This window comes from Scyliorhinus torazame, chromosome X (assembly GCF_047496885.1).
Source record: "Scyliorhinus torazame isolate Kashiwa2021f chromosome X, sScyTor2.1, whole genome shotgun sequence".
NCBI classification, from domain to species: domain Eukaryota; kingdom Metazoa; phylum Chordata; class Chondrichthyes; order Carcharhiniformes; family Scyliorhinidae; genus Scyliorhinus; species Scyliorhinus torazame.
Window position 1 is genome coordinate 23,473,607 of NC_092738.1, and position 70,614 is coordinate 23,544,220.

The 70,614-nt window shown below is 52.4% G+C and overlaps 1 protein-coding gene and 1 non-coding gene across 2 annotated transcripts; both read right to left on the bottom strand.

Annotated features, from left to right (window-relative positions):
* Positions 1 to 1,193: 1,193 nt before the first annotated feature.
* trnal-uag (transfer RNA leucine (anticodon UAG)) lies at positions 1,194 to 1,275 on the bottom strand. Its single transcript has one exon. It is a non-coding gene; the product is annotated as a tRNA-Leu (tRNA).
* A 10,802-nt stretch (positions 1,276 to 12,077) lies between these two features.
* Positions 12,078 to 39,849, bottom strand: LOC140405400 (peripherin-like). The gene is made up of 9 exons (XM_072493758.1): positions 39,216 to 39,849; positions 20,545 to 20,605; positions 18,140 to 18,235; positions 17,620 to 17,781; positions 16,360 to 16,485; positions 15,323 to 15,543; positions 13,451 to 13,494; positions 13,265 to 13,338; positions 12,078 to 12,948 (listed from the first exon to the last, which is right to left on the bottom strand). The coding sequence occupies exons 1-9, from the start codon at positions 39,725 to 39,727 to the stop codon at positions 12,907 to 12,909; spliced, it is 1,338 nt and encodes a 445-aa protein (XP_072349859.1). The 5' UTR covers positions 39,728 to 39,849; the 3' UTR covers positions 12,078 to 12,906.
* Positions 39,850 to 70,614: the final 30,765 nt, after the last annotated feature.

The following is a 70,614-nucleotide window of genomic DNA, read 5'->3' on the forward strand; positions in this document are numbered from 1 at the left end:
GGGGAGAATGTGCAAACTCCACACGGACAGTGACCCAGAGCCGGGATTGAACCTGGGACCTCGGCGCCGTGAGGCAGCAGTGCTAACCACTGCGTCACCATGCTGCCGACAGTCTCTTTTTGAGAGCTACATTGGATAAAGAGGATCTGGAGTCTTCGATCAAACGGTCTAACATAGTTAAATGGGGTCTTATAGTCGAGACTGTTTCATTTACTGACGATTCAACTGAGGAGCTGTTTAATGCAATGATAATTGCCAGCTCCCGGACCACAGTTAACATCTCTATACATATAATTACAAATCTTCCGTATTGTGCAAATGTTTAATGTACAAAATAGTATGTTAAATCTTTCTGTAACAGGAAAAATCGAGTGACAGATCAATATCTTGCATTTATATGGCACCTTAAATGTACTGCCTCATCCCAGGGTGCTTCGGCAACGTAAGGAGATATGAGAGCATGTGACCAAAAGCTCGGTCTGAGATGGAGGTCTAAAGGGACATCGCAAAGAAAGAGAGCGAGGTGGAGAGGTTTAGGAAGGGAATACCTGAGCCTGATGATGGAGTGATTCAAACCGAGGATGCAAAAGAGGTCAAAATTAAAGAAATGTAGGGATCTTGGAGGGGTGATTTGCTAAAATATGGATCAGAAAAAGATCTCACAGAAAAGCAGCCAATTGAACAACAGCAATTTGAGCCAATCACATTTCTTCTTTTCAAAGTGGACCCGTTTACAATCTTGATTTCGAATCCAGCAGAAAAATGGATGCGCAAAGAACAGAAATGAATTGCAGTGTAATTCTTTTGTCTAAAGTCATTAAACGTATGCACAAGATGAAGCAGTTATTGTCGGAAATCCCCGTATATTCTGTCCTGATTGTTTCAGTGCAAGAGTTGAAATTTGAGGCCAGATTTGTACGTTAAAGCTGTCCATCTCTTCAGGGCAAATTCAATGTGAGAGCAAGCGACAGAGATAGCGAACAAGAAAAAGAGAATGAGATGGGAAGAAGTCAAAGGAGCAAGGGAGAAAGAGAATGAAAGACATAAAGAACAAGAGGGAGAGAGAGATAACACGGGGGAATATGAGAGATAAAGAGGAGAGAGTTGAGAATGAGTCAGAGAGGACAAAACAAACAGAGTTAAAAAAGAACAAGGGGGAGAAAATGAGGGATAGAAACCATTATTAGACCGCTTGGCAGCGGTGGGATTTGAACCCACGCCTCCAAGGAGACTGGAGCCTAAATCCAGCGCCTTAGACCGCTCGGCCACGCTACCGATGATCAAAACCATTATTAAAGATGTTATAGCAGGACACTTGGAAAGTTCAAGGCAATCAGGCAGAGTCAACATGGTGTTGTGAAAGGGAAATCATGTTCAACCAATTTATTGGAGTTCTTTGAAGAAACAACATGTGTAGATAAAGGGGAGCCGGTGGATGTGCTGTACTTAGATTTCCAGAAGGCAATTGATAAGGTGCCACATCAAAGGTCATTGAGAAAATAAAAGTTCATGATGTAGGGGATAACATATTGGCATAGTTAGAAGATTGGCTAGCTAACAGGAAATGGAGTTGGCATATATGGGTCTTTTTCTGTTTGGCAGGATGTGATGTGTGGTGTGCCACAGGGATCAATGTTGGGGTTTCAACCTTTTAGTGGTAACGCAGGCCCTTTAAGGGGACCTCTTTGCAGTCCATGTGACTGTGCCGGGACCAATCGCATGGGAGAACTTCTTGCACACCTTGCCGGTGTCGTCCGGATCTTCGAGGACGGAGTGATACTTTGGGGCTCTCTCATCGTTGTTCCATCACCAGCAATAACGACACAGTTCCCATCCGGACCAAAGAAAGAAGACAATGCCAGCTTGCAGTTGTATATTGCGGCCAGGAATCGGTAAAGTTCTTGAGGAAGAGGTGCGGCAATGCATTCCAGGACAGACTCAACAATCGCTACCTCCTTCAGCCAGTCTTCACCCCTGTGAGTGGCCGGGCTGCTCATGGACCAGAATGCATGGCGACAATCCAGGCCCTTTCTTGGGCAGGATGTTTCTTGTCCTGGGAGACGCTCATTCCATCCTTTTTAAAATAAATTTAGAGTACCCAATTCATTTTTTCCCATAAAGGGGCAATTTAGCGCGGCCAATCCACCTACCCTGCACATCTTTGGGTTGTGGGGGTGAAACCCACGCAGACACGGGGAGAATATGAGACGCTCATTCCAAATGGCTATCCATACAAGAGATGGGAGGTACAACTTAGGCGGCTACTGTGGACGCCTGACGCTGGTTATTCGCCATACACGGCCGACTAGAATGCATTGATTGTGTCTCATAATGGTACCCCTTTTATTGGGGACGATTTGCAATGCTTTGTTCAGGTGAATGGAGTCCACCAGGATGGCCCTGTATCATACTGCATCCAACAGGTTGGCGGGATGGGCCGTGCAGGCTTTAAGAATGTTATGAGGAAGCAATCAGATCGCCCATTGTGCCATCAGCTGGCCAACTTCCTAGTGTCCTACAACAGGACCCCCCCCCCCCCCTCTACCACGGGGTCACACCAGCTGAATTGTTTGTGGGCCATTGCCTCAGAACTGCTTTGGACTTATTTCCCAATTTGGTCGGGAGGGTGGAGTTCCGTCAGGCCTCCCAGGAAAATCAACACACTTCACAAAAGGGCGACAGGCCCTTCCAGGTGGGTGACCTGGTTCTAGTTTGGAATTTCGCCTCAGGCCCACTCTGGTTAGCCGGTCAGATCGTATCCCAACCAGGACCCGTATCGTATGTGGTAAATGTCAATGGCAGGGTCACGCAAACACAGGGAGAGCGTGCAAACGCCACACAGTCAGTCACCCGAGGCCGGAATCGAACCTGTGTCCCTGCTGCTATGAGGCAGCAGTGCTAACCACTGTGCCACCGGTCCCCCAGCCACGTTTCTCTCAGCGATGCGCCGTTCGCTGGAGGCGGGATTCTATCTTCCCGCTGCTTGTCAATGGGATTTCCCATTGAAGCCATCCCATCCCGGGGGGGCGGGGGGGGGGGGGGTTACTGGGGGGTCGGCAGGAATGCGGGGTTAAGGTTACAATCAGATCATCCATGTTCTTATTGAATGGTGGAGCAGGCTCGAGGGGCCGAGTGGCCGACTCCTGCTCCTAATTTGTATGTTCAAGAGAGGGAGTGAAACCATGAGGGATTTGAACATTTGAAATCTCAACAACGGTGGGCCGAATGATGTCAAACGTTCATGACCTGAATTGTTAACTCTTTCTCTCTGGTGCCTGGCCTACTGAATTATGTCCAGCATTTTCTGTTTTTACATTGAAGCTGGCTGATATTTGGTTGGTCTCTGAAGCCACCTGGTGGACCATCTATGTAGCTGCGTCATGTCGGACCAAGGTTTTACACAAGAATTTATAGGAGCCAGGAGTAGGCCATTCGGCCCCTCGAGCTTGCTCTACCATTCAATACAATCATGGCTAATCTCCTTACATTTCGAAAACGCAAGAGTTCGAAGGGGTAAGATGCCAACTGTGACACAAGTGGGCAGCTCTCACACCTTTGTGGATTTAATGATAATAATCTTTATTAGTGTCAGGCTTACATTAACACTGCAATGTGGTTTTGCCCCCACAACCCAAAGATGTGCAGGCTAGGTGGATTGGCCACGCTAAATTGCCCCTTAATTGGAAAAACTAAATTGGATACTCTACATTTATTTTAAAAATCACTGCAATGAAGTTACTGTGAAAAGCCCCTAGTCGCCACACTCCGGTGTCTGTTCGGGTGCACTGAGGGAGAATTCAGAATGTCCAATCCACCTAACAGGATGTCTTTCGGGACTTGTGGGAGGAAACCGGAGCATCCGGAGGAATCCCACGCAGACACGGGGAGAACGTGCAGACTCCACACAGACAGTGACCCAGCGGGGAATCGAACCTGGGCGCTGTGAAGCAACGATGCTCACCACTGAGCTACCGTGCCTCCCATGGCTGACCTTCAACCTCAGCTCCACTTTCCAGGACTATCCCTTAATGCACTTTGTACCTAACATTCTAGCGACCTCCGTATGAAATATACTCAATGACTGAGCATTCAGTCTAGAACATTATGGGGCTGGTTTAGCACACTGGGCTAAATTGCTGGCTTTGAAAGCAGGCCAGCAGCACAGTTCAATTCCCGTACCAGCCTCCCTGAACAGGTGCCGGAATGTGGCGACTAGGGGCGTTTCACAGTAACTTAATTTGAAGCCTACTTGTGACAATAAACGATTTTCATTTCATTTCATTCACAACCTTCTGGGGTAGACAATTCCAAGATTCGCAACCCCCCCCCCCCATCTCAGTTCAAAATGATCAGCCCCTTATCTTGTGACTGTGAGGTCGCTTTCTCCAGCCGGCAGAACCTCTCAGAATCTATCTGTGAAGACCCTTCAGGAATGTATGTGTTTCAATGAGATCTCCTCATTCTTTTAAACACGAGGCGATATCGGCCGAGTTAACACAATTCCAGAGGACAATCCCCTCATTCCGGAGGACAATCCCCTCATCCCAAGAACCGGTCCAGTCAACCTTCCTTGCTGCACTCCCTCTCACGTATATATGTCCTTTCTTGGGTTCCTTAAGCTGAGATAGAAGCGGACAAAACTCAATGCATTCTTTGGATATTACCCTGATCAATTAAGATAGATGGGTTAGCAGCAAAGTTAAAATACCGCATAAACGCCTAAAGGATTCATCCAGTAGTTGGTTCCGCAAACCTTTGTCGTTTCCATTTGTTGACACTTGACACGAAGGTGTAATCAAAACAGACTTTTTCCAAAAGATATCACCGCCTCACATGTTTGTATGTTGGTCTCCCACCACGTGACACATGATGTTCTTGGAATAGTGGTAGCTCCCCAACTAATGTTTGATCTGATAATATTATGTTTATTGTCAATTCCAGCCTAGTGCCAACCTTTCGCAAATTTCTCCATATGGATACACGAACCTTTGCCACTCTAAGGATCTTAGAAGGACTATGCTGATGGGGAGAATCGAAGGAGGCTCAGGTGGAGCATACACGCCAGCAGAGACGAGTTGGGCTGAATGGCCTGTTTCTGTGCTGTAAAATGTTATGTAATTCGTTATAGGTGTCGCCTGAAAGTTCCTTTTGTGGCTGTTACGGACAGGAGGGGGTTTCATTTAAACAGCCCTCTCACCACCCATCTGCAAACAGAAAGGTGTTTTTAATTTTTGATCTCTCCCCCCCCCCTTCTTTTACAAGCAGTGATGTATTCCCCAACCCCTCAGTTTTGGTGAGATTGAATTCTCCATTAAGAATCCCACAGCAAACTCAAGAGAGGATGAACTCAAAGGGTTAGTTTATTTTCACACACGGGAGAGGAGGGTCGTAATGTGGCCTCCGTTTCATTCTTACAATAAAGGTGGGACACAGAAAAGAAAGATAGAAAGGGCAAAGACCACACACAAAATCAGAATTATTGTTTCATCTGTGTCCAGAATCTGAGGGGTCCAATGGTGCATAGAGGTCAGCAGGCTGAGGCTGGTGCTGGATAATCCACTTTGCCAGTAGAGGTGACTTCCACGATGAGATGGGCAGGCACTAGCACATGGGTGGCACGGTAGCACTGTTTCTTCACAGCGCCAGGGTCCCGGGTTCGATTCCCGGCTTGGGTCATTGTCTGTGCGGAGTCTGCACGTCCTCCCCATTTCTGCGTGGGTTTCCTCCGGGTGCTCCGGTTTCCTCCCACAAGCCCCGAAAGACGTGCTGTTAGGTGAATTGGACATTCTGAATTCTCCCTCTGTGACCCGAACAGGCGCCGGAATGTGGTGACTAGGGGATTTTCACAGTAACTTCATTGCAGTGTTAATGTAAGCCTACTTGTGACAATAATACAGATTATCATTATTAATTTTTATGGTCACGTGATGACTCCCACTTTGGTTTGAAAATCAGAGATGTTACATTTCTTTGTCTGAATTCTTGAGATGTTTACTCTTCCAGCCTTTAATAATTTCAAAAGAAGTTTTGGGGTCCTTTCCAATTGGCTGTAGAAATGTAAACAAGGTGGCATCTGTTCTGAATGCCAGATAGTTCCTTTTGTGTGAGTCAAAGCCAGTCGTGGCTTCAATCATTTAAAAACCTTTGTCTCATTTTTAAGATTTTATAAATTAGCCATGATGATATAAATATTTTTTACGGTACGGTAGCATAGTGGTCAGCACAATTGCTTCACAGCTCCAGGGTCCCAGGTTCGATTCCCGGCTTGGGTCTCTGTCTGTGCGGAGTCTGCACATCCTCCCCGTGTCTCCGTGGGTTTCCTCCGGGTGCTCCGGTTTCCTCCCACAGTCCAAAGATGTGCAGGTTAGGTGGATTGGCCATGATAAATTGCCCGTAGTGTCCAAAATTGCCTGTAGTGTTGGGTGGGGTTACTGGGTTATGGGGATAGGGTGGAAGTGTTGACCTTGGGTGGGGTGCTCTTTCCAAGAGCCGGTGCAGACTCAAAGGGCCGAATGGCCTCCTTCTGCACTGTAAATTCAATGATAATCTATGATTAATCTAGGACAAAGGTTCGGCACAACATCGTGGGCCGAAGGGCCTGTTCTGTGCTGTATTTTTCTATGTTCTATATATATGTGAAATCCCAGGTTTCTTTACCCGTCAGTCTGGCCTCAATAAAAGTCGAGATGGATTTGCAGGTACAGCATTAGTTATTTTATTTAGCTTGCAAGCTTTCCTCAATTCTCAGGAGCACGAAGCACATCCTGCTTCGTAGACCTCTGGAATCAAGTGAGGATGTGGAACAAAGGAGTCTGTACTGATACATTCAAATGGTATCAAGTTTCACATACACGATGCCCATAGGTCATCCTATATCCCTCCTGACCTGTTGATATATTCTGATTGGCTCACTTCCAATCCCTTCCTCTGGCCCCTATTACCCAGCATCCTTTTCCCCTCCGTCGCTGGACACACCTCTTCCTTTGCTTTGCCATGCGGTCTGAAATCCTTTGTCTGTGAACTCACCAGAATGAGACTGGCCTATCTCTACATTACAGTAACTAATATCTCTAAAGTAACTATTTTATATCACATTCGTCATATATATATATAAGGTCTTGGCCCCCTGACAGTGACTCAACTTGACAACAAAGGGTTTAGATGCCCTCTTTTCTCGCTAACCTTCCCACCTCCCTGCAGGCAGTATAGGCATCAGCAAATGACCTCACTCAGGGCGACTACTCACCCAGGATTCCGTTGAATGATCGCTATCCAATGGCAAGGGACAGAAATTATTTGTTTCCATTCACAGGGCATGGACATCACTGGCAAGGCCCTTGAGATGTTAGTGAGCCATTTTGGAGGGCAGTTAAGGGTCAACCCCGTTGCTGTGGGTCTGGAGTCACATGGAGGCCAGACCGGGTAAGGACGGCAGATTTCCTTCCCAAAAGCACACTTGTGAATCAGATAGGTTTTTAGGATAATCCACTAAATTCATGGTTACCATTACTGATGTTGGGCAGGATTCTCCCACTCGGCGGCAGAGTGTCCAGAAACTCTGTCGCGTTGCACGACGGCGTGAACGGGCCGCTGGGAGTACCGATTCTGGCCCCTACGGGGGGCCAGCACGGCGCTGGAATGGTTCACGCCGTTCCCGCCTCCCATCCCGGCGAGAACCACACCAAGCCAGAATGGCGTGTGACTCGGAGGAGAACTTCCAGGTGGTGGTGTTCCCATACAGCTGTTGGCCTAGTTTTCCCAGGTGGTAGGGGTTTGGAAGGTGTTGTCGAAGGAGCCTTAGTGAGTTGCTGCACTGCGTTTTGTGGATTGTTATGGCTAGTGCACGGTCAATTTCAGCCCCACTTGACCCAGAGTCGCAACGATTGACTTAACCAACAATTCTTAGAAAAACACCCAAAGTCTTGGGCCGTTGGCTGCCCAATAATTACAGTCACCAGGTTTGTAAGTTTAAACATAATTACTGTTTATTTATAACAAGAACTAGAATGAAATATGCAACAAATACAACTGGTTAACTGCTATCTACTTCCTAATCCCCCATCACACATACACAAGACAAACAAACACAGAGGGGAGGAGAGGGGTAAAATAATAAGGAAAAGGAAAAGGAGTCTTTGTTTCAGATGGCTGTGTTTAGGCAGACCTTCCTTCAAAGTGACCTTTCAGATCCAGGTCACGGTTTCAGCCTGTAATGGTTTCCCTGTAGATTCACTCATTCAGGTTCTCTGTAAGTTCAGAAATGCATAGAGAGAGAGAGACAGAGACAGACCCCGTGTGTCCAGGTCTGAACCTCTGCTTTCCTTCAGTCTCTGGAAATCATCCCACTCAGGCAAGATCCAATCACCACCTGTTACCGGGCAGAATACGGCCTTTTGGCCACCGGCCAATCAATCAAACTGAGTCCCACCCCATCTCTCGGGTGCCACAAAGTCTGGGTTCTGTTGTCCAAAGCTCGCAGCACCATATACTATGTTGCAACTTCTTGAATTCCCCATTCTCTCAGGTGCTTGACTTAAAGACACATGTTCATCAAGCATCCATGGATCAAAAATAATAACGGTCAAAATAAAGAGGCAATAAGGGAATCAGCAGGAAGCACCCTGACAAGATGGTGCAAACTGCTGCCACTGTGTCAGTGTTGGAGGGAGTGAATGTTTAAGGTGGTTAAAGTGGTGTCTATCAAGCATGTTATGAATGGTGTTGAGCTTCTGGAGTGTTGTTGGAGCTGCACTCATCCAGGCAAGTGGGGAGTATTCCATCACACTCCTGACTTGTGCCTTGTAGATGGTGGACAGGCTTTGGGGGGTCAGGAGGTGAGTTACGCAGGATTCCCAGACTTTGACCTGCTCTGGTAGCCACAGTATTTATATGGCTGGGTCCAGTTCAGTTTCTGATCAATGGTAACCCCCAGGATGTTGATTGTGGGGGATTCAGCGATGGTAATGTCATTGAATGTTAAGGGGCAATGGTTAGATCCTCTCTTGTAGGAGATGGTCCTTGCCTGACACTTGTGTGGTGCAAATGTAACTTGTCATTTGTCAGCCCCAAGCCTGGATATTGTCCAGGTCTTGCTGCATTTGGACAAGGTTAGCACTGCTGCCTCACGCGCAGAGGTCCCAGGTTCGATCCCGGCTCTGGGTCACTGTCCGTGTGGAGTTTGCACATTCTCCCAGTGTCTGCGTGGGTCTCACCCCCACAACCCAAAGATGAGCAGGGTAGGTGGATTGGCCACGCTAAATTGCCCCTTGATTGGAAAAAATGAATTGGGTACTCTAAAATTTAAAAACAAAATGGTGCCAACTTTGATCGAGTCAGCCCAATTCCAATCATTTTCTATTAATGACGAGGGTTTCTATGACTGCAGTGTTGGATGGCAGGAGGGTTCTAACTTTAACCGAAAATGCCAGGAGATGACACATTGGTGGATTCACACACATTTATCCACACCTCATCCAATCATTGGGGGAGTAATGTGTTCAGGATGTCAAAACAGTGTTGTACTCAATTCTGTGGGATTCCCGCCTGGCGTGTTTGGTTAGAATTGCCCCCTCCCCACTCGCCAGGTGCCTTAGGCCGACATCCCATCGCTCAGTCACCTGCAGGGTTCTGATGAACACACTTCTAAAGCACAGTTGCTCATTTTATTTCCCAAACGTACGCGTTGCAGCGGAATAAGGCGCGTAGCCTCGTTATCTGCCACGCAAAAATCGACCTGAAACAGAGCAAGCTCCAAGATTAATCGAAGACGAGCATTGCCCAATGCTAAAATCTAGACTTGTCCGAGCTTGTGTCCAATGCTCCAAGCTTACAACGCACTATGATAACGTGTCACTAGTTTGACTTTTCACTCACGTTCGTCAATTTCCGATTGCTAATAAAAGAAACAGAAGGGTGACATTAGCAACATTAAGGTAGTGCTTCAGGAGAGAGAGCGAACAATGTTGTAGGGAAGCCCTTGGGATAGGGGCCTACTAAGTATTCACAGTGAGTTCACAGTGTGACATGGCCCACGCTTTCCTGAAACACGTAATTGTTACAAAAAGGTTAGAAAATGACTGGATCTGCCAACTAAATGGAGGACACAGTCCATCACTGTGTACACATGGTAATCCCAAAGACAGATATATAAAAAAATATATAAAACCAAGATGTTCAAGGCAGCAACAGCTACCTCATGTGAGTCGGAACCACAAGCGTTTTGCTGGGCTTGTATTTTGATATTTAAAAACATGTGATTGATCACATGCTGCGTGCTCTTGGACCCCCCCCCCCCCCCCCCCCCCCCCCCCCCCCGCCCGCAAACCATCTTTTATGTTCTTCTGTGTCTAAACAAAAGCAAAGGCATTCTGGGCAAATGTGGGTGTTCAGATTGGAAAACAGATGATCACTTTCCTGCTTCTTCCCCTCCCCTCGCGCCCGGGGGCTCTCTGCGGCTCAGAGGTTTAGGTCTCCATATCCAAGCCTTGGCTAACAAATGCAACACCAAAAACAGGCCATTCAGCCCCTCTTGTGTTTTCTGCTCCACCTAAGCAATACTCCAAATCCCATGTCCCGCCTGGTCCTCTTCATTTTCAAATGTTCTCCTTCAATCACAAACTCAGTGCATTTCCCACGGCCTCTTAGCCCTCTGCGAGGTTTGTCTTGCTCTCGGTACTAAATCCCTTTCATTGAATCTTAAATCTATATCCCTTCATTCTAGCACCCTCAATTGTTGGCGACCATCTCCTTCTGTTTATTCCACCCTGTCCCTTTATCATTTTATCTCTCACAATCTTCCCAATTCTCAGGAAAAGCAGCTCCAGTTCTTTTCTAGTCTTCATGTTTGAGTTTCGTTAAGAGCCTGCACATCCTTACAAGTGTCAACGTTGTGGTATTTCAGCAGCTGACCACATTTGCCCAGTGTGTGCCACGCGCTGTAAATGTATACGGGGCGGAATTTAGCAAACCCCCCCAACCCCAGGGCCAGGAACAGAAGTGGGGCACACACACAACACAATTTATAAAGTCACGGGCCTAGTCAGGCCAATTGAAAAGGGCTCACTGGGATTTTCCACTTGGCATCCTAGTTCGCACAGGTGTGGGAGGCAATCTGCAGTAGACCAACCCCGCTGATTGGCTCTCCGACTTCGAGAGCCCCCCCCGCTGTCCATAATTGGGAATGGAGCCTGCCTCTTGCCATTAAGCGGCTGCTCCAGGAATAAAATCATCAAGAATGATCATTTTCCCACAGAGTGGACAACCCATTTGAACATGGGGTTCCGAAGCCCATTTCAAGATTCCTTCCAATAGGAGTGTGCGGCCATGTCACATGATTTGCTGATGTGTTTCATCCACAGGACAGCAGAGAGCCCTTTATTATCCCACAGCTTGACCGAGGTACTGGAAGGCCACATCTACCTCGGAGGTGGAGGGTTAGCTGAGTGACCCGAACCAGAATCGATTGCAGTTCCTTCGAATGGGCCTCCTTAAACTCCAAGCAGCACGGCAGGTGCTCCCTCATGCTACCTTCCCTCAAAACCACCGTCACTTTCTCTATGCCCCCACCCACTGTCCTCCATGTCCCCAGTCACAAAGTGTCCTTTTGTGCAATCGGTCTGCGCAATCTACGCCATCATTTTGCGTTCTGCTCCAAAATGCCATTAACCTGCTTCCTCCCATTGTGGGGAATGCACATTCTTGTCCGAACTGCTGGCCCTTCCTTTGGCAACAATGTTGCTTTTCTAAAAATTTCAACTGGACATCCTTTTGGTATCGACTCCTGTCCCCTGAGACCCCCCCACCCCCCCAACCATACGAAGCCTCTTCTTCAATTTATGTATCCAATGACTGTAAAATATACCACATGCTCTAGCAAGCATATGCTAACTGCAATTCCTCTCGTTGCTGTTAAAGTGGTGGTGCAAACCCCCCTTTAAAAAGTGTCGCACCATCTCTGCTAAAAGAGCAGGGAGTTATTTTGACATTATAAGCAGTTGTCCCAACAGATTGTATTTAAATCGCATCTTTCATGCACAAAAGCAACTTGAAGCGTATCACTAGCGATTCTCAAAACACAGAGTGTGGACACCCGTACCCCAATGCTGGCTGTCACCTGTAGCAAATTTTTCATTCCTGCTCCACTCAACATTTATTAAAGCCTCGTCTCACGCGAACCCACAAAAAGTGTTGTGAAAAAGCGGTCGCCTTGACGACTGTGACCGCCTGTTCAGGTATTTTGCTTTTGCAACTAAAATTCCACTTAAACCGCCACACCACAAAAACAGAAAAGGACAAAGCTAATCTGGTCCCATGCATGTTGTCAGATCTTTGACACTGATTGCCACTTTGACTGTGGCCAACTAATTGGAGCTCAGGCTGCAAAAACCAACCTGGGGCCTTCTGGTCTAAACGGGTCATCAGGGGGCAATATACTTAGGTTAAACTTCTGGGGTGAAAAAATCAGGTTTCAATTTGGATGATTAAAGGATTCAATTGGAATAAATAGACTCGACTTTCGGTTTGCGTATAGATCAATTTGGAAACTGAGATTGATAGATTTTTGTGAGTAGACTAGTTCAGCGGAGGGGAGGGGAGCAACATACATTTGAGAATGCCCATTTTGTAAAAAAGAAAGTGTAGACTTCGGAGTGTAAAGGTTTGAATAATGAGCTGAATAAGTGTTTGAATGTAAAGGATGTGTTAGGCCCTGGATTTTCTTGCCGTGTGGGGAGAGTCTCCAGGGTTACGGTACAATGGATTGATTGGAAAAAGTTTACACTTTGAAAACAGAAATGAGGGCAAATGAAAAACTAAAAGGCAAATGAAAAATCAGTCTTCTCTTCTGCTTCTCTGCTTAACTCAGCTCCCAAATTCAAACTATCGCTCAAGGTTGGGACCGTTCAATGATCACGCTCGTTCGGTTTGCTCCTTTCTCGATTCATTTACCACCTGTAAGAATCAAAACAAAAAATTACATTTAAAAATCAAGCAATTGCAAATTGGCATGCTGGGCATGTCCATATCCAAAGTGTGAAACTCTCATCCCTAATTTTTAAGGTTTGGTTTTTTCCCTGAAAAAAGACGGCCCCTGTCCCAGGGAAAAAGGATCCAATTATTCACATCCCACAAAAACGAATCTCACTTTTAAAGCAATCCCCATTTTCCCAAAAAGAACACAAGAAACTAGGAGCAGAGAGGGCAGTGGCACTTCTAAACTCGAGAGTACAGGAAGGACACACAGATCTCTCAATCGATAATTTCTCACCTCGCCGTCCCGGGTCTCAATAGTTTTGATTAACACGGTCTTCCTGCTCGGAATATCTGAATTGTGATCATAATCTAAAATGGAAGAACCAAACACAAACCGGAATTATCGAACAGTCCTCCGGGCATACTGATATGAAAGGTTTCCATCTTAAATGGTTTCCGAGGCCCTCACAAACAGACTCACCTCTGAAGCTGAGGGACGAAAAGGACTGGACTGGGACTGCAATCCTATTGAGGACAAAGAGGACAGTTAATGACTGCTAATTCCAGAATATTTTACCTCAGATTTAGCTTGAAAGGAATACTGCAAGGAATTGGTAAGGGATTGGAAAACCTCGGTGTTGTGTTATGCTTCTTCATGTAGCATAAGCTGCTTCCTTGATGTATGCTCTGACAAAGGAAGGTTCAGACTTGGAGATAGGTTTAACACATTTATTGAACAGTTAACAATTTTTTTTTTAGAACATACAGTACAGAAGGAGGCCATTCAGCCCATCGAGTCTGCACCGACCCACTTAAGCCCCTCACTTCCACCCTATCCCTGTAACCCAATAACACCTCCTAACTGTTTTTGGACACCAAGGGCAATTTATCATGGCCAATCCACCTAACCTGCACATCTTTGGACTGTGGGAGGAAACCGGAGCACCCGGAGGAAACCCACGCAGACACGGGGAGAACGTGCAGACTCCGCACAGACAGTGACCCAGCAGGGAATCGAACCTGGGACCTTGGCGCTGTGAAGCCACAGTGCTATCCACTAATACCGTGCTGCCCTATTCTCCTACTTGAGTTTGACTCTCCTGCTAATCTTGCTATAGTAACTCAATCTAACTAACCAGTCTGCTCGAAGCCATGCGGTGGGTGTGATGCTTCCGATCTGCCCCTGTCCTTCTCTCTGAGTGTCTTCCAATTGTGCAACTATTGGGCTGCAAGTGATTCCCTTATTTCTTGACGGGATGTGTGGTGCTCAGGGATACCCTATTATGGTTCTCAACAATGTCCATCATTGGCTGTTTATCCCCACTACCTCCCACGACTTAGGTGCAAGGCCCATTCGAGTAAGATGGTCTGCACATACAATCAGGGCCCACACTCATGGCTTAATTCACAATCTCTATATTTCCAACCTTGCAGACTGACAGGAGGCTCTCGGGTTACTCCTATTATCAACTCAAGTGCACATAATCTAGGCTGACACTTCGCTGCAGTACAGAGGGAGTGCAGCATTTCCAGAGGTGCCACTGTTCAGGTGGGCCGTTAAACCGAGGACCCCGTCAGGTGGGCGTTACAGACCCCATACCACAATTTGAAGAAGAGCAGGGCAGTGTCCTGGTCAACATTCTTCCCACTGCTGCGCACAGGTGAATTGAACATTCATCTCCCTTGCCATTGGTGGGATCTTAGCAAATTGGCACGTGCATTTGACTAAATTACTGGTGGTGAGGTACTTTGGGAGCTCCTGGGAATGGGAGAAGGTGGCTATCTGAATGCAACTTCCTCAGTTTTGTCTCCCTGGGCTAACTAGTTGTACTTGTCTCTGGCTCACCCTCAGGGAGCGCTCTTCCTCCTAGGACTAGTGTGTGAATGTTTGTGGATGTGGAGCCTAGTCCCCTAGAAGTCATATTCGGGGTGTCGGACCGGCCAGAGCTGCAGGCGGGAGAGGGGGCAGACATTTTGTTTTATTTAAAAAAAAATTTAGAGTACCCAATTCATTTTTTCCAATTAAGGGGCAATTTAGCGTGGCCAATCCACCTACCCTGCACATCTTTGGGTTGTGGGGGCGAAACCCAAGCAAACACGGGGAGAATGTGCAAACTCCACACGGACAGTGACCCAGAGCCGGGATCGAACCTGGGACCTCGGCGCCGTGAGACAGCAGTGCTAACCCACTGCGCCACCGTGCCGCCCACGAAACGCATCACCTTGGCACACTCATGGAGAACTGCTGCTGGGGTGACCATCCCCATAGCAACAGGGGCCTGAAGCACTAACTACTATCTATGATGCCTTTTGCTTGCTGAGGAAAGATTTTCCCCCAACGTGCTCAGCTCACCTGCTCTCTTCCCCTTCCAGCAGTTTTCTGTAGGTGGCAATTTCAATATCCAGGGCCATCTTGACGTTGAGCAGATCCTGATACTCCCTCAGGTGTCTCGCCATCTCATCCTTCATGTGATGGACCTCTTGCTCAAGGCGGCCAATAGAGTCCTGGTAGCCAGATGCTTCGACGGAAAACTGTTCTTCCACCTCCCGTAGCTGTCTCAGCAGAGACTCATTCTGCAGGCAAAACATACAATACTCACCTGTCTACACACATCACTCCCTGAATGCATACACCACACCAGAGATACAAAATTGACTATGAACCAATAGAACCCCCCAATGAACCAATCGTATCAATCTACAATTTGACAACTGGAGCTTGTTTGTGGCCTAGTTTGATGTTGCTTGACGAACAGAAAAAGTCATCATTCCAACCTGTTTACTCCTTGCTGACAGATAGTTATTTTATGCTGTTTATTCAACAGCTCAATTATATACCAGGATCTAACACACGTGATTATACAAGTTAACTGGATAATTAATTGCAAATTACATTTGTAAATATACATTCCCCCCACCTTAGGTTTTTCCCTCAGGTTTTGGAAAATTGTCAAAAACTGTTGTCGTAACCACAATGGAGGTCCCGGAATCAGGACAATCCGATTTCCCGTGACCTCCGCGGAATATGAACTTCCCCTTAAGGGGCAGGGCTTCCACGCCACATGGAGAGCCCCCAGCTGTATAAAAACCCCAGCCCAGCTGCAGGTTGGGGAAGGACACCTTTAGGGGAGTGGAGGAGTGTTAGAATTTTATTGAAATAAACCTGGGTCCATAACGTCTACTATCGCCTATGCGTTCTACTTATCGCCGTGAGGCAGCAGTGCTAACCACTGTGCCACCCTGAACCCACAACTTTATAACTAGGAGGCAAAACTGCTACATGGCAAGCCAATGCTGACACTTTTAACCCAAGGTATACTGCCAGCATGAAGCTGGTGACCCCTGACCCCCCCCCCTTTGATTGGCTGTCAAGGCTTTGTTCTCACTTACCGTTCCTTTCAGGGAATCCAGGTCACAGGTCAGACTCTGGATCTGACGCCGTGATTCGTTTAGATCCTGCTTTGTCTGTCTCAGGGTTTCCGTATTCCGGTTGGCAGTGTCCGTCAGATCGGTGAACTGTTGGACGGAGCGGAGACAGAGGCAGTTACAAGTGAGGCAGCCACTCAAACAGGACACAGCAGAAAGTGCGCGCTGTGAGGCAGCACAGCGTGATCACACACAGGGAGGCCTAGAAAGCCTGCACCTGTGGATAATGTGTGAAGAGAGGACCAGGCTCAACTGTACTGCCGCGCATCATGATCAAAAAGCACCCCCCCGGGGCCAGATCGCCCCGCGCCCCCCCCCCCCCCCCCCACCCCCCCGGACCCCGCCCGCGCCACCTTCTCCCGCCGGTAAGAGAGGTGGTTTAATCCACGCCGGCGGCACAGGCATTCCAGCAGCGGGACTAGAGTCGCCGGGGGGGGGGGGGGGGGGGGCCGACCAACCGGCGTGGCGCGATTCCCGCCCCCGCCAAATATCCGGTGCCGGAGAATTCGGCAACCGGCGGGGGCGGGATTCACGCCAGCCCCCGGCGATTCTCCGACCCGGCGGGGGGGCTCGGAGAATCCCGCCCAGGGTGAGTCATAACTAATCGGCTTTAATCAGCTAGAACTGTTCCCAGCAGCTTCGATACAGAAAGTGAAGGCTGCTGGGACGGCATTGGTTCTCATACTCCGCCTCTCAGGGCGGAGCTATGTGCGTTAGGCAATGGTAGACTCCTGGGTCTAGCCAATGGGCATCCACCTCTCAGGTACTGCAATACCTGGTATTACCACAGATGTATTACATTTAGGTCTCCATTTTGTGACATGGATCTGAATAAATCTGCTCATTTGTGGACTGGCATCAGAACAAAAAGGTGACCATTACGATTGCCGGATCGTTGTAAAAACTCAACTGGTTTGCTAATGTCCTTTAAAGACAAGGGCCTGCTACCCTTAAGCACTCTGGTCCTACAGCTGACTTCCACTCTTGTGTGGTTGAGTGTTAAAGCTGTCAGGCTAACTGGTCAATATGTCTATGCCTTACCTGTGTTGCCGACATCTCAGGAACCAGAGTGTTCATTTTAAATGTAGTCACTCATGAATAAACTTTGCTGAACTGCTTCACAAGAGAGACACAGGGAGTACTTGAGGCCTGCAGTAATAGGCCCCAGGACAGGATCGGTGCTCTTAGCGCTGCAGGGGTTCCGGAATCTGACTGAGATCCTACCTTGGACTTGTACCACTCCTCGGCCTCCTGCACGTTCTTGGTGGCAATGGTCTCGTACTGTGTGCGGATCTCTTTCAGAGCTGCGGTCAAGTCTGGCTTTGCCACTTCCATCTCAACCTGTACTTGTGAAGCCTGCATGTTCATCTGGAGGTCCCGCAGCTCCTGGCATTGGAAAGAAGAGAGGAACATCGAAATTTCAGATGCCGGTCAATCAAATTGACGCATGAGCATTCTGACAGAATGGCTATTGACAATCTAATTCTGACCCTGGAACCCTCAAAGAGAAAAACAATGAAAAGATCCATTTTTGTTCCCCACAGAAACAAGATGGCTGCCAGGTGTCTGAAATGCTGGAAATTCTGTCAAAAATGGTGGAAGTGAATGGTTACCAGACAGAAAGTTTTAAACTGGATTTGGGCCTAGTCAAGAATTCTAGATTGACAAAGAGGAAAAAGTTCAGTTCACACGAGCAACATCCCCTGAAGCAGACAAGAAATAAAACAAACCAACAACAGCTCACCTCATCGTGGATCTTCTTGAGAAATTCGATTTCGTCCAGTAGTGACTCAACCTTTCGCTCCAGCTCCAATCGAGCCAAAGTCGCATCATCAACATCCTGCGGGGTTCGTGGTCCGGGGAAGGAAGGAAGGAGCAGGAGGGACAAAAGGAGAAAAGGAGAAGGGGAATTAGAAAAAGGAGAAAGGGCAAAAGAAGGCATTTTAATCCCACGGACAGCACGGTGGCGCAGTGGATTAGCACTACTGCCTCACGGCGCCGAGGTCCCAGGTTCGGTCCCGGCCCCGGGTCACTGTCCGTGTGGAGTTTGCACATTCTCCCCGTGTTTGCGTGGGTCTCGCCCCCACAACCCAAAGATGTGCAGAGTAGGTGGATTGGCCACGCTAAATTGCCCTTTAATTGGAAAAAATGAATTGGGCACTCGACATTTTTTTTAAAAAGAAGACATTTTAATGCCTTAAGCTTGTTGTTATAATAGGATTGTTTGCAAGGAATGGTGTTCAGTTTTTCAAGATGGATGAAACAATCTTTGGATTGTGTTTCCTGCACTAAAAAGTTTGGTTTTAATCCTTGGCTTTGGAGTAAAACTTTCCACTTTAGCTATCTAAAGTTACACAGATTTTGTAACTTTTTTAAAAATACATTTAGAGTGCCCAATTCATTTTTTTCCAATTCAAATCATCCATTCACCTTGGGCTCCATATCCTTTTATATGATTTAATAATATTTAAAACAGGAATGAATCTCCGATTTAAAAATCACTAATTGAGCTGACAGCTACAGATTCTTGTGGCAGAGCGCTCCACCACTTCTACCACTTGATGCATGAAGAAATGTTTTAGAGAGGGAGACATTTCTCGAAAGCCCTCAAAAGCCTTTCGTTGTCCAAACGTCCTGGTCACCCCTCCTTGCCTCAGTGTCCTTGTTCCTTTCTAACTTGTGAAGGGCCCTGAGGAGGGCTATTGGCATAATGGATGTTGTTGCCATTCATGACCCGCACACTACCAAGGGACAGTGTGAAGACTGGCCACATCGGGGCAAAGAGCTGGCACTGTATGGCATGCCAACAGTCACCGTTCTGCATTGGTAGTCAGTGCTTATGGCATTCTCTCACACGCCAGAGTTCCCTTGCAAGGGGCAGCACGGTAGCGCAGTGGTTAGCACTGATCTACGGCACTGAGGACCCGGGTTCGAATCCCAGCCCTGGGTCACTGTCTGTGCGGAGTCTGCACGTTCTCCCAGTGTGTGCGTGGGTTTCCTCCGGGTGCTCCGGTTTCCTCCTACAGTCCAAAGATGTGCAGGTTAGGTGGATTGGCCATGATAAATTGCCCTTAGTGTCAAAATTGCCCTGAGTGTTGGGTGGGGTTACTGGGTTATGGGGATAGGGTGGAGGGTTGACCTTGGGTAGGGTGCTCTTTCCAAGAGCCGGTGCAGACTCGATGGGCCGAATGGCCCTCCTTTTTGCACTGTAAATTCTGTGATTATAGGTAGTCATCAGCTCAAAGGTGGGCATTTGCTGGGAGGGGCATGAAGCGAGAAGAGCACCTTTTAAAAAAATAAATTTAGAGTACCCAATTCTCTTTTTTATAATTAAGGGGCAATTTAGTGTGACCAATCCACCCAGCCTGCACATCTTTGGGTTGTGGGGGCGAAACCCACGCAAACACGGAGAGAATGTGCAAACTCCACACGGACAGTGACCCAGAGCCGGGATCGAACCTGGGACCTCGGCGCCGTGAGGCAGCAGGGCTAACCCACTGCGCCACCATGCTGCCCTTACTATCTATTTTTACATGTCACATGCAAAGCTTATAAAAACAAAATGGAGTCACTAAAAGCACTGGTAAAATCCCAGAAATACCATGGAAGGAAAAAAAAAAAGAGAATTCACAGGCTTGTATCCAGGGCTGTTTTGGAGTGCCCAGGATTTCCCGGACTATGTCAGCTTTTGCGCGATTTTTGTGTTGGCATGTATGGGACGACTGTACATTCTTGGGTCCTTATTTTCCAACTCATCATTGTATGCACTATTGCAATTTTCAGCATACTAGGGAGCCGGATCTGCTGGGTTTATCCAGTATTTTCTTTAATTGCTTTAATTTTATTGGGGAGTTCTTTATCCAGCGTCCACAGCAGCAGAGAAACTGCTTTAAATCTGGGTACGGCAAAGTCGCCATAGTCTCAAAGGACCATAGGCCGCTTTCCCTTTTGAGGGGGGAGAGCTGACTGGTGGCGATTTAACCTGAGGGTCACCACACCTCAGGCGAGGGGTAAGGTGGAGAAGGCGGGGCCTTCATGAATAACCTCAGCCAGGAGGGGAATTGAACCCCCGCTGTTGACTTCACTCTGCATCACGAACCAGCTGTCCAGCCAACTGAGCTAAACTGGCAGCTTGTCTCAGACACTCACCTTCCTGAACAGTACCAGATTATTCTCGGCATCCTCTCTCTTCTGGGCTTCATCGTCCAACCTGTAACACAATTACACACAAACATTACGGAGTTCTCAGCCAGACAGTAAAAGCACAAATATCCCATCCCCTGTTTCGTCCCCGATCTCAGCCACACTGCTGCAGGGAGCTCCGGAACATGGAGGCATTTCAGTAGCACCATATCCCATCTCCAAATGCTTTGTGATAATTATTCCAGTGCGCAATGAGTGCCACTGTGTAGAAAACCACAGCAGTTACTTTTTTTCTTTGTTGCACAGGGCGAGATCCCAAACCACAGATTGCAATGTGACAAGATATGTGTTTTAATGGTGCTGGCTGCGGGAGGAATGTTGGCCAGTATACCAGGTGAACTCCCTGCTCTAGTTTGAACAGCGGCGTGGGATCAATGCCTTCCTGAGTCTCGGAGGAGGCAGGCGTGGAGGCCTCACTTCAACATCTTGGCAAAAGAATCTGCTACAGGGTACACCCCCGTCAGTAATGCACTAAAGCATAGTTCCAAGTTGCTGGACTGAACCACCTATAGCTTTATCACTCCAACAACATTACGAACTGAGAAAAGCTTTGATAATAGCATAGAGATCCTGGCATGTTGAGCCAGAATATAGATTGTTGTAGCCAACCACTAGGGGCCTCTATTGACCAACTGTTTTAGAAGGTTGTTGTTGTGAGACTTGAGTAATCAGGATTTAAAAGATGCCCCCCTCCCCCTCCTGTGGACACTATCTCACTGTACTACACCTCCGGAATCCTGGCTGCTTTACCCCCTCCCAGGTAAAGGGCCTTTGATATCATTTGCAAGGCCTCTCCACGAGCTCCTACACGAAGTTCCCTCAGGCCTGTAATTGAACCTGGAGCCTTCCTGATCTACGTGACTTGACTTAAGCACTGTAATTAAGCCACTGCGGAGACTATTTAGGACACGAACCAGCGAATATGCCCATAAAAAACAGAGACAGGCCGGTGGATGCTGTTCGCGAACGTACACAGAGATGGCTGCTAAGCGCACCTGTTAAAACTGCAGTGACAATCGGAGCTTTTGAATCCGACAGAGAAACCATTGTCACACCACGTGGAACAGATTGGAGGGGTAGAATGTAAAACTTGGTGAATTTAGCAGCGAATCCAGTTCCCGGGCGATAACAAATAGGATGCACCCCCAAATGACCTTTATTGGAGGGAAATAATTTGGACCTCAAAACTCCCAGACACATTTGATCAGTAGCACTTGACAAATCAAAGGAAACGAGAAACCTTGTTAATTTACAAATTGCACCCACCACTTAAATGTTCCACCGTGTCCTGGGTTTCAAAAATAAAACTTAAGCTCCAAACGGTGACTGCAGAAAAACATCACAACAAATAAAGGAAAGAGGCAGCGTTTGAGGTAATTTTTGAAAGCAGCATCATGGGGTAAAACTCCTCTGGTTGCTATGTGTAAGGGCATGTTTCTTTTTAATGCATTTACAATGGAGCCACACAAAAGCAGCTTGAATAGTTCTGCTCCTTCTTGCTACCAGTTCAGTGGTTTCTCATTTAAATTCAGTGTTCAAAACTTTATCCTCCTGTGTCTTTGACGAGCAACATTCGGGTCCCCAGAAGTGGTAATGTCGCCTCATTTAGACTGGAGTGCTGCCTCCTGAGCAGCAACTGGGTTATTGGATAAGTAGCGGGGTCTTTTCCAAGCCTTTTTGTCCCTCGCTCTATTTCCAGGCTACCAGAAGGCCTCCACCGCCTCAGCGGCGTGGACATTTTTCACACGGGGTGACAATCAGCTTCATCGGCCTATTCAATTGCAGAGGGCTGATCCTAAACCCTGGGCTGGATTCTCTGCCGCCCTGTGCCAAAACCGCGTCCGGCGCTGGAGCGGAGAATGGCCGCTTACCCGGAAATTGGGACCGGCGCCGCTGAAGCGATTCTCCGGCTTCCCGGAGAATTGCTCGGGAAGCGCTCGCGCGCAATCTACGCAGCACAGGTAGGGGGCCGTTGACAGAGGCCCCCTCCCCCCCGCGTGATTCTCCGCGCAAAACTGGCAGAGTTCCTGATGGCGTGGTTCTAACCACGCATCGGCCGTCAGGAGCTGCGAGGAGCTCTCCGGGGCCCTGACAGCCCCCTGCAGGTAGGAGAATCTCTCAGGACTTTCTTAAGGAAAGTCGAGTGAAACACCAGCGTTTTTATACCAGCGTGGGGACAGAGCCCCATTTTTGAAGAACATAGAATATAGAACATTCCAGCGCAGTACAGGCCCTTCGGCCCTCGATGTTGCGCCGACCTGTGAAACCACTCTAAAGCCCATCTACACTATTCCCTTATCGTCCATATGTCTATCCAATGACCATTTGAATGCCCTTAGTGTTGGCGAGTCCACTACTGTTGCAGGCAGGGCATTCCACACCCTTACTACTCTCTGAGTAAAGAACCTACCTCTGACATCTGTCCTATATCTATCTCCCCTCAATTTAAAGCTATGTCCGCCGGGTCGGAGAATGGCCAGTGGCCGCCGTGAATCCCGCCCCCGCCGAAGTCTCCGCTCCCGGAGATTGGGCGGGGGCGGGAATCCGGCCGCGCCGGTTGGCGGGACCCCCCGCTCAATTCTCCGGCCCGGACGGGCCGAAGTCCCGCCCAGGAATTGCCTGCCCCGCCGGCGTAAATCAAACCTGGTATTTACCGGCGGGACCAGGCGGCGTGGGCGGGCTCCGGGGTCCTGGGGGGGGGGGGCGCGGGGCGATCTGACCCACGGTGGCCTGGCCCGCGATCGGGGCCCACCGATCCGCGGGCGGGCCTGTGCCGTGGGGGCACTCTTTCCCTTCCGCCTCCGCCACGGTCTCCACCATGGCGGAGGCGGAAGAGACTCTCCCCACTGCGCATGCGCGGGAAACTGACAGCGGCCGCTGACGCTCCCGCGCATGCACCGCATTTCTGCGCCAGCTGGCGGGGCAACAAACGCCATTTCCGCCAGCTGGCGGGGCGGAAATCCCTCCGGCGTCGGCCTAGCCCCTCAATGTTGGGGCTAGGCCGCCAAAGATGCGGAGACTTCCGCACCTTTTTGCCGGCGCGATGCCCGTCTGATTGGCGCCGGCTTTGGCGCCAGTCGGCGGGCATCCCGCCATTGGGGGGGAATTTCGCCCAAGATCTTTCCTCCACACCAGGCAACATTCTGGTAAATCTCCTCTGCACCCTTTCCAATGCTTCCACATCCTTCCTATAAAATTGCACGCAATACTCCAAATGCGGCCGCACCAGAGTTTTGTACAGCTGCAACATGGCCTTATGGCTCCGAAACTCAATCCCTCGACCAATAAAAGCTAACAACCAACAACAACTTGCATTTATATAGCGCCTCTAATTTAAAAAGGTACTGAGGCACTTCAGTCACGATTATCAAAAGAAAATACACTCTGACACTGAACCACATGAGGAGATATTAGGTCACATGACCAAAAACCTTGGTCAATGAGTTGGCTTTTAAGGAGGGTTAAAGGTCAAAAGCGAGGCAGAGTGGTTGAGAGGGAGAATTCCAGAACTTGATGCGGAGGTGGTGTGCCAGGCTGAGGTGGTGCGACAACGATGGAGCGATTATAATCAGAAATGGCCAGAGTTAGAGGAGCACAGAGATGTTAGAGGGTTGTGGAGCTGGAGCGGGTTACAGAGATAGGGAAGGACGAGGCCATAGAGGAATCTGAAAACAAGTGTGAATTTTAAAATGAAGCATTCCTTAACCAAGAACCATTACAGGTCGCTGAGCACTGCTGCCTCACAGCACCAGTGACCCGGGTTCGATTCCCGGCTTGGGTCACTGTCTGTGCGGAGTCTGCACGTTCTCTCCCGTGTCTGCGTGGGTTTCCTCCGGGTGCTCCGGTTTCCTCCTACAGTCCAAAGATGTGCAGGTTAGGTGGATTGGCCGTGATAAATTGCCCTTAGTGTCCAAGGATGTGCAGGTTAATCGGGGATCTATACACAAGTGGCTGGGGGAGCAGGGGATGAAGATCAAAAAGAAATGGGAAGTGGAGTTGGGAATGGAGATCAATTGGGGAGTATGGAGTGAGACACTGCGAAGGGTAAACGGGACCCCCTCTTGTGCAAGGATGAGCCTGATACAGTTTAAGGTGGTGCACAGGGTGCATACGACTCGGGCGAGAATGAGTGGGTTCTTTCAGGGGGTAGCAGATGAGTGTGAGAGGTGTGGGCGGGGGCCAGCGAATCACGCGCACGTTTTGGAATTTCGTCAAATTACTAAGATCCTGGGCGGGCGTGTTCGCGGTCTTAGCCAGGATAGGGGCTAGGAGTGGGATCACTGTTTTTCTCTCCTCTCTAGCCTGGAATGATTGAGGACTCTGTGCCTGCACCCTGATTAAGGCCAGTTATTAACTGGATATTGCAGTTGCTCAGATTACAGTTCCAAGAACCAGGGGCTGGTTTAGCACAGTGGGCTAAGCAGCTGGCTTGTAATGCAGAACAAGGCCAGCAGGGCGGGTTCAATTCCCATACCGGCCTCCCCGAATGTGGCGACGAGGGGTTTTTCACAGTAACTTCACTGAAGCCTACTTGTGACAATACGCGATTATTATTATTAAGAAAGACATCAAGCCTTGAGCATAAGGCTCCTCATTTGTCTGTATCGCAATACAAATCATTGGGCGACACGGCGGCGCAGTGGTTAGCACTTCTGCCTCACAGCGCTGAGGACCCGGGTTCGAACCCGGCCCCGGGGGCTCCGGTTTCCTCCCACAAGTCCCGAAAGACGTGCTGTTAGGTGAATTGGACATTCTGAATTCTCCCTCTGTGACCCGAACAGGCGCCGGAATGTGGCGACGAGGGGATTTTCACAGTAACTTCATTGCAGTGTTAATGTAAGCCTACTTGGGACAATAAAGATTATTATTATTAGAACAGCACCTCCAGTAACGCAGCAGCCCTGTTGCAGTGCTGTCAGCATAGATTATGTATATAAGTCAGGACCTGGGTTCGATCCCGGCCCCGGGTCACTGTCCGTGGGGAGTTTGCACATTCTCCCCATGTCTGCGTGGGTCTCACCCCCACAACCCAAAGGTGTGCAGGGTAGGTGGATTGGCCACGCTAAATAGCCCATTCCCCTGCCCTATAAAACCCCTTAACCTAACTTGCACATCCTTGGACACTAAGGGGCAATTTTATCATGGCCAATCCACCTAACCTTCACATCTTTGGACACTAAGGGACAATTGATCATGGCCAATCCACCTAACCTGCACATCTTTGGACACTAAGGTACAATTTATCATGGCCAATGCACCTAACCTGCACATCTTTGGACACTAAGGGACAATTTAGCGCGGCCAATCCACCTAACCTTCACATCTTTGGACACTAAGGTACAATTTATCATGGCCAATCCACCTAACCTGCACATCTTTGGACACTAAGGGACAATTGATCATGGCCAATGCACCTAACCTGCACATCTTTGGGCTTGTGGGAGGAAACCGCAGCACCCGGAGGAAACCCACGGAGGATTCCCTCCAGGTTCCTGCCTGTCCCGACCTCGCAGTGATTTTACGCTGGGGCGTGTCGACCCCGAGCCAGAAAGCAGATTGAGGCCTTTAAATGTTTTTGTATTCATCCATGAGATGTGGGCTTCGCTGGCTAGGCCCAGCATTTATTGCCCATCCCTAATTGCCCCTTGAGAAGGTGGTGGTGAGCTGCCTTCTTGAATCGCTGCAGTCCCTGTGGTGTAGGTACACCCACTGTGCTGTTAGGGAGGGAGTTCCAGGATTTTTCCAGTGGTGAATTACTGGGCCAACCAATCGTTAAAATTCAGCCTCCAGTATTATTCTTAATTGACAGACGTGGCAGTCCGGTGTGCTTCATGCATTTAACATTTACGTTCCTTTTTTGACGTTTGCACTGATGATAGTCTCTCCTGGAGCCTATCTGCAAATTACTGCAGACTGGACCATTAGATAGCGGAGAGGAAATTACTTCAATTAGTCTACACTTCACTAATGGAACACACTGACAGACTAATAAAGAAACTGGTGTCTTTGGGAGATAATGCATTTCGCAGAGGATCACAGTTAATGGCATCCCAAGCAGGGTCTGTAGGTCAATTGTTAATGGAAAGTGTTTGCCGCTATGTATTCCCAACACACAGAACTTTTCAGGATCAAAAACAATTCGCAGAGCAGAAATCCCAGAGAGCTGGGTTTCAATAGAGAGTAACACTGGGCAAGGGGTAAAGCCATCAGTTTACCAATGCTGGGTGAAAATTGTCTCCAATGTTTCAGATTTAGGGGCATCATGGCAGCACAGTGGTTAGCACTGCTGCCTCACAGCACCAGGGACCCCGGGTTCGATTCCCAGCTTGGGTCACTGTCTGTGCGGAGTCTGCACGTTCTCCCCGTGTGTGCGTGGGTTTCCTCCGGTTGCTCCGGTTTCCTCCCACAGTCCAAAGATGTGTAAGTTAGGTGGATTGGCCATGATAAATTGCCCCCTAGTGTCCAAAGGTTGGGTGGTGTTGCAGGGAAAGGGCGGGGGATTTGAGCCTCGGTAGGGCGCTCTTTCAGAGGGCTGGTGCAGACTCAATGGGCCGAATGGCCTCCTTCTGAACTGTAGCTATTCTATGGTTTTATGGGCAAGGACACATAGAAAACGATTGTTTTTTTTTCAAGAATAATAATCTTTATTAGTGTCACAAGTAGGGTGGCACGGTGGGGCAGTGGTTAGCACTGTGGCCTCACGGCGCTGAGGTCCCAGGTTCGATCCCGGCCCTGGGTCACTGTCCGTGTGGAGTTTGCACATTCTCCCCGTGTCTGCGTGGGTTTCGCCCCCACAACCCAAAGATGTGCAGGGGAGGTGGATTGGCCGCGCTAAATTGCCCCTTAATTGGAGAAAAAATGAATTGGGTAGTCTAAATTTAAAAGAAAAACTTAGTGTCACAAGTAGGCTTACATTAACACTGCAATGACGCTCTTACCGCCAGCCATTAGTGTGTTTGGAAGGATTTGCAGGTTTATACAATCAACCTGTTTGGCCGCGTTATGGACACACCTTCCTCGGCCATCAAGTCCTGGGGTGGGGACCACACCTGGAGTTTCTGACTCAGAGGTAGGGGCGCTACCCCACTGAGGCACAAGACCACCATCAGCAACGTCGAACAGGGGGCACCTCCAACAATACAGCACCCCCTCAGTACTGCCAGGGAGTGTCACCCACGATCATGTGGCTTCAGTCCCAGGGGGGAGGTTTGAGGCCCAGCTCTGCCCACTGAGCCAAGCTTGACCAATAGCGTTGTAGACACCATCAGAAGCCACGTGTAACCACGCTGAGATCACGTTTCGCATGCTGCTCGGAGCGTGGCTGCCTGGTAAATCCTTAAATAATAGAAGAAGGGAGGCAGAGGGCAGCACGGTAGCACAGTGGTTAGCGCAATTGCTTCACAGCTCCAGGGTCCCAGGTTCGATTCCCGGCTTGGGTCACTGTCTGTGCGGAGTCTGTACTTTCTCCCCGTGTGTGTGTGGGTTTCCTCCGGGTGCTCCGGTTTCCTCCCACAGTCCAAAGATGTGCAGGTTAGGTGGATTGGCCATGATAAATTGCCCATAGTGTCCAAAATTGCCCTTAGTGTTAGGTGGGGTTACTGGGTTGTGGGGATAGGGTGGAGGTGTTGACCTTGGGTAGGGTGCTCTTTCCATTTAACCATCCCCACCCCCCGCTCCCTCACAGTGCTGGCATTGGGGATTTAGAGCCTACCCCAATCGCTGGTACCAGCGCGCGCCCCCCCCCAACCCCGCTAGGTGAGTGACACCCTGCTATTGGGTCACCAAATGACCTCACCACTTCATGCAATGCCTTTCAGGCCCTGCCCCTTGGCAGTGCCAGGTTTGCACTGCCAATGTGCCAGGCGGCAGTGCCATGCCCTGTCCTGAACCACCCATGGGTTACAAAGTCCTCAGAGCCAATTTGCGCACAGCAAGCTCCCACACACAGCAATGTGATAATGACTAAATAATTTTTTTTTTTTGTGACGATTGGTGGACAAATATTAGTCAAGACACTGGGGAGAGCCAGGGAAGTGGGATGGAAATTTCCGGAAATGGGAAGAGAAGGGGATTAAGACGCTTAAAGATCTGTTTCGTAGGGGTCGGTTTGCAGGATTGAAGGAGCTGGAAGCGAAGTATGGGCTGGAGCAGGGAGACGTGGTTAGGTACATGCAGGTTCGGGATTTTGCCAGAAAGGAGATACAGAGCTTCCCGGTGGAGCCGGCCTCCACATTGCTGGAGGAGGTGCTGACGACAAGGGGACTGGAGAAGGGGGTAGTCTCAGCGGTTTACGGAGCTATTTTGGAAGAGGAGAAGGCACCACTGGAAGGGATCAAGGCAAAGTGGGAGGAAGAGCTGGGAGAGGTTATAGAGGAGGGGGTCTGGTGTGAGGTGCTCCGGAGAGTGAATGTCTCCACCTCGTGCGCGAGGTTGGGGCTGATACGAGGGCGAGGATGAGCCGATTCTTTGAAGGGGTAGAAGATGTGTGTGAGTGTTGCGGGGGGGTGGAGGGGGGGGGGGGGCTGCGAATCACGTTCATATGTTTTGGTCCTGTCCAAAGCTGGAGGATTACTGGAAGGCGGTGTTTAGGGTAATTTCTAAAGTGGTGCAAGTGAAACTGGACCCGGGTCCCCGAGAGGCCATATTCGGGGTGTCGGACCAGCCGGGGTTGGAAACGGGCGCGGAGGCAGATGTTGTAGCCTTCGCCTCGTTGATCGCCCGAAGGTGGATCCTGTTGGGGTGGAGAGCAGCCTCACCACCCTGTGCCCTGGCGTGGCGGGGGGGGGGTTACCTGTTGGAATTCTTGACTCTTGAGAAGGTTAAGTTTGAACTGAGGGGAAGCTCGGAGGGGAGAATTCATGGGCGTTATTCATTATGCACTTTCAAGAACTGGATAACATTGAACATTAGTTGGGGGGGGGGGGGGGGGGCGGGGGGGGGGGGGGGGGGCTGTGTATGTTAAGGGTGACTATGAGTAATCCTGGATTCCTTTTTGTTATCTGTCTATGTAAACATATAGTGCCAGGGACGTTTTTACATCTGGAATATAAAGCCAGTCTCAGTAATAATGACCATGAAACTATTGTCCATTGTTGTAAAAACCCATCTGGTTCACTAATGCCCTTTAGGGAAGGAAATCTGCCGTCCTTACCCCGGTCTGGCCTACATGTGACTCCAGACCCACAGCAATGTGGTTGGCTCTTAACTGCCCTCCGAAATAGGTGGCACAGTGGTTAGCACTGCTGCATCACGGCGCCGAGGACCCGGGTTCACTCCCGGCTCTGGGTCACTGTCCGTGTGGAGTTTGCACATTCTCCCCGTGTCTGCGTGGGTCTCGCCCCCACAACCCAAAGATGTCCAGGGGAGGTGGATTGGCCACGCTAAATTGGGGGGACAAAAAACTGTCCGATGAAATGACCTAGCAAATCACTCATTTCAAAGTCACCTTCCAAACTCCGCAAACTTCCAGCCCGAAGGACAAGAGCAGCGAATGAACGGGAACTCCACCAGCTGGAGTTTCCCTCCAAACCACACACCATCCGGATTCGGAAATATATCGCCAATTCCCCAATCTTCATGTGCCAGCTTTGTGAGTCAGTACGGAAGAGCCTGAACTCTACTCCGTGTCTCCCTAGAGCTGCATTGGCTCAGAGAGAGGTCAGCGTGCGGCAAATCAGTCACATCATTCTGCTCTGTGGTATAGTGATGGCTCCAACTATGTGACACCATTTCTATAAATGTTGCTGGAACACAAGGCCAGCACCAAATGTGGAGAGGAACAAGATGCATGTTTTATTGTTGTGGAGAAGTTTTTTTGAGTTCATCAAAGTAAGTATTTTTAGCAAACTCTGTGCCTAATTCGGTGGACAAGAATGCCTGAATCAGGTAAGAACAGACTTCAGAACGTGTAAAATATTCTACTTTAGACTGGGATCAGAATGGCCTTGCATTGGACATCTCCCCTTGTCCAGCACCACTCCCCTTGTCCAGCTCCCCGTCGCTCCCCTTGCCCACCTCCCCGTCGCTCCCCTTGCCCACCTCCCCGTCGCTCCCCTTGCCCACCTCCCCGTCGCTCCCCTTGCCCACCTCCCCGTCGCTTCCCTTGCCCACCTCCCCGTCCCTCCCATTGTCCACCTCCCCGTCGCTCCCCTTGCCAACCCCCCCGTCGCTCCCCTTGCCCACCCCCCGTCGCTCCCCTTGCCCACCTCCCCGTCGCTCCCCTTGCCCACCTCCCCATGCCCACCTCCCCGTCGCTCCCCTTGTCCACCTCCCCGTCGCTCCCCTTGCCCACCACCCCGTCGCTCCCCTTGCCCACCACCCCATCGCTCCCCTTGCCCACCACCCCATCGCTCCCCTTGCCCACCACCCCATCGCTCCCCTTGCCCACCACCCCATCGCTCCCCTTGTCCACCTCCCCATCGCTCCCCTTGTCCAACACCCCATCGTTCCCCTTGCCAACCTCCCCATGCCAACCTCCCCATCGCTCCCCTTGCCCAGAGCCCCATCGCTCCCCTTGTCCACCTCCCCATCGCTCCCCTTGTCCGCGTCCCCATCGCTCCCCTTGCCCACCTCCCCATCGCTCCCCTTGCCCAGAGCCCCATCGCTCCCCTTGTCCACCTCCCCATCGCTCACCTTGCCCACCTCCCCATGTACACCTCCCCATCGCTCCCCTGGTCCACCTCGCCATCGCTCCCCTTGTCCGCGTCCCCAACGCTCCCCTTGCCCACCTCGCCATCGCTCCCCTTGTCCGCGTCCCCATCGCTCCCCTTGCCCACCACCCCATCGCTCCCCTTGCCCACCACCCCATCGCTCCCCTTGCCCACCACCCCATCGCTCCCCTTGCCCACCTCCCCATCGCTCCCCTTGCCCACCCCCTCGTCGCTCCCCTTGCCCACCTCCCCGTCGCTCCCCTTGCCCACCTCCCCATCGCTCCCCTTGCCCACCTCCCCATCGCTCCCCTTGTCCACCTCCCCGTCGCTCCCCTTGTCCATCTCCCCATCGCTCCCCTTGCCCACCCCCTCATCGCTCCCCTTGCCCACCCCCTCATCGTTCCCCTTGTCCATCCCCCAGTCACTCCTCTTGTCCATCTCCCATCACTCCCCTTGTACATCGCCCCTCCCCAACGCTCCACTTGTCCATCTCCCCATCGCTCCCCTTGCCCACCTCCCCGTCGCTCCCCTTGTCCACCTCCCCAATCGCTCCCCTTGTCCACCTCCCCGTCGCTCCCCTTGTCCACCTCCCCGTCGCTCCCCTTGTCCACCTCCCCGTCGCTCCCCTTGTCCACCTCCCCGTCGCTCCCCTTGTCCACCTCCCCATCGCTCCCCTTGTCCACCTCCCCATCGCTCCCCTTGTCCACCTCCCCATCACTCCCCATCGCTCCCCTTGTCCACCTCCCCGTCGCTCCCCTTGTCCACCTCCCCGTCGCTCCCCTTGCCCACCTCCCCGTCGCTCCCCTTGCCCACCTCCCCGTCGCTCCCCTTGCCCACCTCCCCGTCGCTCCCCTTGCCCACCTCCCCGTCGCTCCCCTTGCCCACCTCCCCATGTCCACCTCCCCGTCGCTCCCCTTGTGCACCTCCCCGTCGCTCCCCTTGTCCACCTCCCCGTCGCTCCCCTTGTCCACCTCCCCATCACTCCCCTTGTCCACCACCCCATCACTCCCCTTGTCCACCACCCCATCGCTGCCCTTGTCCGCGTCCCCATCGCTGCCCTTGTCCGCGTCCCCATCGCTCCCCTTGCCAACCTCCCCATCGCTCCCCTTGCCCACCTCCCATCGCTCCTCTTGCCCAGAGCCCCATCACTCCCCTTGTCCACCACCCCATCGCTCCCCTTGTCCACCTCGCCATCGCTCCCCTTGTCCGCGTCCCCATCGCTCCCCTTGTACATCTCCCCTTGTCCACCTCCCCATCACTCCCCTTGTCCACCTCCCCATCACTCCCGTTGACCATCTCCCCTTGACCATCTCCCCATCACTCCCGTTGACCATCTCCCCTTGACCATCTCCCCATCACTCCCCTTGTCCACCTCCCCATCGCTCCCCTTGCCCACCTCCCCATCCCTCCCCTTGTCCACCTCCCCATCCCTCCCCTTGTCCACCTCCCCATCACTCCCCATGTCCACCTCCCCATCACTCCCCATGTCCACCTCCCCATCGCTCCCATTGCCCACCACCCCATCGCTCCCCTTGTCCACGTCCCCATCGCTCCCTTTGTCCACCTCCCCATCCCTCCCCTTGTCCACCTCCCCGTCTCTCCTCTTGTCCATCTCCCCGTCGCTCCCCTTGTCCATCTCCCCTTCGCTTTCCTTGTCCACCTCCCCATCACTCCCCTTGTACATCTCCCCTTGTCCACCTCCCCATCACTTCCCTTGTCCACCTCCCAATCACTCCCCTTGTCCATCTCCCCTTGTCCACCTCCCCATCGCTCCCCTTGTCCACCTCCCCATCACTTCCCTTATCCACCTCCCAATCACTCCCCTTGTCCATCTCCCCTTGTCCACCTCCCCATCGCTCCCCTTGCCCACCTCCCATCGCTCCCCTTGCCCAGAGCCCCATCGCTCCCCTTGCCCACCTCCCCATCGCTCCCCTTGTCCACCTCGCCATCGCTCCCCTTGTCCGCGTCCCCATCGCTCCCCTTGCCCACGTCCCCATCGCTCCCCTTGTCCACCTCGCCATCGTTCCCCTTGTCCGCGTCCCCATCGCTCCCCTTCTCCACCTCCCCATGTCCATCTCCCCTTGTCCATCTCCCCATCGCTCCCCTTGCCCACCCCCTCATTGTTCCCCTTGTCCATCTCCCAGTCACTCCCCTTGTACATCGCCCCTCCCCAACGCTCCTTGTCCATCTCCCCATCGCTCCCCTTGCCCATCTCCCCATCGCTCCCCTTGTCCACCTCCCCATCGCTCCCCTTGTCCACCTCCCCATCGCTCCCCTTCGCTCCCCTTGTCCACCTCCCCATCGCTCCCCTTGTCCACCTCCCCATCACGTCCCTTGTCCACCTCCACTTGTCCGCCTCCCCTTGTCCACCTCCCCATCCGTCCCCTTATCCACCTCCCCATCCCTCCCCTTGTCCACCTCCCGATCCCTCCCCTTGTCCACCTCCCCATCGCTCCCCTTGTCCACCTCCCCATCGCTCCCCTTGTCCACCTCCCCATCGCTCCCCTTGTCCACCTCCCCATCGCTCCCCTTGTCCACCTCCCCATCGCTCCCCTTGCCCACCTCCCCATCCCTCCCCTTGTCCACCTCCCCATCCCTCCCCTTGTCCACCTCCCCATCACTCCCCATGTCCACCTCCCCATCACTCCCCATGTCCACCTCCCCATCGCTCCCATTGCCCACCACCCCATCGCTCCCCTTGTCCACGTCCCCATCGCTCCCTTTGTCCACCTCCCCATCCCTCCCCTTGTCCACCTCCCCGTCTCTCCTCTTGTCCATCTCCCCGTCGCTCCCCTTGTCCATCTCCCCTTCGCTTTCCTTGTCCACCTCCCCATCACTCCCCTTGTACATCTCCCCTTGTCCACCTCCCCATCACTTCCCTTGTCCACCTCCCAATCACTCCCCTTGTCCATCTCCCCTTGTCCACCTCCCCATCGCTCCCCTTGTCCACCTCCCCATCACTTCCCTTATCCACCTCCCAATCACTCCCCTTGTCCATCTCCCCTTGTCCACCTCCCCATCGCTCCCCTTGCCCACCTCCCATCGCTCCCCTTGCCCAGAGCCCCATCGCTCCCCTTGCCCACCTCCCCATCGCTCCCCTTGTCCACCTCGCCATCGCTCCCCTTGTCCGCGTCCCCATCGCTCCCCTTGCCCACGTCCCCATCGCTCCCCTTGTCCACCTCGCCATCGTTCCCCTTGTCCGCGTCCCCATCGCTCCCCTTCTCCACCTCCCCATGTCCATCTCCCCTTGTCCATCTCCCCATCGCTCCCCTTGCCCACCCCCTCATTGTTCCCCTTGTCCATCTCCCAGTCACTCCCCTTGTACATCGCCCCTCCCCAACGCTCCTTGTCCATCTCCCCATCGCTCCCCTTGCCCATCTCCCCATCGCTCCCCTTGTCCACCTCCCCATCGCTCCCCTTGTCCACCTCCCCATCGCTCCCCTTCGCTCCCCTTGTCCACCTCCCCATCGCTCCCCTTGTCCACCTCCCCATCACGTCCCTTGTCCACCTCCACTTGTCCGCCTCCCCTTGTCCACCTCCCCATCCGTCCCCTTATCCACCTCCCCATCCCTCCCCTTGTCCACCTCCCGATCCCTCCCCTTGTCCACCTCCCCATCGCTCCCCTTGTCCACCTCCCCATCGCTCCCCTTGTCCACCTCCCCATCGCTCCCCTTGTCCACCTCCCCATCGCTCCCCTTGTCCACCTCCCCATCGCTCCCCTTGTCCACCTCCCCATCGCTCCCCTTGTCCACCTCCCCATCGCTCCCCTTGTCCACCTCCCCATCACGTCCCTTGTCCACCTCCCCATCACGTCCCTTGTCCACCTCCACTTGTCCGCCTCCCCTTGTCCACCTCCCCATCCGTCCCCTTGTCCACCTCCCGATCCCTCCCCTTGTACATCTCCCCTTGTCCACCTCCCCATCGCTCCCCTTGTCCACCTCCCCATCACTCCCCTTGTCCACCTCCCCATCCCACCCCTTGTCCACCTCCCCATCCCCCCCCTTGTCCACCTCCCCATCCCCCCCCTTGTCCACCTCCCCATCCCCCCCTTGTCCACCTCCCCATTGCTCCCCTTGTCCACCTCCCCATCACGTCCCTTGTCCACCTCCCCATCACGTCCCTTGTCCACCTCCACTTGTCCGCCTCCCCTTGTCCACCTCCCCATCCGTCCCCTTGTCCACCTCCCCATCCGTCCCCTTGTCCACCTCCCGATCCCTCCCCTTGTACATCTCCCCTTGTCCACCTCCCCATCGCTCCCCTTGTCCACCTCCCCATCACTCCCCTTGTCCACCTCCCCATCCCCCCCCTTGTCCACCTCCCCATCCCCCCCCTTGTCCACCTCCCCATCCCCCCCCTTGTCCACCTCCCCATCCCCCCCTTGTCCACCTCCCCATCCCCCCCCTTGTCCACCTCCCCATCCCCCCCCTTGTCCACCTCCCATCCCCCCCCTTGTCCACCTCCCATCCCCCCCCTTGTCCACCTCCCCATCCCCCCCCTTGTCCACCTCCCCATCCCCCCCTTGTCCTCCTCCCCATCACTCCCCTTGTCCACCTCCCCATCACTCCCCTTGTCCACCTCCCCATCCCTCCCCTTGTCCACTTCCCCATCGCGCCCCTTGTCCACCTCCCCATCACCCCCCTTGTCCTCTCCCCTTGTCCACCTCCCCATCACTCCCCTTGTCCTCTCCCCTTGTCCACCTCCCCATCACTCCCCTTGTCCACCTCCCCATCCCTCCCCTTGTCCACCTCCCCATCGCTCCCCTTGTCCACCTCCCCATCCCTCCCCTTGTCCACCTCCCCATCCCTCCCCTTGTCCACCTCCCCATCCCTCCCCTTGTCCACCTCCCCATCCCTCCCCTTGTCCACCTCCCCATCCCTCCCCTTGTCCACCTCCCCATCCCTCCCCTTGTCCACCTCCCCATCCCTCCCCTTGTCCACCTCCCCATCCCTCCCCTTGTCCACCTCCCCATCCCTCCCCTTGTCCACCTCCCCATCCCTCCCCTTGTCCACCTCCCCATCCCTCCCCTTGTCCACCTCCCCATCACTCCCCTTGTCCACCTCCCCATCACTCCCCTTGTCCACCTCCCCATCACTCCCCTTGTCCACCTCCCCATCACTCCCCTTGTCCACCTCCCCATCACTCCCCTTGTCCACCTCCCCATCACTCCCCTTGTCCACCTCCCCATCACTCCCCTTGTCCACCTCCCCATCCCTCCCCTTGTCCACCTCCCCATCCCTCCCCTTGTCCACCTCCCCATCCCTCCCCTTGTCCACCTCCCCATCCCTCCCCTTGTCCACCTCCCCATCCCTCCCCTTGTCCACCTCCCCATCCCTCCCCTTGTCCACCTCCCCATCCCTCCCCTTGTCCACCTCCCCATCCCTCCCCTTGTCCACTTCCCAATCGTGCCCCTTGTCCACCTCCCCATCACCCCCTTTGTCCTCTCCCCTTGTCCACCTCCCCATCCCTCCCCTTGTCCACCTCCCCATCGCTGCCCATGTCCACCTCCCCTTGTACACCTCCTCATTGCTCCCCTTGTCCACCTCCCCTTGTCCGCCTCCCCATCCCTCCCCTTGTCCACCTCCCCTTGTCCACCTCCCCATCCCTCCCCTTGTCCACCTCCCCATCCCTCCCCTTGTCCACCTCCCCATCCCTCCCCTTGTCCACCTCCCCATCCCTCCCCTTGTCCACCTCCCCATCCCTCCCCTTGTCCACCTCCCCATCCCTCCCCTTGTCCACTTCCCAATCGTGCCCCTTGTCCACCTCCCCATCACCCCCTTTGTCCTCTCCCCTTGTCCACCTCCCCATCCCTCCCCTTGTCCACCTCCCCATCGCTGCCCATGTCCACCTCCCCTTGTACACCTCCTCATTGCTCCCCTTGTCCACCTCCCCTTGTCCGCCTCCTCATCCCTCCCCTTGTCCACCTCCCCTTGTCCACCTCCCCATCCCTCCCCTTGTCCACCGCCCCATCCCTCCCCTTGTCCACCTCCCCATCCCTCCCCTTGTCCACCTCCCCATCCCTCCCCTTGCCCGCCTCCCCATCGCTCCCCTTGTCCGCCTCCCCATCCCTCCCCTTGTCCGCCTCCCCATCCCTCCCCTTGTCCACCTCCCCATGTCCACCTCCCCATTGCACCCATTGTCCACCTCCCCATTGGATTGGATTTGTTTATTGTCACGTGTACCGAGGTACAGTGAAAAGTATTTTTCTGCGAGCAGCTCAACAGATCATTAAATACATGAAAAGGAATTGAAAGAAAATACATAATAGGGCAACACAACATCTCCAATGTAACTACATAAGCACTGGCATCGGATGAAGCATACAGGGTGTAGTGTTAATGAGGTCAGTCCATAAGAGGGTCATTTAGGAGTCTGGTGACAGTGGGGAAGAAGCTGTTTTTGAGTCTGTTCGTGCGTGTTCTCAGACTTCTGTATCTCCTGCCCGATGGAAGAAGTTGGAAGAGTGAGTAAGCTGGGTGGGAGGGATCTTTGATTATGCTGCCCGCTTTCCCCAGGCAGCGGGAGGTGTAGATGGAGTCAATGGATGGGAGGCAGGTTTGTGTGATGGACTGGGCGGTGTTCACGACTCTCTGAAGTTTCTTGCGGTCCTGGGCCGAGCAGTTGCCATACCAGGCTGTGATGCAGCCCGATAGGATGCTTTCTATGGTGCATCTGTAAAAGTTGGTAACGGTTAATGTGGACATGCCGAATTTCCTTAGTTTCCTGAGGAAGTATAGGCGCTGTTGTGCTTTCTTGGTGGTAGCGTCGACGTGGGTGGACCAGGACAGATTTTTGGAGATGTGCACCCCTAGGAATTTGAAACTGCTAACCATCTCCACCTCGGCCCCGTTGATGCTGACAGGGGTGTGTACCTTTGCTTCCTGAAGTCAATGACCAGCTCTTTAGTTTTGCTGGCATTGAGGGAGAGATTGTTGTCGCTACACCACTCCACTAGGTTCTCTATCTCCCGCCTGTATTCTAGTCGTCGTTTTTCGAGATCTGGCCCACTCTGGTCATATCGTCAGCAAACTTGTAGATGGAGTTGGAATCAAATTTTGCCACAAAGTCGTGTGTGTACAGGGAGTAGAGTCGGGGGCTAAGTACGCAGCCCATCGCTCCCCTTGTCCACCTCCCCATCGCTCCCCTTGCCCACCTCCCATTGCCCACCTCCTCATCGTTCCCCTTGTCCATCTCCCCGTCGCTCCCCTAGTCCATCTCCCCGTCGCTCCCCTAGTCCACCTCCCCGTCGCTCCCCTTGTCCACCTCCCCGTCGCTCCCCTTGCCCACCTCCTCGTCGTTCCCCTTGTCCATCTCCCCGTCACTCCCCTAGTCCATCTCCCCGTCACTCCCCTTGTCCATCTCCCCTCCTCATCGCTCCCCTTGTCCACCTCCCCGTCGCTCCCCTTGTCCACCTCCCCGTCCCTCACCATGTCCACCTCCCCGTCGCTCCCCTCGTCCACCTCCCCATCGCTCCCCTCGTCCACCTCCCCATCGCTCCCCTCGTCCACCTCCCCATCCCTCCCCTCGTCCACCTCCCCATGTCAACCTCCCCATCGCCCCCCCTTGCCCACCTCCCCATCACCCCCCTTGCCATCACCCCCCTTGCCCACCTCCCCATCACCCCGCTTGCCATCGCCCCCTCTTGCCCACCTCCCCATCACCCCCTTTCCCCCGCCCGGTTTTGTGCTACTTTATCCATTAGCAATAGTTTGGATTGTCGCCCCCGCCCCCATGCTCTCCTTGCGAAGATTCCTTCAAACATTTGAACCCGGAATCCTGTGTAACAAAAGATGAGGCGCATTGACAATCTAGAGTGTACTAATAACATGACAGTGGGAAGCAAAAGGCGTGCCTGGGGAAAGCATGGAGATATTCTTCAAAGATATTTAAAAAGGAGCAAGAGCCATTCAGCCCCTCCCCAAATTGTTGATTTAAGAGTAACTCCCATTTGTAGGGGTGCAGAGCCCTTACCTTTGTCTGGAGTTGTGCAGGTCATCCACTAGGTTGTCTTTCTCTACCTGGATGCGGTCCCTGTCCTTGACCACCAGGTCCAGTTGCCTCTTCAACTCCCTGATCTCCTGCAGGTAGACATCCCCCGCCCTGCTGGGCTCCTTGGACCGCAGCTGGGTGAGTTCAGCCAGCAGCACGGCGTTCTGCTGCTCCAGGAACCTCACCTTGTCGATGAAGTTGACGAATCGGTCGTTCAACTCTTGTAGCTCCACCTTCTCGTTGGTGCGGGTGGTGAGGAACTCCTGGTTCAGGGCGTCGGCCACCGAGAAGTCCACTTTGTCCTGGTAGCTCCTGAGCGAGGCTGGGGTGCTGGCTCTGTGCCGGTAGCCGCTGGGGTTCCTCAGAGAGGCTGGCGGACTGAGCAGCCTGCCCGAGCTGGAAAATCTGGACACAGAGATGGGGGACACGGAGGGACCTCCAAACGTCCTCCTGTAAGAGGCTGTGCTGCTGCTGGACACACGATAGGAAGACATGCTTGTGGGCTGGGTTGCTGCTGAATGCCTCCAGGCTGGGAGAAAAGCTGAATGAAAGCGCCTCACCTCTCCAGGTTCTTTATAAAGCACTCCAAAGGATGGCTGACCACGCCTTCTGCGGTGAATCACAGCCTCTCCCTCAGTTCACATCAACGAGGATTTAAACAGGGGCTGATAGAGGGGTGGGTGTAGATTTTCACACTCACTTCACTGCAGTGTTATGTAGCCTGCTTGTGACACGAATAAATCTATCTTTTGAAAATCTTTCAGCTCTTCTGTATTTAGACATATATATATTTTATTATGCACATAAGCTTTTCAAAAAGTTCCTCCAAGAGAACACCAATTTATTGAACAGAACGACCCTGGCAATTCGCAATGGGTGCACGAGACGGTGAATGACTGCCCACTATTACCCCCAGTGGCAGTTAGCAAAGTTCAACTACCAAGTGGACAAAGGCTTTTGAGCACACAGGACGGGTACTTGGTGCCCCCCTGGGTCCCTCCGCACTCAGGCCTCTGAGAAACGCCATGGTCAAGCCACTGCGATTCCCAGCCCCCTGGCAACCCCAAATGTGTTCTGCAAAAACATCTGGGCAGTGGCTTCAACTCGAGGGTTTTATTCCAACTGATGCTGACAGCTGATCCTGCAGTGTCACCGAGTGCCTGCTGCGACAATGCTAAACATTGGCAGCCTATTCGCCTGTGGAGGCCATCACCGATCTAGCTAGAGTCCTCGGATAATGAACAGGGTGGAAAGTCGGGGCTACTTTCTGTTGCTTCCTTTCCTAGCTTGGACATTGAGCCAAATATTATCTGTCCCCCGCCCCCCCCCCCCCCCCCATCCCTGCTCTCACTGTGATCAGCTATCTGAGGACAGAGTGAAAATTGTACTTTCATTGTTTTTATTTGTTGGGGCAATGTGGGTATCGCTGCCTAGGCTCCGTCCCAGGACATGACTGCCAGGAGTTCCTCAGGGTAGTATCCGAGACCCAACCATCTTCAGCTGCTTCATCAGTGACCTCCCTTCCATCATAAGGTCGGACGTGGGGGTGTTTGCGGATGACTGCACAATGTTCAGCACCATTCGCGACTCCTCAGACATTGAAGCAGTCCCTGTCCAAATGCAGCAAGACCCGGACAATATCCAAGCTTGGGCTGGTAAGTGGCAAATAATATTCATGCCACACAGTGTCAGGCAATGACCATCCCGACTGGAGAGGATCTAACAATCTCTCCTTGATATTTAATTGCATCACCATCACTGAATCCACACTATCAACATTCTGGGGGTTACCATTGACGAGAAACTGAACTGGGCTAGCCTGGCACGGTAGCGCAGTGGTTAGCACTGTTGCTTCACAGCTCCAGGGTCCCGGGTTCGATTCCCGGCTTGGGTCACTGTCTGTGCGGAGTCTGCACATCCTCCCCGTGTCTGCGTGGGTTTCCTCCGGGTGCTCCGGTTTCCTCCCACAAGTCCCGAAAGACGTGCTGTTGGGTGAATTGGACATTCTGAATTCTCCCTCTGTGACCCGAACAGGCGCCGGAATGTGGCGACTAGGGGGTTTTCACAGTAACTTCATTGCAGCGTTAATGTAAGCCTATTTGTGACAATAAAGATTATTCATTTATTATTATATAAATACTATGGCGACAAGAACAGGTCAGAGGCTGGGAATTCTGTGGCAGATAAGACCATAAGACATGGGAGCAGAATTAGGCCACTCGGCCCATCGAGTCTGCTCCGCCATTCAATCATGGCTGATATTTTCTCATCCCCATTCTCCTGCCTTCTCCCCATAGCCCCTGATCCCCTTATTAATCAAGAACCTATCTATCTCTGTCTTAAAGACACTCAGTGATTTGGCCTCCACAGCTCTTCTGCGGCAAAGAGTTCCACAGATTCACCACCCTCTGGCTGAAGAAATTCCTCCTCATCTCTGTTTTAACTCACCTCCTGACTCCCCCAAACCTGCCCACCATCCACAAGGCACAAGTCAGGAGTGTGATGGAGTACTCCCTCCTTGCCTGGATGACCTCTATCATCGAGAAGGACAAGAGCAGCAGATACCTGGGAACCCCACCACCTGGAGGTTCCCCTCCAAGTCACTCACCATCCTGACTTGGAAATATATCGACCGTTCCTTCACTGTCGCTGGGTCAAAATCCTGGAACTCCCTCCCTAACAGCACTGTGGGTGTATCTACACCTCAGGGACTGCGGCGGCTCAAGAAGGCAGCTCACCACCACCTTCTCAAGGGGCAATTAGGGATGGGCAATAAATGCAGGCCTAGCCAGCGACGCCCACATCCTGTGCACAAATCAATAATGTAATTTTTTTTAAAATTTGGAGTACCCGTGGCGCAGTTGTTACAAAGAACAAAGAACAAAGAAATGTACAGCACAGGAACAGGCCCTTCGGCCCTCCAAGCCCGTGCTGACCATGCTGCCCGACTAAACTACAATCTTCTACACTTCCTGGGTCCGTATCCTTCTATTCCCATCCTATTCATGTATTTGTCAAGATGCCCCTTAAATGTCACTATCGTCCCTGCTTCCACTACCTCCTCCGGTAGCGAGTTCCAGGCACCCACTACCCTCTGTGTAAAAAACTTGCCTCGTACATCTCCTCTAAACCTTGCCCCTTGCACCTTAAACCTATGCCCCCTAGTAATTGACCCCTCTACCCCGGGGAAAAGCCTCTGACTATCCACTCTGTCTATGCCCTTCATATTTTGTAGACCTCTATCAGGTCGCCCCTCAACCTCCGTCGTCCCAGTGAGAACAAACCGAGTTTATTCAACCGCTCCTCATAGCTAAAGAACAAACCGAGTTTATTCAACCGCTCCTCATAGCATTGCTGCCTCACGGCACCGAGGTCCCAGGTTCGATCCTGGCTCTGGGTCACTGTCCGTGTGGAGTTTGCACATTCTCCCCGTGTTTGTGTGGGTTTCACCCCCACAACACAAAGATGTGCAGGCTAGGTGGATTGGCCACGTTAAATTGCCCCTTAATTGGAAAAAATGAATTGGGTACTCTAAATTTATTAGAAAAAAGATTTTAAAAATTTGGAGAACCCAATTATTTTTATTTCCAATTAAGGGGCAATTTAGCGTGTTCAATCCACCTACCCTGCACATCTTTGGGTTGTGGGGGTGAAACCCACGCAAACAAGGGGAGAATGTGCAAACTCCACACGGACAGTGACCCAGGGTTCGATCCCGACCCCAGGTCCTCAGCACCGTAGGTAGCAGTGCTAACCACTGCGCCACCATGTTGCCCAACTAATGTACATTTATAGCAGGTATGAGAGTTCAGGATGAGTCAGGGATGTAGGAGTGTTGACGTCCAGATATTAACCTGGACATTTATTGGGAGTGACTGAGATTCCTCAAACGCAAGATCTGAGACCGAGAGGTGAAATTGGGGACAATCCTTCATGTCAGGGAGGGAGGCAGGTTCGCGGGGCAAGGGGATATCACGTCACTGAAAGAAAGTGGAAAACAGACAAGTGGTCGAGGAAGGAGCTGCGACCCACAGGTTAGGTAAGATAAGCAGGGATAAACTGGAGGCAGGAATGTCCAGAGCAAGTGAAAGTGGAGAGGTGGAGTTCAGCATTCAGCTATGAATACAGTCGGAATAGCAAATTCAACAGAGAGATAGCACACTATTGTTTGAAGTCCAGATGGATTAACAGGAGGAGTTTATTGCTAGATTCTAGGATAAGAGGCATTTTAGAATTGCTGGAAAATATAACAGAAGAGAAAGAAGCATCATCCCAGATCAGGTCGGAACCAATGATATCGGACATGCAACAAATATGTGTGTAAAAAAAATCTTTTTCATGTTCCTCCCACATTTCACACCTAAAACCTTAAATCCGTGCCCCCTAGTCATAGGACAAGTTGCTCATGGGAACAGCCTTTCTTTGTCTGCCTTACCTAAAAGTTTTATTTCAGGGTGTGATTGATGTAGATGAAGGCTTGCGGGCTAGAGAGTGGCCAATTTAATTGGACATTTTCAAAAGCGATAGAGAAAAATTTGGCCCTTACACTTTAACATCAGTGGTCGGGGAAATTCTGCCCCCTTTAATAATGCAAGATCAAATTATTGAATGTTCAGATGAAGCAAGAAGAGTTAGAAGCAGCCAATGTGGGCCTTGGAGAGGGAAAAGCTGGCTTCACAACCCTCATAGATTGTTTCAGGAAGTGATTGGGATGGGGAGATGTGGTGGATGTGATATATAGGGGCTAACAGAAAGCCTTTGATAAGGTACCACGCAGGAGGCCACTGGCGAAGATTAAGGGCGTGACATTATTGGGAGCGAGAAAACGGAATTAACAATGGTTTGAAGACAATAGAAGTGAAAGGCAGTTTGTATGAATCGTTGGAAGGGATTCGTAGCGTTCTTCAAGGTGTTCTTTTGGGGCCTGTTTGCTGAATACAAAAATGATTTGGATACAAAGCAGAGGGAGGGATGTACACAAAGCAGGAAGCACAGTAACTAACTGCGGATCGAAGGAGAAATTGATAAAGTGGTGGCACAAATATGGCAGATGGAATTCAACATCAGGAAATGAGGTCTTACATTTTGGCGATAAGACTGATAATTTTTTTTTTCTATAAATTTAGAGTAGCCAATTATATTTTTCCAATTAAGGGGCAATTTAGCGTGGCCAATCCACCTAACCTGCACATCTTTGGGTTGTGGGGGTGAAACCCACGCAGACATGGGGAGAATGTGCAAACTCCACGCGGATAGTGAATTGGGGTCGGGATCGAACCTCGGCGCCGTGAGGCAGCAGTGCTAACCACTGCGCCGCCGTGCCGCCCTTTAATAATTATATTGAAATACAGAAAGCTGAGCAATGTAGAACAGCTGAGGGATGTGGACATTCAGATTCATACAACATTAAAAGCAATACTTCAAGTGGATAAGACCATAAAATGAAGCTAATGGAATATTGGGTAATATGCCAAGAGGTGAGATAAAAGTTGAATCTATATGCAACCTTAATAAAACTTCAGTTGCATTAGTGTGTGCAGAAGGACTATAAGTGGAAGGGTGTTGAGGCAACAGAGAGTATGCAGCATTGACGCAGATTCACTAGAATGTAGTTTTTCTCTGAAGCCAATTTATTAAATTTAGAGTACCCAATTCATTTTTTGCAATTAAGGGGCAATTTAGCGTGGCCAATCCACCTACCCTGCACATCTTTGGGTTGTGGGGGTGAGACCCACACAGACACGGGGAGAATGTGCAAACTCCACACGGACAGTGACCCAGGGCTGGGATCATAGATCATAGAATTTACAGTGCAGAAGGAGGCCATTTGGCCCATCGAGTCTGCACCGGCCCTTGTAAAGAGCACCCCACCCAAGCCCATGCCTCCACCCTATCCCCACCCAGTAACCCCACCTGACCTTTAGGACACTAAGGGGCAATTTAGCATGGCCAATCCACCTAACCTGCACATCTTTGGACACTAAGGGACAATTTAACACAGCCAATCCACCTAACCTGCACATCTTTGGACACTAAGGGACAATTTATCACGGCCAATCCACCTAACCTGCACATCTTTGGACACTAAGGGGCAATTTAGCATGGCCAATCCACCTAACCTGCACATCCCTGGACACTAAGGGACAATTTAACACGGCCAATCCATCTAACCTGCACGTCTTTGGACACTAAGGGACAATTTAACACGGCCAATCCACCTAACCTGCACATCTTTGGACACTAAGGGACAATTTAACAGGGCCAATCCACCTAACCTGCACATCCCTGGACACTAAGGGACAATTTAACACGGCCAATCCACCTAACCTGCACATCTTTGGACACTAAGGGACAATTTAACACGGCCAATCCATCTAACCTGCACATCTTTGGACACTAAGGGACAATTTAACACAGCCAATCCATCTAACCTGCACATCTTTGGACACTAAGGGACAATTTAACACGGCCAATCCATCTAACCTGCACATCTTTGGACACTAAGGGACAATTTAGCATGGTCAATCCACCTAACCTGCACATCTTTGGACACTAAGGGGCAATTTAGCACGGCCAATCCACCTAACCTGCACATCTTTGGACACCAAGGGACAATTTAGCATGGCTAATCCACCTAACCTGTACATCTTTGGACACTAAGGGACAATTTAACATGGCCAATTCACCTAACCTGCACATCTTTGGACACTAAGGGACAATTTTTCATGGCCAATCCACCTAACCTGCACATCTTTGGATACTAAGGGACAATTTAGCACGGCCAATCCACCTAACCTGCACATCTTTGGATACTAAGGGGCAATTTAGCATGGCCAATCCACCTAACCTGCACATCTTTGGTCACTAAGGGACAATTTTTCATGGCCAATCCACCTAACCTGTACATCTTTGGACACTAAGGGACAATTTAGCATGGCCAATCCACCTAACCTGCACATCTTTGGTCACTAAGGGACAATTTAGCACGGCCAATCCACCTAACCTGCACATCTTTGGACACTAAGGGTCAATTTAGCATGGCCAATCCACCTAACCTGCACATCTTTGGACACTAAGGGTCAATTTATCATGGCCAATCCACCTAACCGGCACATCGTTGGACTGTGGGAGGAAACCGGAGCACCCGGAGGAAACCCACACAGACACGGGGAGAACGTGCAGACTCCGCACAGACAGTGTCCCAAGCCGGGAATCGAACCTGGGACCCTGGAGCTGCGAAGGAACTGTGATAACCACAGGGAAAGGTTATGGTGAGACTTTGAAGGGTCAAATTCTGAATGGTTTGGACAGTGCTGATAGAATCAGGTTGTCCCAAGTGATGGAGGGTGCGAGAGAGGCTAACGCCTGCTCCACCTTATCGACCTGAGAGTATATAAATGTCAGGTTAAATGGAAGTGATTGAGGAGGGAGATAAGGCAAAACCTTTTCACACAGAGGGTTCCGAGGCAGGGGAGTGGACTTTGAGGGTTTAATCTCTGCATCACTGCCCCAGTCACAATAGGGAAGTTTATGGAGCTCCGCGTGTGCCTAAAGAGGTCAGGAGAAGGGTTTTCACTTTGTGGAGCATGGGCAGGTTGGCGGAAGACGGGAGCTATTCCACAGGAATGGGCTTCATCTGAACAGGAAGGGACCTGGTGGAGTGACAAAATGGATAAATAGGAGGGCAGTTACGTGAAGCGGATGGAGCAGGAAATGAAAGCAATTAGAGAAAGCAAGTAGAGAAGGTAGGACTCGATGAGGTAACTGTGAGGTAAATCTGTGAGGAAATAACTTTGTCATATTTCTGCCACATTTCCTGCCCTAATACAGTATTGTTTCGATAGGTGATTGAACCAATGGGAGGCAAGGGGTACAAAGAGAGCATGGCTTATTCCCCTAAAGAGTGGTGAGATTATGGAGCTCGCTACTACAGGGAGTGGTTGAATAGTGCGCCTGCATTTAAGAGGGAGCTAAACTTACGAGGGAGAAGAGAATAGAGTGTTATGATGATGGATTCGGATGGAAGGATGTCCGAGTGCAGCTTAAACACTGGCATGAACTGGGTGGGCCGAATGGCCTCTTCCTGTGCTGCATATCCAATGTTAGTGTTTCCCAAACTGGGTTCCACGGGACCCTGGGGTTCTGGAGGAGATACCGAGGGGTTCCACAATAGGTCTGTTGTAAGTTTGAAAAAAGCTACCCTTCCAGCGGCAGAGAGGGGGAGAGGTGAGTGTGTGTGAGAGGGAGGGGAGAGGCGAGTGTGTGTGAGAGGGAGGGGAGAGGCGAGTGTGTGTGAGAGGGAGGGGAGAGGCGAGTGTGTGTGAGAGGGAGGGGAGAGGCGAGTGTGTGTGAGAGGGAGGGGAGAGGCGAGTGTGTGTGAGAGGGAGGGGAGAGGTGAGTGTGTGAGAGAGGGAGGGGAGAGGTGAGTGTGTGTGAGAGGGAGGGGAGAGGCGAGTGTGTGTGAGAGGGAGGGGAGAGGCGAGTGTGTGTGAGAGGGAGGGGAGAGGCGAGTGTGTGTGAGAGGGAGGGGAGAGGCGAGTGTGTGTGAGAGGGAGGGGAGAGGCGAGTGTGTGTGAGAGGGAGGGGAGAGGTGAGTGTGTGTGAGAGGGAGGGGAGAGGAGAGGTGAGTGTGTGTGAGAGGGAGGGGAGAGGCGAGTGTGTGTGAGAGGGAGGGGAGAGGTGAGTGTGTGCGAGAGGGAGGGGAGAGGTGAGTGTGTGTGAGAGGGAGGGGAGAGGCGAGTGTGTGTGAGAGGGAGGGGAGAGGCGAGTGTGTGTGAGAGGGAGGGGAGAGGCGAGTGTGTGTGAGAGGGGGGGAGAGGCGAGTGTGTGTGAGAGGGAGGGGAGAGGTGAGTGTGTGTGAGAGGGAGGGGAGAGGTGAGTGTGTGTGAGAGGGAGGGGAGAGGTGACTGTGTGTGAGAGGGAGGGGAGAGGTGAGTGTGTGTGAGAGGGAGGGGAGAGGTGACTGTGTGTTAGAGGGAGGGGAGAGGCGAGTGTGTGTGAGAGGGAGGGGAGAGGCGAGTGTGTGTGAGAGGGAGGGGAGAGGCGAGTGTGTGTGAGAGGGAGGGGAGAGGCGAGTGTGTGTGAGAGGGGGGGAGAGGCGAGTGTGTGTGAGAGGGAGGGGAGAGGAGAGTGTGTGTGAGAGGGAGGGGAGAGGCGAGTGTGTGTGAGAGGGAGGGGAGAGGCGAGTGTGTGTGAGAGGGAGGGGAGAGGCGAGTGTGTGTGAGAGGGAGGGGAGAGGCGAGTGTGTGTGAGAGGGAGGGGAGAGGCGAGTGTGTGTGAGAGGGAGGGGAGAGGCGAGTGTGTGTGAGAGGGAGGGGAGAGGCGAGTGTGTGTGAGAGGGAGGGGAGAGGCGAGTGTGTGTGAGAGGGAGGGGAGAGGCGAGTGTGTGTGAGAGGGAGGGGAGAGGCGAGTGTGTGTGAGAGGGAGGGGAGAGGCGAGTGTGTGTGAGAGGGAGGGGAGAGGCGAGTGTGTGTGAGAGGGAGGGGAGAGGCGAGTGTGTGTGAGAGGGGGGGAGAGGCGAGTGTGTGTGAGAGGGAGGGGAGAGGTGAGTGTGTGTGAGAGGGAGGGGAGAGGTGAGTGTGTGTGAGAGGGAGGGGAGAGGTGACTGTGTGTGAGAGGGAGGGGAGAGGGGAGTGTGTGTGAGAGGGAGGGGAGAGGTGACTGTGTGTGAGAGGGAGGGGAGAGGCGAGTGTGTGTGAGAGGGAGGGGAGAGGCGAGTGTGTGTGAGAGGGAGGGGAGAGGTGAGTGTGTGTGAGAGGGAGGGGAGAGGCGAGTGTGTGTGAGAGGGAGGGGAGAGGCGAGTGTGTGTGAGAGGGAGGGGAGAGGCGAGTGTGTGTGAGAGGGAGGGGAGAGGTGATTGTGTGTGAGAGGGAGGGGAGAGGCGAGTGTGTGTGAGAGGGAGGGGAGAGGTGTGTGTGTGTGAGAGGGAGGGGAGAGGCGAGTGTGTGTGAGAGGGAGGGGAGAGGTGACTGTGTGTGAGAGGGAGGGGAGAGGCGAGTGTGTGTGAGAGGGAGGGGAGAGGTGACTGTGTGTGAGAGGGAGGGGAGAGGTGACTGTGTGTGAGAGGGAGGGGAGAGGTGACTGTGTGTGAGAGGGAGGGGAGAGGTGAGTGTGTGAGAGAGGGAGGGGAGAGGCGAGTGTGTGTGAGAGGGAGGGGAGAGGCGAGTGTGTGTGAGAGGGGGGGAGAGGCGAGTGTGTGTGAGAGGGAGGGGAGAGGCGAGTGTGTGTGAGAGGGAGGGGAGAGGCGAGTGTGTGTGAGAGGGAGGGGAGAGGTGAGTGTGTCTGAGAGGGAGGGGAGAGGCGAGTGTGTGTGAGAGGGAGGGGAGAGGCGAGTGTGTGTGAGAGGGGGGGAGAGGCGAGTGTGTGTGAGAGGGAGGGGAGAGGTGAGTGTGTGTGAGAGGGAGGGGAGAGGTGAGTGTGTGTGAGAGGGAGGGGAGAGGTGACTGTGTGTGAGAGGGAGGGGAGAGGGGAGTGTGTGTGAGAGGGAGGGGAGAGGTGACTGTGTGTGAGAGGGAGGGGAGAGGCGAGTGTGTGTGAGAGGGAGGGGAGAGGCGAGTGTGTGTGAGAGGGAGGGGAGAGGTGAGTGTGTGTGAGAGGGAGGGGAGAGGCGAGTGTGTGTGAGAGGGAGGGGAGAGGCGAGTGTGTGTGAGAGGGAGGGGAGAGGCGAGTGTGTGTGAGAGGGAGGGGAGAGGTGATTGTGTGTGAGAGGGAGGGGAGAGGCGAGTGTGTGTGAGAGGGAGGGGAGAGGTGTGTGTGTGTGAGAGGGAGGGGAGAGGCGAGTGTGTGTGAGAGGGAGGGGAGAGGTGACTGTGTGTGAGAGGGAGGGGAGAGGCGAGTGTGTGTGAGAGGGAGGGGAGAGGTGACTGTGTGTGAGAGGGAGGGGAGAGGTGACTGTGTGTGAGAGGGAGGGGAGAGGTGACTGTGTGTGAGAGGGAGGGGAGAGGTGAGTGTGTGAGAGAGGGAGGGGAGAGGCGAGTGTGTGTGAGAGGGAGGGGAGAGGCGAGTGTGTGTGAGAGGGGGGGAGAGGCGAGTGTGTGTGAGAGGGAGGGGAGAGGCGAGTGTGTGTGAGAGGGAGGGGAGAGGCGAGTGTGTGTGAGAGGGAGGGGAGAGGTGAGTGTGTCTGAGAGGGAGGGGAGAGGCGAGTGTGTGTGAGTGGGAGGGGAGAGGCGAGTGTGTGTGAGAGGGAGGGGAGAGGCGAGTGTGTGTGAGAGGGAGGGGAGAGGCGAGTGTGTGTGAGAGGGAGGGGAGAGGCGAGTGTGTGTGAGAGGGAGGGGAGAGGTGAGTGTGTCTGAGAGGGAGGGGAGAGGCGAGTGTGTGTGAGAGGGAGGGGAGAGGTGAGTGTGTGTGAGAGGGAGGGGAGAGGTGAGTGTGTGTGAGAGGGAGGGGAGAGGTGAGTGTGTGTGAGAGGGAGGGGAGAGGCGAGTGTGTGTGAGAGGGAGGGGAGAGGCGAGTGTGTGTGAGAGGGAGGGGAGAGGCGAGTGTGTGTGAGAGGGAGGGGAGAGGCGAGTGTGTGTGAGAGGGAGGGAGAGGCGAGTGTGTGTGAGAGGGAGGGGAGAGGTGAGTGTGTGTGAGAGGGAGGGGAGAGGTGTGTGTGTGTGAGAGGGAGGGAGAGGCGAGTGTGTGTGAGAGGGAGGGGAGAGGCGAGTGTGTGTGAGAGGGAGGGGAGAGGTGATTGTGTGTGAGGGGGAGGGGAGAGGTGAGTGTGTGTGAGAGGGAGGGGAGAGGCGAGTGTGTGTGAGAGGGAGGGGAGAGGCGAGTGTGTGTGAGAGGGAGGGGAGAGGCGAGTGTGTGTGAGAGGGAGGGGAGAGGCGAGTGTGTGTGAGAGGGAGGGGAGAGGCGAGTGTGTGTGAGAGGGAGGGGAGAGGCGAGTGTGTGTGAGAGGGAGGGGAGAGGCGAGTGTGTGTGAGAGGGAGGGGAGAGGTGACTGTGTGTGAGAGGGAGGGGAGAGGTGAGTGTGTGTGAGAGGGAGGGGAGAGGTGAGTTTGTGTGAGAGGGAGGGGAGAGGTGACTGTGTGTGAGAGGGAGGGGAGAGGCGAGTGTGTGTGAGAGGGAGGGGAGAGGCGAGTGTGTGTGAGAGGGAGGGGAGAGGCGAGTGTGTGTGAGAGGGAGGGGAGAGGTGAGTGTGTGTGAGAGGGAGGGGAGAGGCGAGTGTGTGTGAGAGGGAGGGGAGAGGCGAGTGTGTGTGAGAGGGAGGGGAGAGGTGAGTGTGTGTGAGAGGGAGGGGAGAGGCGAGTGTGTGTGAGAGGGAGGGGAGAGGAGAGTGTGTGTGAGAGGGAGGGGAGAGGCGAGTGTGTGTGAGAGGGAGGGGAGAGGCGAGTGTGTGTGAGAGGGAGGGGAGAGGCGAGTGTGTGTGAGAGGGAGGGGAGAGGCGAGTGTGTGTGAGAGGGAGGGGAGAGGCGAGTGTGTGTGAGAGGGAGGGAGAGGCGAGTGTATGTGAGAGGGAGGGGAGAGGTGACTGTGTGTGAGAGGGAGGGGAGAGGCGAGTGTGTGTGAGAGGGAGGGGAGAGGCGAGTGTGTGTGAGAGGGAGGGGAGAGGCGAGTGTGTGTGAGAGGGAGGGGAGAGGTGAGTGTGTGTCAGAGGGAGGGGAGAGGCGAGTGTGTGTGAGAGGGAGGGGAGAGGCGAGTGTGTGTGAGAGGGAGGGGAGAGGTGAGTGTGTGTGAGAGGGAGGGGAGAGGTGAGTGTGTGTGAGAGGGAGGGGAGAGGTGTGTGTGTGAGAGAGGGAGGGGAGAGGTGAGTGTGTGTGTCAAAGGTGAGTGTGACAGTGAGTATGTGTGTGTGAGAGAGTGTGTGTGAGAGAGGTGAGCGTTCGTGTGTTAGCGAGGTGAGCGTGCGTGTGTGAGAGGGGTGAGTGTGTGTGTGTGAGAGGTGAGTGCATGTGTGTGAAAGAGAGGTGAGTGTGTGTGTGTGTGAGAGAGAGGTGTGTGTGTGAGAAGGGCAGCACGGTGGCACAGTGGTTAGCACTGCAGCCTCACGGCACTGAGGACCCAGGTTCGATCCCAGCCCTGGGTCACTGCCCGTGTGGAGTTTGCACATTCTCCCCGTGTCTGCGTGGGTTTCGCCCCCACAACCCAAAGATGTGCAGGGTAGGTGGATTGGCCACACTAAATTGCCCCTTAATTAGAAAAAAATGAATTGGGTACACTGAATTTATTAGAAAAAAGATTTTAAAAATTTGGAGAACCCAATTATTTTTATTTCCAATTAAGGGGCAATTTAGCGTGTTCAATCCACCTACCCTGCACATCTTTGGGTTGTGGGGACGAAACCCACGCAGACACGGGGAGAAAGTGCAAACTCCACACGGACAGTGACCCAGGGTTCGATCCCGACCCCAGGTCCTCAGCACCGTTGGTAAAAATAATTGGGTACTCTGAATCTATTTTTAAAAAGGTGTGTATGTGTGTGAGAGAAGTGAGTGTGTGTGTGAGAGGAGTGAGTGTGTGTGTGAGAGGAGTGAGTGTGTGTGTGAGAGGAGTGAGTGTGTGTGTGAGAGGAGTGAGTGTGTGTGTGAGAGGAGTGAGTGTGTGTGTGAGAGGAGTGAGTGTGTGTGTGAGAGGAGTGAGTGTGTGTGTGAGAGGAGTGAGTGTGTGTGTGAGAGGAGTGAGTGTGTGTGTGAGAGGAGTGAGTGTGTGTGTGAGAGGAGTGAGTGTGTGTGTGAGAGGAGTGAGTGTGTGTGTGAGAGAAGTGAGTGTGTGTGTGAGAGAAGTGAGTGTGTGTGTGAGAGAAGTGAGTGTGTGTGAGAGAGGAGTGAGTGTGTGTGTGAGAGGAGTGAGTGTGTGTGTGAGAGGAGTGAGTGTGTGTGTGAGAGGAGTGAGAGTGTGTGTGAGAGGAGTGAGTGTGTGTGTGAGAGGAGTGAGTGTGTGTGTGAGAGGAGTGAGTGTGTGTGTGAGAGGAGTGAGTGTGAGTGTGTGTGTGAGAGGAGTGTGTGTGAGTGTGAGAGGAGTGAGTGTGTGTGTGAGAGGAGTGAGTGTGTGTGTGAGAGGAGTGTGTGTGAGTGTGAGAGGAGTGAGTGTGTGTGTGAGAGGAGTGAGTGTGTGTGTGAGAGGAGTGAGTGTGTGTGTGAGAGGAGTGAGTGTGTGTGAGAGGAGTGAGTGTGTGTGTGAGAGGAGTGAGTGTGTGTGTGAGAGGAGTGAGTGTGTGTGTGAGAGGAGTGAGTGTGTGTGTGTGTGTGTGTGAGAGGAGTGTGTGTGTGTGTGTGTGAGAGGAGTGTGTGTGAGTGTGTGTGTGAGAGGAGTGAGTGTGTGTGTGAGAGAAGTGAGTGTGTGTGTGAGAGAAGTGAGTGTGTGTGTGAGAGAAGTGAGTGTGTGTGTGAGAGAAGTGAGAGTGTGTGTGAGAGGAGTGAGAGTGTGTGTGAGAGGAGTGAGTGTGTGTGTGAGAGGAGTGAGTGTGTGTGTGAGAGGAGTGAGTGTGTGTGTGTGTGTGAGAGGAGTGTGTGTGTGTGTGTGTGAGAGGAGTGTGTGTGAGTGTGAGAGGAGTGTGTGTGAGTGTGAGAGGAGTGTGTGTGAGTGTGAGAGGAGTGTGTGTGAGTGTGAGAGGAGTGAGTGTGTGTGTGAGAGGAGTGAGTGTGAGTGTGTGTGTGTGAGAGGAGTGTGTGTGAGTGTGAGAGGAGTGTGTGTGTGTGTGAGAGGAGTGAGTGTGTGTGTGAGAGGAGTGAGTGTGTGTGTGAGAGGAGTGAGTGTGTGTGTGAGAGGAGTGAGTGTGTGTGTGTGTGTGTGAGAGAGGAGTGTGTGTGTGTGTGTGTGTGAGAGGAGTGTGTGTGAGTGTGTGTGTGAGAGGAGTGAGTGTGTGTGAGAGGAGTGAGTGTGTGTGAGAGGAGTGAGTGTGTGTGTGAGAGGAGTGAGTGTGTGTGTGAGAGGAGTGTGTGTGAGTGTGAGAGAAGTGAGTGTGTGTGTGAGAGGAGTGAGTGTGTGTGTGAGAGGAGTGAGTGTGTGTGTGAGAGGAGTGAGTGTGTGTGTGAGAGGAGTGAGTGTGTGTGTGAGAGGAGTGAGTGTGTGTGTGAGAGGAGTGAGTGTGTGTGTGAGAGGAGTGAGTGTGTGTGTGAGAGGAGTGAGTGTGTGTGTGAGAGGAGTGAGTGTGTGTGTGAGAGAAGTGAGTGTGTGTGTGAGAGGAGTGAGTGTGTGTGTGAGAGGAGTGAGTGTGTGTGTGAGAGGAGTGAGTGTGTGTGTGAGAGGAGTGAGTGTGTGTGTGTGTGTGTGTGAGAGGAGTGTGTGTGTTTGTGTGAGAGGAGTGTGTGTGAGTGTGTGTGTGAGAGGAGTGAGTGTGTGTGAGAGGAGTGAGTGTGTGTGAGAGGAGTGAGTGTGTGTGAGAGGAGTGAGTGTGTGTGAGAGGAGTGAGTGTGTGTGTGAGAGGAGTGAGTGTGTGTGTGAGAGGAGTGAGTGTGTGTGTGAGAGGAGTGAGTGTGTGTGTGAGAGGAGTGAGTGTGTGTGTGAGAGGAGTGAGTGTGTGTGTGAAAGGAGTGAGTGTGTGTGTGAGAGGAGTGTGTGTGAGTGTGTGTGTGAGAGAAGTGAGTGTGTGTGTGAGAGGAGTGAGTGTGTGTGTGAGAGAAGTGAGTGTGTGTGTGAGAGGAGTGAGTGTGTGTGTGAGAGGAGTGAGTGTGTGTGTGAGAGGAGTGAGTGTGTGTGTGAGAGGAGTGGGGGGGGGTGTGAGGAGTGGGTGTGTGTGTGTGTGTGAGGAGTGGGGGTGTGTGTGTGTGTGAGGAGTGGGGGGGGTGAGTGTGTGTGTGAGAGGGGTGAGTGTGTGTGTGAGAGGGGTGAGTGTGTGTGTGTGTGAGGAGTGGGGGGGGGTGAGTGTGTGTGTGAGAGGAGTGAGTGTGTGTGTGTGAGGAGTGGGAGGGGTGTGTGTGTGTGAGGAGTGGGGGGTGTGTGTGTGTGTGAGGAGTGGGGGGGGTGTGTGTGTGTGAGGAGTGGGGGTGTGTGTGTGTGTGAGGAGTGGGGGGGGTGTGTGTGTGTGAGGAGTGGGGGGGGGGAGTGTGTGTGTGAGAGGGGTGAGTGTGTGTGTGTGTGAGGAGTGGGGGGGGTGAGTGTGTGTGTGAGAGGGGTGAGTGTGTGTGTGTGTGAGGAGTGGGGGGGGTGAGTGTGTGTGTGAGAGGAGTGAGTGTGTGTGTGTGAGGAGTGGGAGGGGTGTGTGTGTGTGAGGAGTGTGGGTGTGTGTGTGTGTGTGAGGAGTGGGGGGGGTGTGTGTGTGAGGAGTGGGGGGGGGGGTGTGTGTGTGAGGAGTGGGGGGGGTGTGTGTGTGTGAGGAGTGGGGGGGGAGTGTGTGTGTGTGAGGGGTGAGTGTGTGTGTGTGTGAGGTGAAACAAATTTGTGAGCAAGTGTCGCATTGCTCCTCCCATTGAAAATTACAAAAAGACCCGACTTAAGTACTTTGTTCAATAAGAGAACTTGTTAATTATAATAAATGTACATGTATAAGAAATAGAAAAGGCTTCACTTGTATAAATTTGTTTTTGTACGTTTGTACCTGCAGCACAGAAACAATATATTTTTACTCTTTAGAGTAGTTTTACTCTTTCGACATAACAAGAATGTTTCTCAGGCATTCCGTCAGTACTGTCGGGAAGGCGAAAGCGTTCCGTGGCTGGGAAAGTTTGGGAAATCCTGTGCTGTGTAAACACAGGGATCCAGTCCAGTGCTTGTGTGGAGGGTAAGCCCATGGACTTGTAAGTGGGTGTTGAATGTGAATGTTTAATGTGATTTCCAATTCCCCTACCCCCCCCCCACCCCTCCCACCAACCCTCCCAGTCCTATTCAACCGGGTGTGTGACCTACCTGCCCGTGTAGGAACCTGAGGAGAGGGAGGGATTTTCCGAGGTGTTTACCTCCAGATTCCTATTTCTTAAAAGCTGCTACACTCAATTTCCTCAGAGCAAACAAGTTTCTTTCCCATATTTGTGCTTTATTATTGTCCAGTACAGCACAGGAACAGGCCCTTCGGCCCTCCAAGCCCGTGCCGACCATGCTGCCCGTCTAAACTAAAATCTTCTACACTTCCTGGGTCCGTATCCCTCTATTCCCATCCTATTCATGTATTTGTCAAGATGCCCCTTAAATGTCACTATCGTCCCTGCTTCCACCACCTCCTCCGGTAGTGAGTTCCAGGCACCCACTACCCTCTGTGTAAAAAACTTACCTCGTACATCTACTCTAAACCTTGCCCCTCTCACCTTAAACCTATGCCCCCTAGTAATTAACCCCTCTACCCTGGGACAAAGTCTCTGACTATCCACTCTGTCTATGCCCCTCATAATTTTGTAGACCTCTATCAGGTCGCCCCTCAACCTCCGTCGTTCCAGTGAGAACAAACCGAGTTTATTCAACCGCTCCTCATAGCTAATGCCCTCCATACCAGGCAACATTTTGGTAAATCTCTTCTGCACCCTCTCTAAAGCCTCCACATCCTTCTGGTAGTGTGGCGACCAGAATTGAACACTATATTCCAAGTATAGATTCCTGCTGTGCTTATTTGAGGTCAAGTAATTTATTCCTGGACAATGGAACGTTTCTTACTTTTGAATTCCATGTTGGCATTAAGGGAGCTATTTGATGCACGATCAATGACCACTAAAACCAGGTTGTAGTCCAACTGAAGGCTTTAATAAGCTAGATGTTTCCCCCGGCAGCTCAGGTGCAGAATAAGGGCTGCTGGGGCAGCACGGGCTCTTATATCCTGCCTTGCAGGGCGGAGCTACCATACAGCTTGACCAATAGGAAGCATACAATTTCTACCAATGGTGTTCCAGCATTACCAGGTACCGTAATACCTCTACTACCACACTGTTGACCCTTTTTCTTTGGAAGGGTGTGCTGAGCTCCAGGTCCCCAGTAGTCCCGGTGGACATTTTCATAGGTAAGTTATCAACAGGCATGTGTGACATTGATTCTTCTAATAACCCTCACATGACTCGCAGGGATGACCCAACTGATCTCCCCGTGGGACTCGTGGAATACGAGCTCCCCTGCTAATTGGCTGAGGCCCATCAACTGGGGCTCATAGAATCAACCCTTAAAAGCCGGCCCGGATTGGGACTGGCGTGATGGGAACGTCCCAATTAGGATCTATGTGCTGTATGCCGCATTGCAGCCTTTACTTTTGGATGAAAATAAACGGCCGTTTTGATTCACCGTCTAGGCTCTCCTGAGCTTTTAAACTGGCGACGAGGAAAAACTACGGCTGCCATTCTGGATGTCTGGAAAGTATTGAACTTCTCAGAGCGAGAGCAAGGTCGACGAGATTTTTTAAATGTCACTTTTTGGAAGGCTACAGGCCTTTGACGCAGGTGTGGAAGATTGGGTCCAGTACACCGAAGAGATGTGGTATTTTTTCCAGGTGAATGGTATTGTCGGAGACGTCCGTCAAAAGGGAATATTCCTGACCGCCTGTGGAACCCCAACTTTCAGCGTGATCAAAAGCCTTACTTACTCAGCAGCCCCAGATTGAAGACCTTTAGTGATTTTGTACCGCTTGTCGCGAATCATTACAAACCTAAAGCATCAGTGATCATACAGAGATACCGGTTCAACACAGGCGGGCCATGCCCAGGGGAAACAGTCACGTAATTCCTTTTAAAAAATAAATTTTAGAGTACACAATTCATTTTTTCCAATGAAGGGGCAATTTAGCGTGGCCAATCCATCTACCCTGCACATCTTTGGGTTGTGGGGGCGAAACCCACGCAGACATGGGGAGAATGTGTAAACTCCACACGGACAGTGACCCGGGGCCGGGATCGAACCTGGGATCGCTTCACTTGTAACAGCTTTCCTTCTACGTTCAGAGGTCTCCAAAGATTTGAGATGCAGCCTGAAATGATAGTCGTTTGTCAATTATGCATGTGTAACTTGTTCCCAGATGTACATCATCCAAATGATCGCAGTAGCCCAGGAATGAAATCAATGACAAACTGACAGTCATTAGCCTCTTCCGCGTTGACCATCTGTTCAGCATCCTGTTACACTCACTCATTCTTCCGGATTGACTGCACTCCTTCAAGCTCAGGACAACCCAATCTGAGCTTTATCATCAAAATTGTCCCTCGCAGAGTTTTTTTTACCATACATTTAGAGTACCCAATTCATTTTGTCCAATTAAGGGGCAATTTAGCGTGGCCAATCCACCCACCCTGCACATCTTTGGGTTGTGGGGGTGAGACCCACGCAGACACGGGGAGAATGTGCAAACTCCACACGGGCAGTGACCCAGAGCCGGGATCGAACCTGGGTCCTCGGCGCCATGAGGCAGCAGGGCTAACCACTGCGTCACCGTGCTGCCCCTTCGCACAAGAGAATGGGGGTACCTTTCACTTTTGCTGAATTCAGTGTGACAAAATAGTCCTTTGATATATCCAGTGGCAGAGGGTAATCTGTGAGTCCAGAGGGAGAATTGGCATATTATTCAACCATGAAGGGATCAGTCCAGGCTGACCCTTTCTGCGCTTAGCATCCTGACATGTGCATCTGGAGCAGATGTTACGGGATAGCACTCAGGAACAGATTAGCCTCCTCTCCATCACGTAGGCAACGATGCAGTTGAAACCTTCTTGACTTCAGCCTTGGTTTGGAAGGAGTGCCGTGTCGAGGCACTAGACTGTCACCAAGGATCCGAGGGCAGGTTATGGTGATGTAAACTAGGACAAATATCCCGGATGCTGAAAATCTGAGATTAAAAAGAGAAAATGCTGGAAATCCTCAGCATGTCCGACAGCATCTGTGCAGTGAGAAACAGCGTTAATGAGGTCGCGATTTGCCACATGGCCGTTTGTTTTCATATGCATCAGTTGCTAACCAGTGAAAAGGAAAATCTCTCTTGATTTTTTAGCAATCTCGCCTGACATTAGTTTCTGAGTGGGAAGCACTCTTGCCTCGGGCTCATTAGATGGGAAGTGTTTTGGGAGACATCCAGTTGTCACGAAAAGTGCTGCATCAATGCAAGTCTTTCTTTCTTTTATGAGCTTCCCGATCTGTTTCGTCACCCCCAGTCCAAAACTGGAGCGAAGGTTCTCACTGGGCTTGGTGCAGTTCCTGGCGTTGCAGCACGGTGGTTAGCACCGCTGCCTCACAATAAAGCAAGGCAGAGATGCAAATGACAAAAGTAATGGGATCGGGCAGCACGGTGGCGCAGTGGTTAGCACTGCTGTCTCACGGCGCCGAGGTCCCAGGTTCACTCCCGGCTCTGGGTCACTGTCCGTGTGGAGTTTGCACATTCTCCCCGTGTCTGCGTGGGTTTCACCCCCACAACCCAAAGATGTGTAGGGTAGGTGGATTGAACACACTAAATTGCCCCTTAATTGGAAAAAATCAATTGGGTACTCTAAATTTATTTGTTTTAAAGTAATGGGGTCAAGAGGTTACTTATTTTTTTTAAAATTTAGAGTACCCAATTATTTTTTCCATTGAAGGGGCAATTTAGCGTGGCCAATCCACCTACCCTGCACATCTTTGGGTTGTGGGGGCGAAACCCACGCAGACACGGGGAGAATGTGCAAACTCCACACGGACAGGGACCCAGAGCCGGGATCGAACCCGGGACCTCGGCGCCGTGAGGCAGCAGTGCTAACCACTGCGTCACCGTGCCGCCCACAGAGGTTACTTATGATGGTTATATTTTGAAAGCAAGATTAAGGGATCAAACAAGAGGAAACAATTATCCCCTTAATTGAGGAATTTGATCTCCCCCGAATGTATTTGTCAAGATGGCTTTGCAATTAAGCCCTGTAGGCAAAAGGTGCATCAGGGAAAGAATTCTAAAAAAAATAACCGAAACTTTCCTTTCCAAGCATTCACCGAATGAGCTTTGTTACAACGCTAATGAGTTGCCTAGCAAGCAGCCAGCAGAATAGTAGTTCTGATGAAAGGTCATCGGCCCAAAACGTTAGCTCTGTTTCTTGCTCCACAGATGCTGACTGACCTCCTGAGTATTTCCAGCATTTTGATTTATGTTTCAGATTTCCAGCATCCTTTGATCATTTTCCTTCCGTGTGCCTTTTTCAAGCTTTTTCCAACTCTCTCGCAATTCTCTGCGCTCCTACCAAAGGTGACCCTCCGCAGCGCCAGTCGCTGCTGGAGATGGAGGGAAAAGGCGGCAGGCATTGTGTGCAAGATTCCACAGGTGATCCCATTTGGCACTACTGCAAAGAGGAGCAAGGGAGTTCAGCTCGGTGTCCCAGCTAACATTGATCCCTGAACCAACATCAGTAGCGGCATGGTAGCCCAGTGGTTAGCGCTGTTGCCTCACAGCGCCCGGGACCCGGGTTCGATTCCCAGCTTGGGTCACTGTCTGTGTGGAGTCTGCACGTTTTCCCCGTGTCTGCGTGGGTTTCCTCCGGGTGCTCCGGTTTCCTCCCACAAGTCCCGAAAGACGTGCTGTTAGGTGAATTGGACATTCTGAATTCTCCCTCTGTGACCCGAACAGGCGCCGGAATGTGGCGACTAGGGGATTTTCACAGTAACTTCATTGCAGCGTTAATGGAAGCCTACTTGTGATAATAAGTAAGATTATTAAAAAGATTGTCTGATCATTTATCCGATTGCTGCTTGTGGGGCCTAGCGACGTGGAAACCAGCGAACATCACACACTTTCAGAAGTCCTGAAATTGTGAACAGAACAATAGAAATCAAGCTCCTTTTTTAACAATGGAGAGATTGAGTTCAACAACTTTAGACCATTCTCCTCCATCTTAAACCCCCTTAAAAAAATCCCATATATTTATTATCTCAATGCAAAAACTCTCCAGTATCCCCTCACTCCCTCACCAGGCCATCTGTCTCGTGTTCTTAAGGTCACTACATCTTGTTGTAATCTATTTTAACTGGAGTTTACTACACATTTCTCCCTCTCTTTAGTTCTGATCATGAGTAGATGGACTCGAAACGTTAACTCTGTCTTTTTAATGGAAAACAATTTCCAATTAAGGGGCAATTTAGCGTGGCCAATTCACCTACCCTGCACATCTTTGGGTTGTGAGGGTGAGACACGGGGAGACACGGAGAGAATGTGCAAACCCCATATGGACAGTGACCCGGGATTGAACCCGGGTCCTCAGCGTCGTGAGGCAGCAGTGCTAACGACTCCATCACCGTACCGCCCCGATGTTAGCTCTGTTAATGGAGGAGGTATTGCAGTGGTATTGTCACTGGACTAGTAATCCAGAGACCCAGGGTAATGTTCTGGGTTCCCTGGTTCAAATCCTGCCATGCCAGATGGTGAAATGTGTTCCAATAATAATCTGGAATTAAAAGTCAAATGATGTACGATAAAGTTGCCAGAGTCCCAGATGACCACAGGCTGCTTACCCCTTTGAGGGGGAAGAGCTGACTGTGGTGGTTTAACCTGAGGATCACCACACCTGAGTGAAGGGGCAAGGTTAAGAAGGCGGGGTCTTCATGGACAACCTCAGCCGGGACGGAAATGGTGACCATGAACCCATTGCCGATTGTCGTAAAAACCCAGGGAAGGAAATCTGCCACCCTTACCCGGCCTGGCCTACATGGGACTCCAGACCCACATGCGGTTGACTCCTCACTGCCCCCTTCTGGAATGGCCGAGCAAGCCGCTCAGTCCAAGAGCAATTAGGGATGGGCAACAAATGTTGGCCCAGCGACACCCACATCACAAGAACAAATTTTTAACAAATCTCTCCACAGATGCCGCCTGATCCGCTGTGTTTTTCCAGCATCCTCTGTTCTTGTTCCGTTTTTAACAGTTGTCTGTGGAATTCTACCTGTGTGTCCTCGTTGAACTATTGCCCTTTGTCTCACCTGCGAGCTTTTCTTGGCCTGAACTCCCATTCGGAAACTAACTCAGCTCGGACAAATAATCTCTTCGCCCTTTCCTTAAACACAACAAAAGTCGTTAAAAGAACATCACAATAAAACCGAATGCAAATGACTACAGTAATGGGGTCAAGAGGTTATTTATGATGATTTTTGTTTTTAAATTTAGAGTACCCAATTATTTCTTTTTCTAATTAAGGGGCAATTTAGCGTGGCCAATCCCCCTACCCTGCGCATCTTTGGGTTGTGGGGGTGAGACCCACGCAGTCACGGGGAGAATGTGCAAACTCGGGCGGCACGGGCGCAGTGATTAGCACTGCTGCCTCACGGCGCCGAGGTCCCAGGTTCGATCCCGGCTCTGGGTCACTGTCCGTGTGGAGTTTGCACATTCTCCCCGTGTCTGTGTGGGTTTCGCCCCCACAACCCAAAGATGTGCAGGGTAGGTGGATTGGCCGCGCTAAATTGCCCCTTAATTAGAAAAACAGATAATTGGGTACTCTAAATTTATTGCAAAAAAAAAGAATGTGCAAACTCCAAACGGACAGTGGCCCGGGTTGGAATCGAACCTGGGTCCTCGGCGCCATGAGGCAGCAGTGCTAACCACAGCACCTCTGTGCTGCCCTATTTATTTATTTATTTAAAAATAAATTTAGAGTACCCAATTCTTTTTTTTTCCAATTAAGGGGCAATTTAGCATGGCCAATCCACCTACCCTGCACATCTTTGGGTTGTGGGGGCAAAACCCACGCAGACACGGGGAGAATGTGCAAACTCCACACAGACAGTGACCCAGAGCCGGGATCGAACCTGGGACCTCGGCGCCGTGAGGCAGCAGGGTTAACCCACTGTGCTGCCCTACTTATGATGATTATATCGTGAAAACAAAACTAAGGGGCCCATGTCTGAAGGAAAATGCAAAATTCAACTGGTACCGGAGTAAAAATAATTGTTTTAAAAGTCCTGATGCTTCTCCTGCAGCAGTCTGGGCTGTGGTCTGGATTTGAATGAACAAACAGCGAGGTTGTTAAAAATAATTAGCGAGGGTGTTGCAAGATGGGTCAGTGTGGTGCCTTTAATAAAAACGTGATTGATTATAAATAGTTCTGGGGGGAGGGGAAGAGTACTGGAGAGTTTTGCTGAAAAATTGCAAATCCCCCTCCGCTGGTTCTGGGAGACGGGTGGGAATGTTCCAATCTCGCAGATGTTTTCTCCCCCCCACCCCCCTCCGAGGCAGCTTGTGCTGTTGGTAAATGTTTCTGTTGGCCCCGCTATCTGTGCCTGGTTACAGATGCAGTGTGCAGGCCGGATGAAAAGGGGATTCACATCAGGGAACAAAGGCCTTGTGGGACGAAGCCAGACTCTTTGTCTCCTTCCGATAGATTTTCTTTCAGAGAGGAGGACTTTTCATTCCGATTTTTCTCATCGGCTTCACGGGCTTTGACCTCCTCTGACCTTGCGGCGCCGCGTCACATGATTCCAGCTGCAACTGAGCCTGGCCTTGTTCGCAAGAAAACACGGTCAACAAAATCGGCAGTCGCAAATAGAAAGATTTGCTGCGTTATAGTTGGTCTCCCTGCACAGAACTCAGTCATAGAACATACCGTGCAGAAGGAGGCCATTCGGCCCATCGAGTCTGCACCGGCCCACTTAAGCCCTCACTTCCACCCTATCCCCGTAACCCAATCACCCCTCCTAACCTTTTTGGTCACTAAGGGCAATTTATCATGGCCAATCCACCTAACCTGCACATCTTTGGACTGTGGGAGGAAACCGGAGCACCCGGAGGAAACCCACGCAGACCCGGGGAGAGCGTGCAGACTCTGCACAGACCTCAGTACTGACGGAGTGCTGCGTTGTCTTTCAGATAAGACATTCAACCAACGTTCCCTCCCAGGTGACTGTAATAATAATAATAGTAATCGCTTATTGTCACAAGTAGGCTTCAATGCAGTTACTGTGAAAAGCCCCTAGTCGCCACATTCCGGCGCCTGTTCGGGGAGGCCGGTACGGGAATTGAACCCGTGCTGCTGGCCTAGTTCTGCATTACCAGCCAGCTGTTTAGCCCGCTGTGCTAAAAGACCCTGTGGCACTATTTTGAAGAAGAGTAAGATGTCTTGTCCCGTATTTTGATCTGTGAGCAATGCCACGGGAGCTCAGCTCACGTCAAGGGTATGTCCAGCGCAGCCACTAAAACAGATTGCCTGGTCATTATCACATTGCTGTTTGTGGAATCTTGCTGAGCACAAATTGGCTGCCCTGTTTCCTACATGGCATTTCCAGAAGTACTTCCTTGGGTGTTAAATGCTTTGGGGTGCCCAGGGATTGTGAAAGGCGCTATAGAGATGTAAGTCTTTTCCCACAAAGCACAACAATAAATGTTTAGAAAATGTAATTCATCCTTCTACAATTAGCTGTGTGGTCTCCAACACGCACAAAACATTCTGATAGGTCAGTATGTGCTAGCGGAGCCTGGTGCTTAATTTACACCCCCTTACTTGCAACCCCTCTTGTTCTCGTCACCTTTCGTTGTCGCTTCCCCCTGCCGTCTGGTTGGTCCTAACCGGGTATTTTGATCCGCGAGCAATGCCACGGGAGCTCATCTCATGTCAAGTGCATGTTCAGCGCCGGGATTGCCAATTGCCCGGAACTCATTCGCAATCACCCCCAACACATTCTAACATACCAACCCCGCCCCATTTCAATTACCCCTAATGTGTCGAATTTGTAATCCAGATAAAAAATGGGCTCAAGTTCCTGCTCAACACGATCGATTAGCTCATTTGCATTTTCCTGAGACTGCAGGTAATGGTGGAAAGCTAATAGTTTTCTGTTTTGATTGGATTGCTGAATAAGTGGTTAGATGGGTGTTGTACCGTCAATATGACGCGAGGCAGGTTGAAGTAACATCAATTAAAGGCTTTATTGAGCAGAACTTGTTCCCCAGCAGCTCGGTTACAGAATGCAGCTGCTGGGGGAAATCGGGGTTCTTATACCGGCATTTCTGGGTGGAGCCCAGTAGGCGGCAGATCCTATCAGGACCTGGTATCCATCTACCAATAGCCTGTCAGCATCGTGGTGTACCGTGTTACCCCTAATACATACCACCACATTCACCCCTTGTTGAAAAAGAACCCGGCGGGATGGTGGTTCGCATGGTGGTAGGGGTTTACAGGGTCGGTACTGTGCCGTAACTCTTAACTATAAACAAAATTGTCGCTTTAACTGGGCCAACGGGCCAAACAAGGTCGGCATGGTGCCATAACTATAAACTATTTACAATAATGCCGCTTTTACCGGGCAACACGGGCTAAACAGGGTCGGCATTGTGCCATAACTATAACTATCCACAATAATGCCGCTTTAACCGGGCTACTGAAAACGTTGAGCTGAACTAAAGTGATTCGATGAGCCAGATGGGTGCCCTAGTCGTCCTTTCCGATCGTCTCGGGCGTGGTGGTGATGGCGCTGGCTCGAGTCCTGTCGTCTCTAGGAGCGTAGCGCTGTCCCCTGTGTCCTTACTCCTGGGCGGGTCTGGGAGGAGAACCGAACCCCCCGGGAAGGGGGTGGCTGCGGGATGAGCCGGCGGGTGTGAGGGGGTGATTGGTGTGGGGAGGGTGTGGGGAGCTCTGGCGGGCGCCAGGTCCCGCAGGGAGACCGTGTCTGTCGGCCATCCGGGTACTCCACATAGGCGTATTGCGGGTTGGCGTGAAGGAGATGCACCCGTTCCACCAACGGATCTGACTTGTGCGCCCGCACATGTTTCCAGAGCAGAATGGGTCCCGGAGCTGCTAGCCAGGTCGGAAGTGGCGTTCCAGAGGAGGACTTCCTAGGAAAGAGGAGGAGGCGCTCGTGAGGCATGTGGGTCGTGGTGGTGCACAGCAGGGACCGGATAGAGTGAAGGGCATCCGGGAGGACTTCCTGCCAGCGGGAAATTGGGAGACTCCTAGACTGGAGGGCCAGCAGGACGGCCTTCCAGACCGTTCCATTCTCCCTTTCTACCTGCCCGTTCCCCCGGGGGTTGTAACTGGTCGTCCTGCTCGAGGCTATGCCCCTGCTGAGCAGGAATTGACGCAGTTCGTCACTCATAAAGGAGGACCCCCTGTCGCTATGGATATAGTCGGGGAAACCGAACAGTGTAAAAATGGTACCGAGGGCTTTAATGACCGTGGACGCTGTCATGTCAGGGCAGGGGATGGCGAAGGGGAAACGGGAGTATTCGTCAACGATGTTCAGAAAGTACGTGTTGCGATCGGTGGAGGGGAGGGGGCCTTTGAAATCCAAACTGAGGCGTTCAAAGGGTCGAGAGGCCTTTATCAGGTGTGCTCTATCTGGCCTGAAAAAGTGCGGTTTGCACTCTGCGCAGATCTGGCAGTTTCTGGTGACTGTTCGGACGTCCTCGACGGAGTAAAGGAGGTTGCGGGCCTTAAGGAAGTGGTAGAAACGAGTGACCCCCGGGTGGCAGAGGTCCTCGTGGAGGGCTTGTAGACGGTCCACTTGTACATTGGCACATGTGCCGCGAGATAGGGCATTGGATGGCTCGTTCAGCTTTCCGGGACGGTACAAGATCTCATAATTGAAGGTGGAGAGTTCGATCCTCCACTGCAAGATCTTGTCGTTCTTGATCTTGCCCCGCTGTGCATTATCGAACATGAAGGCAACCGACCGTTGGTTGAATCTCCTACCAGCCAGGTAATGCCTCCAGTGTCGCACAGCTTCCACTATGGCTTGGGCTTCCTTTTCCACAGAGGACTGGCGGATTTCTGAAGCGTGGAGGGTTCGGGAGAAGAAGGCCACGGGTCTGCCTGCTTGGTTGAGGGTGGCCGCCAGAGCTACATCCGGTGCGTCGCTCTCGACCTGGAAGGGGAGGGACTCGTCGATGGCGCGCATCGTGGCCTTTGCGATATCCGCCTTGATGCGACTGAAGGCCTGGCGGGCCTCTGTCGACAGGGGAAAAGTAGTGGACTGGATTAGTGGGTGGGCCTTATCTGCGTACTGGGGGACCCACTGGGCGTAATATGAAAAGAAGCCCAGGCAACGTTTCAGGGCTTTGGCACAGTGGGGGAGAGGGAAATTCCATAAGGGGGCGCATGCGTTCAAGGTCGGGGTCTATCCTCCATTACGCACTACGTAGCCCAAGATGGCTAGACGGTCGGTGCTGAACACGCATTTTTCTTTGTTGTAAGTGAGGTTCAGGGCGTGAGTGGTCTGGAGGAATCTTTGGAGATTGGCGTCGTGGTCCTGCTGGTCGTGGCCGCAGATGGTGACGTTGTCGAGGTACGGGAACGTGGCCCGTAAACCGTGCTGGTCAACCATTCGGTCCATCTCTCGTTGGAAGACCGAGACTCCGTTCGTGACGCCGAATGGAACCCTTGAGAAGTGGTATAGCCGCCCGTCTGCTTCGAAGGCAGTGTACTTGCGGTCACCGGGGCGAATGGGGAGCTGATGGTAGGCAGACTTGAGGTCCACGGTGGAAAAGACCTTGTACTGTGCAATCCGATTGACCATGTCGGATATGCGGGGGAGAGGGTACGCATCTAGCTGCGTGTACCTGTTGATGGTCTGACTGTAGTCTACGACCATCCTCTGTTTCTCCCCGGTCTTAACGACTACCACCTGGGCTCTCCAGGGACTGTTGCTAGCCTGGATGATGCCTTCCTTCAGCAGCCTCTGGACTTCGGACCGGATAAATGCTCGGTCCTGGGCGCTGTACCGTCTGCTCCTTGTGGCGACGGGTTTGCAATCCGGGGTGAGGTTCGCAAACAAGGAAGACGGTTCAACCTTGAGGGTCGCGAGGCCGCAGACAGTCAGTGGGGGTATAGGGCCGCCAAATTTAAATGTTAAACTCTGGAGGTTGCATTGGAAGTCCAACCCTAGGAGTGTGGGCGCACAGAGATGGGGGAGGACATACAGCCGGTAATTTCGGAACTCCCTCCCCTGCACCGTTAGGTTAGCGATGTAGAACCCCGTGATCTGAACGGAGTGGGATCCCGCCGCCAGGAAAATTTTCTGGGTGCTTGGCCGAATTACGAGGGAACAGCCTTACCGTGTCCGGATGAATGAAGCTCTCCGTGCTCCCAGAGTCGATAAGACACGGCGTCTCGTAGCCATTCACTAGGACTGTAGTGGTTGCAGTCTGGAGCGTCCGGGGTCGCGACTGGTCGAGGGTCGTCGAAGCCAGACGTGGTTGTTGAAGTAGATCATCGTTGTCAGGCAGTATGGGGCCGTCTGTGTCGGGGTCCTTTCCTGTCAGCCAAGATGGCGGCGTCCACGGATCGCACGCGGTCGGGGGTGGACAAAATGGCGGCGCCCATCTCTCCCTCATGGCGTCCGGGGTCCAAAATGGTGGCGTCCGTTGGTTGCACGTGGATCGCTGGGGGGGGGGGGGGCTGGGTCTGTGGTCCCGTTTGTTCCCCGGAGATAGCGGCGACCCCGCGGGACTTGCACACCGGTGCGTAGTGGCCCTTCTTCCCGCAGCTTTTGCAGGTAGCCGCGCGGGCTGGGCAGCGCTGCCGAGGGTGTTTCGGCTGGCCGCAAAAATAGCAGCGGGGCCCCCTGTTTGGTCTGGTGTTTTGGCCGCGCAGGTTTGCGGGGGTGGGGGGGGTGCCGGAGATTCGATCGCGGCGGGGTCCACGGAGCCCAAGGGGCTGCAGTGCGGTCGGGGGCGTAGGCGCGGGCGTTACGCGAGGCCACATTGAGGGATGCCGCCAGGGCCCGAGCTTCTGTAAGTCCCAGAGATTCTTTCTCCAGAAGCCTCTGGCGGATCTGGGAAGAGGCCAAACCTGCCACATACGCATTGCGGACCAGGAGCTCTGTGTGCTCACTCGCTGTTACCGCCGGGCAGTTGCAGTTTCGACCCAGGATCTGCAGGGCGTTATAAAACTCGTCCAGCGATTCCCCCGGAAATTGCCGTCGTGTGGCGAGCTGGTAGCGAGCAAAAACCTGGTTGGCGGGCCGGATGTAGATATCCTTCAGCGCGGCGATGGCATCGGGGAAACCGTCCTCGTCCTCGATAAGGGAGTAGACGTCAGGACTCACCCTGGAATAGAGGACCTGCATCTTTTGTTTGTCCGTTGGTTTGCCGGGGGCCGTTCGGAGGTAGCCCTCAAAGCATGCCAGCCAGTGCTTGAAAATAGAGGCCGAGTTAACTGCTTGGGGTGCGATGCGCAGGCACTCCGGGGTGATGCGGAGCTACGTATTCCGACGTCGTTTTCTTCAATTTAAATTCTGCTTAATAAATTGAAGCACCGTCAATATGACGCGAGGCAGGTTGAAGTAACATCAATTAATGGCTTTATTGAGCAGAATCTGATCCCCAGCAGCTCGGTTACAGAATGCAGCTGCTGGGGGAAATCGGGGTTCTTATACCGGCATTTCTGGGTGGAGCCCAGTAGGCGGCAGATCCTATCAGGACCCGGTATCCATCTACCAATAGCCTGTCAGCATCGTGGTGTACCATGTTACCCCTAATACATACCACCACAATGGGTTATGGTTTCAGAGGTTGGTCTGTTGGTCGGACACTTTTGGAAAACAGGTCCTGGCATTTAGCTTCATTCAACTGTATGTACGCATGGCACACGGTAACACAGTGGTTAGCACAGTTGCTTCACAGCTCCAGGGTCCCTGGTTCGATTCCGGCTTGGGTCACTGTCTGTGCGGAGTCTGCACGTCCTCCCCGTGTCTGCATGGGTTTCCTCCGGGTGCTCCGGTTTCCTCCCACAGTCCAAAGATGTGCCGGTTAGGTGGATTGGCCATGATAAATTGCACTTAGTGTCCAAAATTGCCCTTAGTGTTGGGTGGGGTTACTGGGTTATGGGGATAGGGTGGAGGTGCTGACCTTGGGTAGGGTGCTCTTTCCAGGAGCCGGTGCAGACTCGATGGGCCGAATGGCCTCCTTCAGCACTGTAATTTCTCTGGTAGCCATGTCTCCCAGGGCACTGGCAATGTCAAACTCTGGGTCAAACCCTTGTACCTCTTCCTGTGTCGAGAACGAAAGCCTTGCATTTATATAGCCCCTTTCATTATCTCAGGTCCCAAAGCACCTTACAGCCAATGAAGAGGGAGACATGACGACATAAGGAAGGAAATCTGCCGTCCTTACCCGGTCTGGCCTACATGTGACTCCAGACCCACAGCAATGTGGCTGACTCTTAACTGCTCTCTCAAATGGCCCAGCCGGCCACTCAGTTAAAGCAGCAATTAGGTATGGGCAACAAACTCTGGCCCAGCCGGCGATGTCCACAGCCTATTGAGGAATTCTCCGCCGGCAGGATTCTCCGTTGCGTCAGCAACGCACCCAAGTCTGCGGGACTCCCGGCGGTGTGGGGTGCCCACAGTGGGAAATCCCATTGGCCGGTGGCGGGACCGGAGAATCCCGCTGCCGGTGAGGGCGGGCGCCGCCCAGGTAAACGCAGCTGGCGGACCGGAGAATCCCGCTGCCGGTGAGGGCGCGCCGCCCAGGTAAACGCAGCTGGCGGACCGGAGAATCCCGCTGCCGGTGAGGGCGCGCCGCCCAGGTAAACGCAGCTGGCGGACCGGAGAATCCCGCTGCCGGTGAGGGCGGGCGGCCCAGGTAAACGCAGCTGGGGGACCGGGGAATCCCGCTGCCGGTGAG

Coding starts and splice junctions, on each gene's coding strand:
- LOC140405400 (XM_072493758.1), bottom strand. CDS start 39,727: ATGTCTTCCTATCGTGTGTCCAGCAGCAGCACAGCCTCTTACAGGAGG. Junction 20,606..39,215: donor CTGCACAACTCCAGACAAAG/GTAAGGGCTCTG, acceptor ATTGTGTTACAG/GTTGGACGATGAAGCCCAGA. Junction 12,949..13,264: donor TTGAGACCCGGGACGGCGAG/GTGAGAAATTAT, acceptor TGATTCTTACAG/GTGGTAAATGAATCGAGAAA.